This window comes from Lactuca virosa, chromosome 6, assembly GCF_052849685.1.
Source record: "Lactuca virosa cultivar CGN04683 chromosome 6, Lactuca_virosa_CGN04683_v6, whole genome shotgun sequence".
In the NCBI taxonomy this organism is placed as follows: Eukaryota; Viridiplantae; Streptophyta; class Magnoliopsida; order Asterales; family Asteraceae; genus Lactuca; species Lactuca virosa.
In genome coordinates this window covers 43,011,875-43,083,963 of record NC_136431.1, presented here as the reverse complement: position 1 = coordinate 43,083,963, position 72,089 = coordinate 43,011,875, and the positions used below count along the sequence as shown (strand labels likewise).

At 36.0% G+C, this 72,089-nt stretch overlaps 2 protein-coding genes across 2 annotated transcripts; one reads left to right on the top strand and one right to left on the bottom strand.

Moving 5' to 3' along the window:
- The first annotated feature begins 32,808 nt into the window (after window positions 1-32,808).
- CCD8 (carotenoid cleavage dioxygenase 8) lies at window positions 32,809-37,037 on the top strand. Its single transcript, XM_079056979.1, has 6 exons — window positions 32,809-33,109; window positions 33,744-34,487; window positions 34,896-35,089; window positions 35,203-35,392; window positions 36,083-36,185; window positions 36,362-37,037. Exons 1-6 carry the CDS (start codon window positions 32,825-32,827, stop codon window positions 36,505-36,507), a joined length of 1,662 nt encoding a protein of 553 aa, XP_078913105.1. The 5' UTR covers window positions 32,809-32,824; the 3' UTR covers window positions 36,508-37,037.
- Window positions 37,038-56,835: 19,798 nt separating this feature from the next.
- Window positions 56,836-60,890, bottom strand: LOC145118921 (YebC-like protein). The gene is made up of 7 exons (XM_079054578.1): window positions 60,689-60,890; window positions 60,371-60,534; window positions 59,930-59,991; window positions 59,514-59,670; window positions 58,402-58,682; window positions 57,250-57,370; window positions 56,836-57,131 (listed from the first exon to the last, which is right to left on the bottom strand). Exons 1-7 carry the CDS (start codon window positions 60,777-60,779, stop codon window positions 57,039-57,041), a joined length of 969 nt encoding a protein of 322 aa, XP_078910704.1. The 5' UTR covers window positions 60,780-60,890; the 3' UTR covers window positions 56,836-57,038.
- Window positions 60,891-72,089: the final 11,199 nt, after the last annotated feature.

Genomic DNA, 72,089 nt, shown 5'->3' with positions numbered 1-72,089 from the left:
CTATGGAACAAAAATTCGTAGCAATTTTCCAACGACATTTGTTACCAAATCACTTTTCGTTGTACTGCTGCTATGGAATTCATCATCGTGGTTAATATGCAACGGAGTTTGTGACGGAAACCAATTCCATAGTTGAATTGCTATGGAAGTACCATTCGTAGGTATTTGCTAGGAAATTATGCTATGGAATATGATTTCGTTTGTTTGTTTTGCTATGGAACAAAACGCGTAGCTAATTTGTGACGACATTTATTGGGATGTTGTATGCTTAATTAATTTTGTTATACTATGGATGAATTATTATTATGATCATTGGAGTTTGTAAGATATGGTTTGAATGAAATGTTTTTGAATTGGTAATATGTGGCATAAACTAATGGCTAAAAAATGTAAAAATGAATAGATATTGTTGGCAAGCAGACTCGAACTTAAGCTTATGCTAGAAAAGGGCGCGGTTAAGCCAGTTGAGCTAATCAAGTTGTGTATAATTTATTGAAAACATAGTATTATAATGAATAATTAACAACTAATTCATTACAAAGTTATTTTTTAATACATTAACCAGGCATGTTAAAGTATATATAATCTATGTAGATTATTTTCCTTAATAACGAATTCATTACAAACTTATTTTTAATTACATTAACTTTACTTCATCACAAAAATAACATGGGTTTTACGAACACTTCATCCTACTCAAACAACATAGCAAGCAAAAATGACTAAAATGCCCTTTTAACAGAACCAAAATAAAATTATAGTAGTACTATACAACTTCATATACAATACAATAAGAACACTAATATTCAATGTCCATTCTATTATCAACCATTAATATTTTTAAGAAATATACAAACCTACCATACTCTACATACCAACGACAAACCGTGCAATATCTTTGTCGATCCTCATCCTCTTCATGGCCTATTGCCAATGCACCTTTAACAGAATGACGTGGGTCTTGACATTGGAATGTGATGTTATTCATTGTAAGTCTATGAACAACATCAATAGCCCGCAACAACTCTTTGGCACTATCAACAACACCCGTGTACTCCCCATCATTCGGAACTGCCCAGCCAAAATAGGCATCAAGTAATTGTAAACCTACACATTAAAATATCCATCAATTAATCTAATGTACCCTTTTCAATAAAACAGTCAATATTATACAACACAACACAACTAAATACTAACCCCAAACTACAAACATGCCTTAATTAACTATATATCTAATTTAATTTACATATATACCATATATACATACCTTCATCACATTGATGAGGCCCTCTTGAAATGTAGATCATTCCAAGAAAATAAATTGCCTCAAGATGATCTTCATCTGCTGCTTTTCTCAACAAAGTCAATCCTAAATTAAAATTGTCATAATAAAAGCACTCATCCTGTTGACAGAATAACAATATCAATATATAACATCTATGACACAAAATATTAATAAATGGTATATTTAGATAACATATAATTACTGAAATTACACATACAATTCCTTGTCTATACATGGCTTCAATGTTATTATGCAATGCACATGTGCGTATAAATGAATCAGCTTTCAGAGTTTTGGGACCCATTCCTTCAAACATGTCAATGCATGCTGTTCTATACACTTGAGGATCACCCCCTGCTTCATACATCTTCTTTGAACTTCAAAAATTTAAATACACAGTAAATAACAAACAAATAAAGTTTTATTTCATCAAATATACATTCATTAGTTGATGTTTATTGATAATTACCAAAGTCTTGCAGAGACGATGTCTTTCGCAGATTCTGACCCAAATACTACAAATATCCGACTCAAAAGATCCAGTGGGAGATCAACTAACGAAAGGCGACTTCTAGTATTCGACATTCTACTTACAAAATACACATTGGAGTAGTTAAATTCAATTTCTTTTTTTTTTAAATTAAGCGTATTTGTGAATACTAAGGGTATTTGTGTCAAAACACATATTCAAATATTATAGCCTTTTATAGCTAGGTAATATTGTACTTTTGATTGTTAAAATGAAAAAGACAAAAATAACATATATATCATAATCCATAATGTAATACATTTATATTAACATTTCACCAAATTACTAGTATATATTCATGTACTAATATACATATTAAAAGTGGAAAAAGATTTTAATAGTAAACTTATTTACAGTAGATTTTAGAAATAATATTTTTTTTTTGTTGCCACTTTTAGTCCCTATCTTTATAGTAACTTTTTTTACTTTGATTTCAGCCACAATACTTTTTCTTTGTTGCCACTTTTAGTCCATATGTTTATTCCTTTACAATTTTATCCTATGAAAAGCATGGGTACTCCATGTTGACCAATGGCCTATATGTCAACCATGGACACCATAAGCAACTACCATGTTGACCAATGGCCCATATGTCAACCATGGACACCATAAGCAACAACCATGTTGACCAATGGCCCATATGTCATCCATATGTCAACCATGGACACCATAAGCAACTACCATGTTGACCAATGGCCCATATGTCATCCATATGTCAACCATAGACACCTTAAGCAACTACCATGTTGACCAATTGCCCATATGTAAACCATGGACACCATAAGCACCAACCATGTTGACCAATGGCCCATATGTCATCCATATGTCAACCATGGACACCTTAAGCAACTACCATGTTGACCAATGGCCCATATGTCAACCATGGACACCATAAGCAACTACCATGTTGACCAATGGCCCATATGTCAACCATGGACACCATAAGCAACAACCATGTTGACCAATGGCCCATATGTCATCCATGGACACCATAAGCAACAACCATGTTGACCAATGGCCCATATGTCATCCATATGTCAACCATGGACACCTTAAGCAACTACCATGTTGACCAATGGCCCATATGTCAACCATGGACACCATAAGCAACTACCATGCTGACCAATGGCCCATATGTCAACCATGGACACCATATGCAACAACCATGTTGACCAATGGCCCATATGTCATCCATGGACACCATAAGCAACAACCATGTTGACCAATGGCCCATATGTCATCCATATGTCAACCATGGACACCATAAGCAACTACCATGTTGACCAATGGCCCATATGTCAACCATGGACACCATAAGCAACTACCATGTTGACCAATGGCCCATATGTCAACCATGGACACCATAAGAAACTACCATGTTGACCAATGGCCCATATGTCAACCATGGACACCATAAGCAACAACCATGTTGACCAATGGCCCATATGTCAACCATGGACACCATAAGCAACAACCATGTTGACCAATGGCCTATATGTCATCCATATGTCAACCATGGACACCATAAGCAACTACCATGTTGACCAATAGCCCATATGTCAACCATGGACACCATAAGCAACAACTGTGTTGACCAATGGCCCATATGGCATCCATATGTCAACCATGGACACCTTAAGCAACTACCATGTTAACCAATGGCCCATATGTCAACCATGGACACCATAAGCAACTACCATGTTGACCAATGGCCATTACCATGTGGACCAATCAACCATATGTCATCCATGGACACAATAAGCCACTACAATATATATTGACATGACCCGTACGTCTTTTGTATATAAATTTCGGTTTAATTAGAAAAGCATAAAGATGTATAGTTTATTAATGTTTAGTCCTCGTATATAATTTTAAGTTAAAATTATACTATGAACACATCGTTACTCTATGTTCTTTCTTGACGTTATTTATATGTATATATCATATCTATCAATATGTAGCTCCTTTAAATAAATTTGAGTTACTAAATATTTAGCGGTAATTAGCACAGTTCGAATTTTTTATTAGCGGGGGTTCAAAGTATTTCACAATTCGTTTCCCTCCAAATTACACACGTTTATGCTGCATATTAGAGTAATTAATTACTTATTACAAATGGGTTTACATTTTCTGTAATCATCATCTCCGGCAGCTTATTGATCGAAATCTTTGTTTGTTATACGTTTGTGCACTGACTTTGGCGATATAGGTCGTCACTCATCTAAAATTTATTTTTATTTTTTGTGTCAGAAAGATGTCGACCTCGAAAGCAAAAGGAGCATCCGGTGTGAAGCCAACTAAATTCATTGCACCACAAGTTATGAAACGCAACAGGATTTCTGCTGCAAAATTCATAAACAGACAGTTACAAGATGAAGAAATCGACTTGCCAATACCAACAACCACATCCAAAGCACCTATAACATCTACCAACAAAACCCCTAAACCTATATCATTAACATCACCTATGACTACCACTTCCTCGGCATCACTTAAAACATCCACACCCTCCTTAGAAAAAACATTTAAAACTTCAGAAACTGGAACAATACAATCGTCAACACGAACATCAATAACGAAAACTTCAAAACCTACATCATCTAAACCATCCTCAACACCAACACCCACTACCACATCATCAACACCTATATCTACTACCACAACCTCAAAACCTACATCTACACTACCATCCTCCACAACTACAATAACTACCACACCCTCCTTAAGTAAAGGAACTACCACATCCTCAACATATACATCTATCCCAACACCTACCCCAGAATATACCCCATCAACAACACCTATCCCAGAATCTACCCCATCACCAACACAACCACCCATGAATGGATCTGTAGTGGAAAGTGTAGAAGGTGAAAACAATTCCTCTGAAGATTGTGGACCAGATGGACGTTTTAATGTTCATGTTTGGAAAAATACGTGAGGTACCAATTCAAATCTTAATTACAACTTTTTTTATGTATTAAATTTTGGTTTACACTTACATATCAATTCATAACTAAACACATCACATGATTACTTGCAGGCTAATGCCATGAGGCCCTTGTGCACACGTTATTTGTCAGTCCTTTAAACAAAGAGTAGATCTAGAAGGGTACGCTTGGGCACAAGTAAGCAAAGAAATGCGCGAATTATATTGGGAGGAGTTTCAGGTAATTATAAGTGATAAATTGTTGTTTGGTAAACATTTACACTTCAACTTATGTTTATATTGTTAATGTGTAGAAAAAATGTTGTTGGGATGAGACAATAGACTCGCTGGTGAGGCAAGCTTGGGCAAGGAAAGCGGCACAAAGTTATGGTCAATATCTCTTCAACATGAGGAACCCAAAAAGAAACAAACATGGCTTTAAACCAGCTCATATTCCACAGGAAGTATGGAACTCCTGGCAATTAAAATGGAATACAGAAGAATACAAGCTAAAATCTGAGCAGAACAAGAAGAATAGGCGTAACGGTGTGGCTGATGGAGTAGCAAAACCCACACATAACGCTGGATCCGCATGTCATTTGAAGATAGCTTCTGATTTGGTAATTTTTTAAATGGTACATCATATCAATGTTTGCATATGTTTATCTGTATATTTGACTTTTTATATGGTATTTATGCAGAAGATGAAATTAGGACATGAGCCACCCCATAGTGAATTGTTCCTGTATACACACACTAAGAATCATGATGGAGTCACTTTCACAAATGTAAAAGATAGACAAATTCATGTAATATTCATTTCAGTTTAAATTAACTTTTATATTGTAGCTACTCTATAATATCATTCCTAAATTTGATATCTTTTAAATTATAATATTTTTATTTTGTAGGCGGCCTATACAGAAAAACGGGAAGAGTTGGAAGCTGAAGGTGTTGAATTTGAGGAGGACAAGCTATTTTATGCTGTTGTAGGTGGTCATGATAAAAAAAAGACTTTATGGATTAGGCTCTTTTGCAAAGGCGGTTCTCAATAGGAATGGTAAAACGGATGTAACTTACATTCCGGAAAAAAATGATGAAATAGAAGAAATGAGGGAGCTTGTTGCTAAACAACAACATCAAAACAAAGAGCTTAAAGAAATGATGAACGCCCAACAAGAGGGAAACAAAGCAAGGGTCAGGTATCTTGAAAAACAACTACAAACAACATTGGATCTTATTAATGGCTTTACAAAACAACAAGAGTAGTAGGTTGATATATGTTTATTGAAGATTATGTACTTTAGAGTAGCAACTTTCTTTTTTCAATGTAATAAATAATTATTTTGTTATTTTATGATATGATGGTTATGATTTTTTTGTTTTTTTTTGTTTTTCATATATTACTACAAAATTATTTGGATATAATTTATAAATCAATTATCCATCGGTCCATATTGAATCTGGTATATAATATATACACCACTAAAATTGCTAGGGATTCATGACCATGGAATTTGCTAGGAAATGATCAAACGGAATTTGCTAGAGATTCATCACCACGAATTTAGCTAGGGATTCTTCACCACGGATTTAGCTAGGGATTTATCACCACGGATTTAGCTAGGGATTCATCACCACGGATTTTGCTAGGGATTCATCACCACGGATTTTGCTAGGGATTAACTACAACGGAATTTGTGACGGAAGAACTACCACGGAATTTGTGATGGAAACCTACTACGGAATACACGACGGAATACCATCTACCATGGATTTCATTCCGTTGTCACAATTGCGACGGAATTATCATTTCTGTTGCAAACCCCTCGCTACGGCGTTTGTAGGGACGGAAATAGGTCGTTGCAAATTCCGTCGCTATTCGTCTTTTGCAACGGAATTTCAGCTTTTCGCAACGGATTCCTTCCGTAGCAAAATCGCTTTTTTCTTGTAGTGGGTATTGACTGGTTGAGTCCTAACGGGCTAGTGATTGATTGCGAGCAGCAGCTGGTACGAGTTAAGACCCTAGTCGGGGAGGGTTGGTGATTCAGGGCGAGAGGCCGCAGCCTGGGACAACCTTGTGTTCAGCAGCGAGAGCTAGGCGCTACCTTCAGCAGGGTTGTGCAGGTTATGTCGCTTATGTTATGGATACACGGGATAATGGTAAGGCGACCGTGGATGATGTACCGATCGTACGGGAGTACTCGGACGTGTTCCTAGAGGATTTTCCTGGGATACCTCCGGAGAGGCAGCTAGAGTTTAGGATTGACCTGGTTCCTGGTTCTGCTCCGATAGCCAAGGCACCATATCGGTTGGATCCTCCCGAGATGCAGGAGTACTCTACACAGTTGCAGGAGCTGTTAGACAAGGGATTTATCAGGCCGAGCAGTTCGCCATGGGGAGCCCCGATCCTGTTGGTGAAGAAGAAGGACAAGTCACATCGGATGTGTATAGATTCCCTGGAGTTGAATAAGGTAACAGTGAAGAACCGTTATCCCCTCCCGAGGATTGATGATTTATTTGACCAGCTTTAGGGTGCATCTTGGTTCTCCAAGATTGATCTATGATCGGGTTATCACCAGATGCGAGTCAGGGACGACGACGTGCCGAATACAGCCTTTCAGACTCGCTATGGTCATTATGAGTTTGTGGTGATGCCATTTGGGCTCACCAATGCTCCTGCCGTGTTCATGGACCACATGAACCGCGTGTGTAGACTGATGCTGGATCGGTCTGTGATAGTCTTCATCGATGATATCTTGGTTTATTCCAAGACTCAGGAACAGCATGAGGAGCAGCTGAGGGAGGTGCTGGAGACACTGAGGAAGGAGATACTTTTCGCAAAGTTCTCCAAGTGTGAGTTCTAGTTGCGCGAGGTGCAGTTTCTGGGGCACCTTGTCAACCAGAAGGGCATTCTGGTCGATCCGGCCAAGATTGAGGCCGTGATGCAGTGGGAGGTTCCGAGGTCTCCAACTAAGATTCAGAGTTTTCTTGGTCTGGCGGGTTATTATCGGAGATTCATCCAGGATTTCTCCAAGATCGCTGTTCCTTTGACCCGACTGACCAAGAAGTTATTGACATTCTGTTGGGGGCCTGAGAAGCAGGCAGCCTTAAAGACTCTTAAACAACGGTTGTGCGAGGCACCAATTCTGACTTTACCGGAGGGCGTCGATGACTTCGTGGTTTACTGTGACGCTTCGGTCACGGGTATGGGTGTAGTGCTGATCCAGCGGGGTCATGTGATAGCTTACGCTTCGAGGCAGCTGAAGCCTCATGAAACGAACTACCCGACGCAGGATTTGGAGTTGGGGGCGGTGGTTTTCGCCGTCAAGATTTGGCGACATTACCTCTACGGGGTTCATTGTACCATTTACACAGACCACAAGATCTTGAGGTACCTGGTGGATCAGCTGAATCTGAACATGAGGCAGCGTCGGTGGTTTGATGTGGTAAAGGATTATGACTGTGAAATCCTTTATCACTCGGGGCTGATGCCCTTAGCCGCAAGGCAGTGGCGGCTCCGATTCGAGACATATTGTAACATCCCGACTCCCAGGTATAATATTTAATTAAGTTGTATTCATTTTGTCAGGGCGGCTCGACGAGTTGGAGGCCCCAACTCGCCGAGTAGAGGTGGAGATACCCGCATGATTTTTAGAGTCTACTCGACGAGTTGGAGGACCCCAACTCGACGAGTAGGAGCTGAGTGTGAAGACCCTAATTTTCAGGGTTTTTGCCCTATTTAAAGGAACTTAAGCCTTTCATTCTGTCTCCCTTATCACTTAAGCACCCTGAAAGAAACCCTAAACGAGCTGGTATCATCTGTGAGAGAGAGAGAGATAGGCTAAAAGTGTGTGATTTGGTGCATTCTTGGAAGGAGATAGAAGAGCAAAAGGCTTGGAACGAGAAGAAGCCCTTGGATCCAGTGTTCTTTCAGTGCTAGCTACTATTTGGAGGTAAAAATATATCACCTTGATCATTGTTTGGTTAGATCTCTTCACTAGAGAGTTTGTGGCCATTTCCATCTTCCATTTTTAGCCTTTAAGTTGTTCGAGCATGCTATGAAGTTGAGACTTCAGATCTGGACAGTATGAGGTCCCTTGGGCCTAAAGATTCAAGCTTTATCAAGCTATTGGCCAACCTTCATACATTAAACCCTCTATAGAGCTTTGTTTTGGCACTTTGAGCCCTAGGTGCCATGCATGGACGTAAAGCTTGCAGCTTTATGTGGTATTTCAGCCTTAGGAGGCTAGATCTAGAGTATGGGACTTTAGTTTTGCTTAAAATCATCAGAATGAGAAAATGGACTAAAGGGACTCGATGAGTGGATGAGCCAACTCGACGAGTCGGTTAGGGTTTTCCCGAATAGTCTGGACACGTGCAAACTCGACGAGTTGATGAGACAACTCGGCGAGTTGAGTTGGAGTTTTCCCGATTTTCTGAGAACAGGAGGGACTCGATGATTCGCATAGATGCACTCGACGAGGTGGGTCAAAAGGGACTGTTGACTCGAGTATTGACTTCCGTTGACTTTTAGGGTTTGGTCAAGTTATGGATATGGAGACCATGGAGGGGTAAAATGGTCTTTTCACCCTTTCTAAGAGTTAGTAGAGGGGTTAGCTTAATATCTTTAGAGTTGTTATTACAAAATGTTAATTAGAGATGATTATGATATGTAGGCGGATCCTAGATCGATCTTTAAGTACGAGACCTACTTGATTTTCTTACGAGGTGAGTCTTCTCACTATACTTACCTGAGTGGTAATACTAACTGGAGGGTCTTACTTGAGTTATTAACTGGAGGGTCTTATTTAAGTTACTGATCGGAGGGTCTTATGTGCTTATACTGAGTTATGTGATATCATGCATTCTATCTTTGTGATTTATGTTGTATACTATTTTTGTGCTTTATTGAGTTAGGACCGGAGGGTCCACACCGAGTTGTGAGACCGGAGGGTCTTCACTGAGATATCGGACTGGAGGGTCCGACCCGAGCTGTGAGACCGGAGGGTCTTCACAAAGACACATAACCGGAGGGTCCTTATCGAGATATATCCATGAGAGGCTAATTATTTGTGCATGGTATTTTGGGGAACTCACTAAGCTTCGTGTTTAGAGTGTTGTGTGATATGTGTTTCAGGTACCTCACAGGAACGCGGGAAGGCACCTGCTTGATTGTACACACCAGTTTGAGATTATGATGTTTTGAGGATTATGGGATATTATCCAACATTTTGTTGTCTTGTGTTTTGAACGACTTATACATTTGGGTTTTTGAAACTGTGAGATTGTGTTTATGTGGTTTTTAAAAATGAAAATTATGTTTGAAAATTTAGAGTGTTACAAGTTGGTATCAAAGCGTTGGTTTGAGGGATTCGGATGTACTCTCGGGTATGTCTGGACTCAAACTGAGGAATTGAGAGAAATTTTCTAAAAAGAAATGATTTTTCTAAAAACGAGTAAGAGTTTCTAAGAGAAAACGAGATGGAGCAGTGTGTACAATCAGCAAGAGCCCGAACGGTGATTTTCGAAAATACCATTACTTGTTTATATTATGAGATACTTATGAGATATTAGAGTTGCATGCTAGAGGATAGGCTAAGTATTTCAGGAATTTAGAGCCAGAGTTGCCTGATTCATGATGCCTTAGCCTAGGAAATGCTATTGATTGATCTTATATGCTATTTGCTATGTGTGTGTGCTGAGTAGGGATACATAGCTGGAATCTTTTAGAGAGATTTTTAAGTAATATAGGAGAGATACCTAGATGATCATTGAGGAATCTACTGAGAGAGTAGTTTGATATCCGTGAGGGATAAAGTACTTGTGAATTAGGGTCCTAGGAGGAGGACTTGGGGCGACTACCGGTTGGTGTGAAATGTAGTATTAGGCCCGTACTACTGAAAGCACCGGATCTGTATGCGACCCAAGTAAGAACCTTAGGATACTAAGGAGCATGTAGAGGTGGGTAATGGCGTGAGTGCTTGAGCTAGTCTCTGATGATTTTCGTGTTTGTGTTTCAGAGACACTATGGTGATTACCCGCAACAACCTCGTGGGCAGTGGTACCAGTGATGAGGAGATCCGCAGGATCATTCATGAGGAGGTGGCCGCAGCTATCAGAGAGGCCATACCAGAGATGTTCGGGTCTATTAAGATCATGCTGATTGAGATATTTGATGAGCGATACGTTGCTATCACAGAGGCTGCTGCTGCTGCAGCCACCGCAGTCGTAGCTGCTGTGAGGCCACAGGGAGGTGACTCGTTATTGTTCCGAAAGTTCAACAACATGAAGCCACCAGAGTTTGACGGGACCCAGGACCCGATTGCTGCCAAGAGATGGATCTCCGACATTGAGGGGTGTTTCTATACGTGTTCATGCCTGGAGCACTTGAGAGTTCGGTTTGCACTGAACCAGCTTCGCTTGGGAGCGAAGGACTGGTGGAAGTTCGTGACGACTGATTTTACCCCTACAGATCATGCTGCAGTGACTTGCGAGAGGTTTACCAAGTTGTTCAGAGATGAGTATGTTCCCTAGGTGGAGATGGAACTGTTGGATTAGTGTCTAAGTCCATAACTATTTTGGTATGTACTTGACCCGATGGTGCATGGTCCTTTTGGGTTGCCTTCACCAAAGCAACTTGATAGGATGAATTATGGAGAGAAAGGATTAAATATGATTTATTAATATATTATGAGAATAATATATTAAAGGAGAAATCATATTGTTTAATTAATGTTAGTCAAGAATTAATTAGTAATTAGTTTTGTGACTAAAAGAGATTAATTAAACTTAAGGGACTGGAATTGTAATTATAAGATAATTGCAATTTGGGCTATGGATTGCCTTATATTAAGGAGTGGACGAATTCTATGGGGAAACCCATTAGAAATCGTCCAAGGCCCTTAAGGAAAGGAGTCCATGGGTTGCTTAGGGCTTAAGCATCCAAATTAGGGTTTCCTTGTTAGATAACCGTAATAGCCTCACTATATATAGAGCCCTTATGCCTCAAAAACGTGGACAAGCTTCCTTCTAGGGTTTCCATACGTTTTGAGAGCCTCCTTCTCTTCTCTTCTTCATCCTCTTGCTCTTGGTGTTTGTGAGCCATTAGAGGAGTGACACTTGTGACTCTAAGCTTTCTAAAGCCATTACAAGGAGGATTTGAGATTGTTATTGCTACATAACAATCAAGGTATGATCTAAACCCTAATTCCTATGTTAATATTGATTATCACATGCTACATCTAGGGTTTATAGTCTTGGATGAATGCATGTACAATAGAGAAACCTAGATCCAAGCATTAGGGTTTGTATAAGCACATAGGATGTTCTTATGGTCTAAACCCATCAGTGGTATCAGAGCCTTGATTGGTTTCTATTGTATTGATGCCCTGGTTATTTGTTCAAGCTTCAAAATCGATTTTTTGGCTCCCTGATTGATGAACTCGGCGAGTTGCTCCAACTCGGCGAGTCCATAGAGGAACTCGGCGAGTTCGAGCGTCAAAAAGAGGGAAATTCGGGATTTCTTGCTATTTTGCTTGAGGATACTTGCCTTAATTGTTTTGGGTCTTTAATATTCGAATTTTATCTTATATTTGAGAATATCCTTGATTAAACAAAAGATAATTAACAATTGATTAAATAATAACTTCCTTATATGATTAAAGATTAATTATTTGTATTAATTGGGTAACTTATCTTGCAAGAAATTGAAATTAGGTCAAATTTAGATAATCATTAAATTAATTGTTTAATTTAAATTATTTGCTATTTGATCCTTGTGTTTTTGAAATGTTTCAAATACTTGCCCTCAAGTTTTGGAATTTAAATTTTGATTAAAAAGTTTGATTTGAAATATTTAAATTCTAAACCCTAATGTTTTGAAATGTTTCAAAACTTGCCCTCAAGTTTTGGAATTTAAAAGTTGATTAAAAGTTTAATTTAGAAATGTTAAATTCTAAAACCCTAGTATTGTTTTGAAAAGTTCAATTCACACCCTTATGGTTTTATTAATTAATTAAAGTGTATAATTAAGAGAGATTTAATAAATCCATAAAAGTTTTGGTTTACAATTTAATTAAATTAAAAGTGTAATTATTAAATTTGACCACCAAGTATTTTAAAAGTATAAAATACACCCTATACTATATATAACATTAAAAGTCTAGTATTATATATGTATGAGTAAACAGTCAGTCTTACCGTTAGTAGGCCTCATTCACGAAGCTGGTCTATAAGGGGTGTTTAAGGAAATTGCCTATAAAATGGCGATTGAATGGGTATCCACTCTTACCCACCGCACTCTTGACTAGTGGAGGGTCGTTAGCCGAACGGGTAGGATAGGACAGAAACCTTCCATTATAAGTATAATGAAGTACAAAAGTAACTGAATGCTTTTACAAAATTCCCAATCTTAGTTACTTTAGGCAAAAGTGAATTGATGCAATTCCATGAAATTACACTTTGTGCCCTTGCGAAGACGTTAGTGGAGCGTGTGTGGTTAACCGGCACACTAAATGGTTCTAAGCAAAGGTAGCAAAGGGTGACTCATTGTTTGTCATAGTTCGGTGGAGCGTGTGTGGTTAACCGGCATATCGAATAGGTGACTGTAACATTTGAGGGCACCATGTAAGTTTGCATGGTTATTCACACCCTGTTTTGTGATCCTCGGCATCCCAGTCACAAATCGAGGGGCATATCGAGATTTAAACATGCCATTGAAATGTTCAATGAATCTCAAAAGATCTAGGAATTTTCAATAGATTTAAAACTTAAATTTCTTTTTCGTTTTTTTTTCATGGTGGAAATTAGTGAATCGTCATTCACTTACCTTCAAATGTTCTGCAATTTGGGTTACGGCATCCCTCTCCCAAGTTGCAGAGTATTGTGTTGGGTCCTAGCCTTAATATCTCATTTGGGTGATTTATTAAGGACTCAATCAATCAACTAACTTGAATTTTCTCCCGTTTTGAAGATGTCAAAGTATGACAACTATGGTCTTCCCAAATTCCGTGGAACAAGCTTTTCACATGAAGATGATATTCCACCATTCGATCGAGGAACACGAGATCATGCTTCACTTCCTCCACCTCCTACTATTGTTCTCCCTAACCCACAAGTTCAAAAGGTTGAAAAGTTCAAACTCACTCAAGCCCTTTTGGCAAGTAAACATGAAGAAGGAAAGTCAGTGTGTGCACACGTCCTAGAGATGAAGTCGCACATTGATAAGTTAAGAATGTTGGGGTCTGTTGTCTGTGAGGAGCTGGCTGTTGACTGAGTTCTTCAGTCACTTCCTGACTCATATAGTGAGTTCGTAAGAGAGTACTATATGATGAACCACGACGTAACCCTCATCGATCTCACCTATATGCTTATTGCTACTGAATCAGCAATGATTTGGCGCACTAGAAAAGCAAAGTTGATTGGTGGATCTGCCTTCCAGACCTCTATGGATATAGACAATGGCAACGAAAGGCATGCCATGATCGAAAAGTTTGATCATAAGAGAAAGGCAAAGTCAGAAGTAGTTCCGTGTGTTGTTCCAAAAGAGTCAATTTGCTTTTATTGCCAAGAGAAGGGGCATTGGAGACGAAGCTGCCATATTTACCTAAGAGATCTAAGAGATGGGAGAGTCAAAACGTATGGCTCTACTTTAGGTAAAATCCATTAACTAACTCCTTTAAGTTCCTATTCTAGATTCTTAATACATAATGTGATAAGATTACATTTCGATGTTTTGTAGGATCGAAGAAAAGAGAGAAATCTTAAGGGAAGAAGTGAGCGGAATCTAATCGTGAAGAAATGGATTTTGATCGCATTACTTGAAGATTAGAATCTTAAGCTACTATTTGGAGTTAGAATAGATTGCTTAGGAATATTTAACAACATAGTTTTTCAGTTGAATTGCATTGTAAGGACAAATTTTTCCGCAATAATATAAATTTTGATTTTATATTTATTTATTTATCCTTGCAATGGCGTGTATGAAAAATGGATGTAAGTTTCTATTATTAGCAATAATGGATTTGATTCTTAATTATGTTATTTGTGGAAAGGTCAAGAATTTACCAAATAGGGAAAGTTTCTCATTGCCCAAGTTTCAATTGGACAGAAACTTGGAGTCATACAACTTGGTTGCATGATGAATGAGAAATTTCATATTTGGAAATTAGACTAATTCATTGACAAAGTGTCAAGTGAAGGACTAGGAGATCGAGTACACAAGGTTGTGTGTTGATCAAGTCCACCACAAGAGTAACAAAGATATTCGTCATGATTTACTAAGGTTAAGTAAATATGATTATACTTATGAGATTAAGTGTAATTCTCAATTGATTGAAAGAGTTTCAATAAATAGCAGAACGAATAAGAAGAATCAAGTAGGCAGAAAGATAAAAGTTTCTCTATTCTAAGAAGAAGGGAGAGTACCTTTTTATTATGTTTTATGATAGGTCTTAATGATTAAGAACCATATCTCAATTGATCCTCTAAGTGAGTCTTAGTGCAACTGTATGTCTGAGAAGAGGAATCAAGAATTGAAGAAATGGTTAAATCAAGAAGTCAATCATACTTCGTTCCAAAAACAAGTCTTAGAGTTAAGATTATGAATTGAGTGACAGGTCTTAAGAAGGTTTATAACATTCATCAAATGTGAAATTTGAAAAGGTTTTCTTATTCATGCACAATTGGAAAGTTGTGATGTCTTGGATAAGACAAAGACCAACTAGGACCAATTTATTGAAGTGTTTTGTCTTGATAAAAGCTACACTAACTCTTGAATATTTGTTTGTCGAGAAATGTTATTGACAAAAAAATCTTATATGTCAAGGAGTCAGTGGGAGTCTTAATGGTCTTGAAAAGTTTCAAGAACTAATCAAGAATAAACCTTATCGATCATCACTAGCACACGACTTGAGGTTTACACCCTATCGTGTTGACATTATTTTGTTTCTATGCCATTCCAGTTGAGTTAATTATGCATGTGAGTTCTAAAGCCAAGCACCTTGATCAATGAAAAGTACATTGATATGAAAGGGTGAGCTGCTTAACTACTTGGAAGACATGGTGGGCACTCATGTTACCATAAGGCAAGAAATCAAGATTGAGAAAGTTCGGTCCATATGAGTTTGGATTTGTCGCAAACTTTGGTTTTAGCAAATTCGGATGGATAGGAACAAATACACCATTGAAATCTAAGTGTCATAAGATTCCATTCTTCATGAAAATGACTATGAGGAAATGCTTTCACTAAGAGAGATTTTAAGAAGATTGCAATTGTGAAAATTGTATTCTCAAATTCGATTATGATTACGGCATCCCTCTTCATAGTTCGAATTGTGAGATTTGGCAATTAGTCTGAATTGTTTAGACACACATATGAGCTATCTAAAGCAAAGGTAAGAAGCTTTGATAAAGGATTATCAAAGCATTAGATATTAGAAATATGAACTTAAGAAATTCAATAGGTATTGTTTTCTGGAAGTTTAGCTGTTTTCTAAAACATGTCAAAGCTAGTGGGAGCATAAGTGTTATGCTTATATGATAATAATCATCATGATAGTGGGAGCATAAATGTTGTGTTTGTATGATTATTAAGGCAAGTATTGCAAGTTAGCAATATTAATTATAGAAAACAAGAGTCATACTTTGCAAAGTCGTAAGGGTTGAATAGTTGTTTTGCTATAATTAAGGGAGAGAATATTGTACTTCGTTTCAAAATCTAAAGCTTAGATTGAGAAATTTTAATAAATTTAGTCAAAGGATACATAGTGTGTTCTTAAATTTCGATTATGATTATGGCATCCCTCTTCATAGTTCGAATTGTAAGAACGAGACACATAAAATATTATGGCAGAAGATGGATAAAGCATCATATCTTTATGTAAGACATTATGCATCGTGTTCCCTACGCTTCGGGTATAGGATCGATTGCAAGTGCTATAATATTTGACCATTCTAAAATTTTCAAAATGTCTAGCGTATTTAGAGGGAAAAAGGACTAGAATCGGTTTTGACTAAAATAATTAAACAACTATCAAAGGGCAATCCAAAGCTCGCTGAGGATTTGTCGCTTGTGAGTAGTTGGAAGTATGGTATTGGATGACATTATTATGAATAGATAAGATTCTATTAAGAATGAATTTTCATATGCCAAATATGGAAATGTTTCCATATTGGGAGTTAGATATTAAGAATCTATGTCTAGATTAGAAACTTTTATGCAAGAAGGATGTTCAAAGGAATGTACTTTGAGTGAGAGACATCATATCTATAGAATTGTTTCTGATAGAGATTGGCCAAGTCCTGATGATTTTGAGCTGTGACTTTACGAAAGAATCATTGCATAAAATGTTAGAATCTAGCATAAGTAACAAGAATTTGATATTCTTATACTTGTGATAAGGATTGGGAGTTGTGAAATGAATATGATTGGAAATGTGTTCATTTGATCTATTTCACAAAGAAAGGACCATAGGTAAACATTGTGTGCATGCTGAGAGCATGGGACAAGTGTAGTAATAATTCAAGTAAGAAGTTGATTACCCGAAATAACAAATAATGAGTAATCAATATGGTGATTAAATAAAATGTTTTATTTATACCCAGAGTTTGGGGCCATATGGGATTAGTATTATTCTTGTGTTTCACTTTGCATGTTTTGACTTCCTGAATAATTAAATTATTTCAGAATAATCAAATTATTCGAATGGTCCACAGTCGTTCATATGTTGGAAGTAGGTATGAATGAAGACTGTCATGAATTGGTTTGTAGATTGTCTAAAGTGTATTAGACATAAGCAAATGTTTGCTGCAACGTTCATGAGTGCTTATGAATATGATTTGAGCATTGGATTAAACCCACGCTCACTTGGATCACTTCATGGATTTTATCACGAGTGACTGGTGAGACGATAATATCTTATATTCTTGAAACCGAGATGTGTGAGTTGTATCTTGTGAGTCGGTTACACATTGATAATATGTAAACACACCAGTAACTTGGTGTCATAAAACGTATTGTTGTGTGTGATTCAGTAAGTGAGTGCAAGCAAGCATTGAATCAAAGTTTATCCGTTCCTTTTATCCAAAGTAGGATGAAAGCGATATCTGTGGGCCCCTCGATGATTTAGTGATGACACCTAAGCGCTTGGCCAAGTCGGGACTAATTTGATGTGTTCAATTGTAGTCTGTTGTCAGTCGTCATAAATCGGAAATCGGGAAACAACACATAGACAGAGAGAATGATTTAAATCCATGTCTCAGTCTATACGATATCTAGAATGGAGGAATATATGATCCCTTATCTAAAGGACACGCTTCTGATAGGATCAGAGTTGACAGCGGTTTTTGAAAGCTACGATTGCAGATCAGGATCTGAAGTCATACGCAGAATAGTTATTAGACTTATCCAAGTGGGAGACTATTGGATTAGTGTCTAAGTCCATAACTATTTTGGTATGTACTTGACCCGATGGTGCATGGTCCTTTTGGGTTGCCTTCACCAAAGCAACTTGATAGGATGAATTATGGAGAGAAATGATTAAATATGATTTATTAATATATTATGAGAATAATATATTAAAGGAGAAATCATATTGTTTAATTAATATTAGTCAAGAATTAGTTAGTAATTAGTTTTGTGACTAAAAGAGATTAATTAAACTTAAGGGACTGGAATTGTAATTATAAGATAACTGCAATTTGGGCTATGGATTGCCTTATATTAAGGAGTGGACGAATTCTATGGGGAAACCCATTAGAAATCGTCCAAGGCCCTTAAGGAAAGGAGTCCATGGGTTGCTTAGGGCTTAAGCATCCAAATTAGGGTTTCCTTGTTAGATAAACGTAATAGCCTCACTATATATAGAGCCCTTATGCCTCAAAAACGTGGACAAGCTTCCTTCTAGGGTTTCCATACGTTTTGAGAGCCTCCTTCTCTTCTCTTCTTCATCCTCTTGCTCTTGGTGTTTGTGAGCCATTAGAGGAGTGACACTTGTGACTCTAAGCTTTCTAAAGCCATTACAAGGAGGATTTGAGATTGTTATTGCTACATAACAATCAAGGTATGATCTAAACCCTAATTCCTATGTTAATATTGATTATCACATGCTAGATCTAGGGTTTATAGTCTTGGATGAATGCATGTACAATAGAGAAACCTAGATCCAAGCATTAGGGTTTGTATGAGCACATAGGATGTTCTTATGGTCTAAACCCATCAGGAACGTTTGGCACAAGAGTCTCTGTCTCTCAAGCAGAAGACATAATCAGTGACAGAGATTACGAGGATGTTTCATGAGAGGGCGTTGTTCTGCCCTGAGCATGTGTCTACTGAGCAGGCACGTGTGAGCCGATATTTGAGCATCTTGAGGAGAGATATTCGGGAGTTCGTGGCGAACTCGTCATATCGGTCATTGGTTGAGTTGCAGACCAATTCCAGGAGGAGAGAGATCGAGCTGGAGATTCATACCAGAGAGGAGGGAGAGTCTTAGGGGAGAGATGGGAGACCAGTGCAGTTGCAGCCGGCGACGAAGCGGGCTAAGCCCTCTGATTCGAGAGCAGGAGGCCAGAAGGGCCACGCTTGTGGCAAGTGCGGCAAGTGCCTTGAGGGATCTTGACGAGCGGGGATTTGCTACAAATGTGGCAAGGAGGGGCACATGGTATAGGACTGCCCCAATGGATTTTCGGTTTGCTTTCATTGCAACCAGACTGGCCACTGGAAGGCCGAGTGTCCTCAGCTCATTCAGGGATCAGCCCAGGCTTTTGCTCCTGCTGCTTTACGTGTTACTGATGGTCGGCCGGGGAAGGCTGAGGCTCCGAGAGCTCGTGGGAGAGCATTCCAGCTGACTGCAGAGGAGGTCCGCGCAGCGCCTGATGTTGTTTCTAGTACGTATCTCCTTATTTATGTTATTTTGAGATTTGTTTATGCTTATACTGTGTTGCATATAGGTACTTTTCTTGTGAGTTATGTGCCTGCCTTGGTGTTATATGACTCAGGTGCGAGTCGATCTTTCGTGTCTTTATCCTTTAGTCGTCACATTAGTGTTAGACGTGAGGCGTTGAGTCGACCGCTAAGGGTTTCTATAGCCGATGAGCATGCGGTTTTTACCACCGATGTGTTCCGGGGATGTGTCTTAGAGATTTTCGGTGTTGATTTTCCGATAGATCTGGTGCCAATCGCGATGGGTGATTTCTGTGTCATAGTGGGCATGGATTGGTTGAGTCGGTTTGGGGCCATGATTGACTGCGAGCGTCAGATGGTGACCATACGAGACCCTAGTGGGGGAGTACTTACTGTGTATGGTGAGGGAACTAAATCGGGATCAACTTTCTATTCTGCCGCTAGGGTAAGGCAGAGTCTACAACAGGGGTGTATGGGCTTTTTAGCATACGTGATGGATATGCGAGTTGCTACCGAGAGGCCGAGTTCTATTTCCGATGTTCCAGTAGTATGTGAGTTCCCGGATGTTTTCCCCGAGGAATTGTCGTGTGTTCCTCCTGAGAGACAGGTGGAGTTCCGGATCGATCTGATTCCGGGGGCGGCACCTATTGCCAAGGCACCTTATCACCTTGCGCCGCTTGAGATGCAAGAGTTGTCCTCGTAGCTCTAGAAGCTGTTGGGGAAGGGTTTTATTAGACCGAGTAGCTCACTGTGGGGAGCGTCGATCCTTTTTGTCAAGAAAAAGGATGGTTCACACCGGATGTGCATCGATTACCGAGAGTTGAACAAGCTGACAGTCAAGAACTGTTATCCATTACCGAGGATTGATGATTTGTTTGATCAGTTGCAGGGGGCGTCTTGGTTTTCCAAGATTGATTTGAGATCTGGGTATCATCAGATGAGAGTCTGTGAAGAGGATATTCATGAAAACAGCCTTTCGGACTCGTTATGGGCACTACAAGTTTGTGGTGATGCCTTTCAGGCTCACCAATGCACCGGCAGCGTTCATGGACCTCATCAACTAGGTGTGCAGGCCCATGTTGGATCGGTCAGTGATCGTGTTCATTGACGACATTTTGGTGTACTCGAGGTCTAGGAACAACACGAGGAGCACCTTCGGGAGATTCTTGGAGTATTAAGGATGGAGAGGCTTTATGCCAAATTCTCCAAGTGTGATTTCTAGTTACGATAGGTCCAGTTCTTGGGACACCTCGTTAACCAGAATGGGATTTTGGTTGACCCAACCAAGATTGAGGCAGTTATGCGATGGGAGGTGCTGAGATCCCCATCCGAGATTAGGAGTTTTCTGGGTCTGGCGGGTTACTATCGGAGGTTTATCAGAGATTTCTCAAATATTGTCGTTCCTCTCACCAGATTGACCAGGAAGGGTATTACTTTTGTGTGGGGACCCGAGCAGCAGGCTTCATTTGAGACTCTTCGCCAGAGATTGTGCGAAGCTCTAGTGTTAGCCCTTCCGGAGGGAGTAGAGGACTTCGTAGTCTACTGTGATGCATCCATTTCAGGGTTGGGTGCCGTGTTGATGCAGAGGGGGCATGTTATAGCATATGCATCGACGCAGCTGAAGCCTCACAGTACGAGATATCCCACCCATGATTTGGAGCTGGGGGCGGTGGTATTCGCCCTCAAGATTTGGCGCCACTATCTTTATGGTGTCTGATGTACCATATCCTTTGTATAGTATGTTTTCTTGTGTTTTCATTTTATTCTTTTCTGTTTTTATTTCTTTTTCAGAAAAACTTAAAATTACAAAAATATTTTCTTAATTTCTGTTTTTAGTTTTTTTTTCTTCAGAAAAATTTTAAAATACCAAAAGTATTAGATAATTGAGCAGGACTGAAGGAACATATTCATAATATTATCAATTCTGAATGAAGGGACAGGTATAAATTCCGAATCTTTGCACTAGTTAAGTGTCCCTAGAAGCATGTTGTTGCATGTTGTCTGAAGCCTCTGAGAGTCTATGTTTGAAGCCTTAATGAATCGATAATACCAATCGTTTCTTCCCAATCAGGCTGAAAATTCACATAAGTCATTGAGCTACCTTACTCTTCTCATATTGAGTTAAGAGTTGACTGCTTGGTCATTCTTTCGTAGCAGAGGTACATTTCTCTTTGGAACCACCTCCCAAATTTCTCCATCATTTTCACTTCCATGAACATAACCCTTGAGACTCTCAAATATTACCACTGAGGTTTATGGTTACACAACTTCTGTGTTTGTGATCTTAAATTTGTTATCACCACGAATTGAGTGAAACCCACAATCCAACACCTATCTCAGAATTGACGGTGAAAATTTTACATGTTCTAGGTTTATCACCATGGAATTAACGAATATCCACACTCGTGGTTTGTACCTTGAAATTTCTTTTTATTTTTGTGAGATCTTAATGAGATGTTCTAGACCTAAGACGTTTCTTCCCATAAGATCCAGATTTTATTTTTCTTGAGATTTCTATAATTATCCAGCCACTCACATTAATTCCAAAGCATACTTGTTCTTATGGCTACACTGGTCAGACAAGTACTTCTTCCGAATGTTCGTACATATGTTGAGTTTCGAAGTTTGGTTGAAGATGAAGCCACCCTTAAGCCTTATTGAAAAGAAGCCTTTCACTATTTCTCAACAAACAGATGATCGTAATTCAACGGGATACCACACAGATACTTCCGAGTCTCTCTTGACTTCGACGGAAGAGATCGTTGCCCGGGATCCAACTGTTTTATGTCTTTATTGACATCACTAGAATCCCTTAGATAACTTGCTTTATTTCTTTATCTTTGGCACACTCTTGCACGAAAATCCTCGTGATTTTCCTAAAGTCTGGTTCATTGTTCTAATGATTACTTTCAGATTCGGAGTACAGTAAATGGTGATCTATTACGAAAGGGCATAACAAAAATGGCGCAACTTAAGGGATAAGATTACGATTTTGGCGCGTGACGATTTTAAACTGACCCTGACATCACGCTGTCAGTTAAACCATCTGACACACGCCTAGCGGTCACACTTTTCCAGGCGCTTTTTCAGGGATTGTGGAGCGCCAAACGCCGGTTTTCTCACACCCTCATCACGTATAAAAGGAATTCGACGCTTCATTCTCATTCACCGCTTTCAAAGAATTTCTACTTCCGACGCTAAAAACCTTTCTCTCTCTCTCTCTCTCTCTCTCTCTCTCTCTCTCTCTCTTTCTCTACTGTTCATCGTCTTCTCCACCGATTTCCATGGCTACTTCATCAGAAACTCCATCTGGTGTTGTTCAAACCACCTCATCAGGGCTACTAGGCATCAAGGCTAACCAAAATCTCATTTTGGACCTCGATCCATCCAAGTATGACTCTTTTCTCCAACCTTTGATCGAATGCCTCAGATACTCTCCTTTGGCTACTGCACTATCAAAGACAGAGAATGTTCCTTTGGCTCTTCTATCCAAAGCTTTCTCTACTGCTCGTTATGAAGAGAATGGATCGATTATTACTTTCGAGCTTGGTAATCATCAAACATCCATCACCAAGTCCAAATTCAGTCGATTAATGGGGTTTCCCTCTGCTATAGATTTGGTCGATCCTGAATCAATCTCCTCTTCTTCTATTCTGGAGATGTTCTACCAGATAGGTTACAGAGAATATCTTGTGATTTTATCCAAGTTCAAGAAACCCAACCTTCCTCCCATGTGGAATGGGCTGTTTACCCTAATTTTTAAAAGCTTCTCAGAGAGGGTAACGGGATCAGACAGTGAAAGTAAGCTTTTTCTTACTATTCTTTATGGTGTTTACTCTGGGATCAATCTGGATTACGGTTCAGTCCTTTGGGCTGAACTTTTTCAGAGCACTCTTTCCACAACAAGGCACACTGAGATATCTTGTGCCCGTTTTCGGGCTATCATCGTTCAAAGGGCAATCGATCGTATCAACATTCCGGTGATAGAGGGTTCAGTGATTGCATCAATTCCAGTTTTCCATACTTCCAATGTTATTGTGTCTGACAGCTCAAGGTTCGCCTTCATTGGATCTATTCCAGAGATGATGCTTCGCAATGTTCCAGCAGATAGTGAAGTTATCACCGAATATCGCAGACAACTGGCGTCCGGTCCTCGTCCATTAACTGTTGAGATGCGAAAGGCTTTAGAAGAGGCTGACAAGCCAAAGAAAGGGGGTAAAAGAAAAATAAAGGTTGGACCCTCGAGCCTGCTCACACTCCGAAGAAGAAAGTCAAGCGAGTCGCTCATAAGCCTAGGTCACCTTCACCAGATAATGAAGAGGATTCGGAGTCACACACCATCTCCGATGTTTGTATACCAGAGCAAGTCCAACATGAAAACAGAAGACACTGCTGCGACTTCGCAACCTATGGTTTCAGAGCCATCAACAACCAATCCTGAGGTAATTTTTTCCATGCCAACTTCTGTTCCTATAACAGATGAGTTTTTCTAGGATTTTTCTCCACCTTCTCCTACTGCTACTACTACACCTATCACGATAGCTCCATGTCCGAATGTTTATGTGGGAGTTTCACAACCACAGGTGTCTCTTGCACAATCAGCTCCTTTCTTCACAGACTCAACAACAACAACCACAACAACCACTAGTACACCACCGGTCACTGTCAACGTATCTAATACGGGGGCAGGGGCTTCTAGTTTTTCTTTTAGTGCTGATTTCACTCCTATCTCACCTCTTCGCCATGATGATCTGGATACCATGTTTGGTGATGATCGGGATGCTTTTGAAGACTTTCACTACAGCTAGTTCAGTGTTCAACAATCCAGTGGGGATGATGATGATGCTCCCATGACAAAATGACAGTTCAAGCTTCTTCAAGACAAGCTGGATACCTTCATCGAATCATCCAAGTCTTCCTGCAGTAGTGAATACTCTCTTGCGTCTCACAAGGATTTACTCGAGACTTTGACGAAAGATCATGCTACGAACATTGCACAATCCAACAAAGCTGTAGAGGATTTAGAGAAAACTTACAAGGAAACGACCGAAAAAGTCGAAAAACTACTCTCTGATGTTCAAACCTTCATGGGTGATTTCAAAACTTCTTTTGAATCAAACACTGCCACAGCTAATAAGGTTATCACCAGCCTTGGTTCTACACTCCAAATAGAGAAAGCAACTCTTACGAAGGTTCGTACTGAAATCTAGGCTGATAATAGGGAGTTTCAAACATCCATCTCCTCCAAAATCGAAAAGCTTTAGGAAGATCTGGCCACAGAGAAAAAGATCATGGATGAACTTGTTGTTAAAACAGAAAAGATGAAGGTTCTGTCTGTGAAGTTATCTTATGCGAATAAGCAAATTGATAAAGTTGTGATCAAGAGTTGTGTTGCTGATGTGAATGCTCACTTGCATAATCTCGTCGAGACTCGTGATTCACTCCTCACAGTCTCTGTTCGTCAGCATCTGGCTGAGAAACTGAAGCATATCTTCTCTATGCTTGATCGAATTGAGGGTGTTTCGGAATCTTCTATTCCAAAACAAGGGGGAGAACTGGGGAGAACTTCTGGTAATGGTAAATAAATTGGTTCGAATGATCACGAACAAAAGCCAAAGTCAAACAATCTGAATGGTAATTAAGCTTCGGGATCGAAATCAAAAGGAAAAGAAAAGCTTGTTGATGAGGATGATGATGAAAAAGAGGATGAAGGGGAAAAGCTAAAGCGTAAATCTCGTGATGCAAAAATTGATGAAAATATACGAGTCACCAGGGAAGCTGAAGCAGGAGATAAGGCAGCTCGTGAAGCTGAAGAAAATCTGAAAACTCAGAAAACTCGTTTCCCTTTATGGTCCATGGAACGAATCTTGAATGAAGTCATTGATAATCTAAGCGTTTATTGGCTAGAACTTTTTGTGTCGTTTGAATTGGAGAACTCTCCTGATTCGCAGCTTGATCTACCAATAACTTCGAAGGCTTTTCAATTTCGTTGTTTTGACAAGGTTGCGAACGCTCTTCTTTCTGATAATGGTGCTGATCAGATGCTATTCTCGTTTTATCTCAAACACATGAAGCCACAGTACGAAACATGGAGTTCAAAGAAAATAACTGTTGTGAAGATTTTTGGCCCCATTGAAACCGAAAGCTTTCTGAACGCTCGTTTCAAGGTTGCACGAGGAGCTACGAGTTCGGTGTTTGAATTTACACTCGCTGATTTGCCGTGCCTGAACCCATTTGATTGGATTTCTTTGTTGCATCTCTTGCTAAAGTATGAAAAGAAATTCGAATTAATTGTGACACATCTCAAAAGGTTGTTGGTCTCGTACATCCAACAAATTGGTAAGATGGATGTGGAGATTGCGACTGTTCTCAGAAAGAAACCCACAGTGTTGCCAAAAGAAACTCTTAAAGATTTTGACAAAATGAAGCTGGGAAGAATTCGAAAGGATGATTGGAGTATGGCATACCAAATACGAGAAAGAGATGATGCTAATTTGCATAGAGTTTGCTTCTTTCTGCCTGACAAGCATCTATACTCCACCTCATGCCTGGAATACATTTTGGAGTTTATAAATTAGTGCAAAAAGAACAGTGTTGGGGATAAGAAATGTTTTGTAGATATGATCAACTAGTACATCTTGGTTCACAAAACTCTGCTGGAGATAATGCCGAAACTTTTCATTGTTCAAAAACGCCAACAGCATTGAAGAATCTGCCTTTCTTATTGACTCAAAGGAGGAGATTGTTGGGATATATAGTGTTGTGTCAATTATGTTTTGTACTAGAATAGTCCATTTTGTAATGGGTTGGGCCTGTCCACCCGGTATTAAATGTTTATAGGGTTAGACTATTTATAGTGCATGCATGCACCGTATTAGATTATTGAATGTATTTGCCCTACTTTGGCTTTACAGTAGAAGTTCTTCATCGAGCTCTTCTAAGTCATAGATTATTAATCATTCGGCACAACTTCAATCACTGTTCTTACTGTTTTTTTGATTCACATACCAGTTTAGAATCTATCGACGTATTCTTTATTGTTCTAACAAATTTGATCACCCGGGCTGATGAGTCACATTTCCAGAAGGTCATATCATCATTAGTGACCAACTTATTAAAGAAATCTGCTATGAAATGCACTTATTTTCACATTTTTACACTCACCACGATGTGGTCAAAATTGCCACGACATGGTGTCGTTATAGAAAACGAAAGTTATTTGTCACCCACTTAACACGACATGGTCTCCCTACCAAGTCGTGGTGACTGTTTCAAGTCCACTTTTCGAGTCTTTTTCCTACACCTTAGGAAGTAAAAATGTCCAAGTCTTCCTGACGAGTTCCATAGCAGTCACACACTTCCATTTTTACACATATTGGCGAGCGATCCTACACACAAGCAACACAATTGACCTTGCAACATCTATCCCAGGGGAGTCTGTTCCTTTTTTCTCCCTCTTGACTTTTATGGTTTGCATAGTATGCAATGAGGGCATTGCATCAAATAAGTGTGGGTAGGGGGTTTATTGCATTAGAATAAAAGCATTTGATTTTTACAAAAAATTGCATTATCATAAAATTGATAGTTTTTACAAATATGCATTCATATAAACTTGAAATAATAGTTTAATTTAGGAAAATGTAGCTAATTAAAAAAAATTCTAGTATTGTGTAGGATGATCCGATGAGAGCCCAAATGTTTACCTGAGCCAACACATGTTATAATGTATTTGTGGCTTCCCATTATTAGTGAAAAGTCATGAGATATGAAAGATAATCTGGTAGTTTATATGATGTAATAAGTTTTGTAGTGTGTACCTAAAATCCATCCAGGAGAGTTTATGTAGTCATTGCACTTAGACTAATACATCTAACCAAAAAATGTTGACGTTAAGCTCATTGCTTAAGCATGTAGGATTTGAGTGAAAAGAAAGTGAGATGAACAAAAAGAGAGAAATTACAAAAAAAAAAAGGTTGAAAGAATTTTGGAGCTGTCAAAGTATGAAATCAAAAGATCAAAAATTATGAAGAATCAAAAAGTGAAGATACCAAAAATCAAACAAGAATGTGGTGAATTCAAAGAAATTGAAAAGAAAATATCAAAGAAGAGATGAATTCCAAAGAGCTCCATTGTGGTATCAAAGTTGTAATTCTTTCTAGAATTTATGTATGCTTGGTAGTTTAACCAAAAATACCTTGAGGTTAAGAAAGATTTCTGGGGATGGATTCGGAGGGTTGCAAAAATGAATGTCGTATAAGCTAAGAGGTGAAGGTTCATAAGGATTGTGAGTATTTAGGAATGGGAAGTTTTTAAGAATCATATGTAACATCCCAAAAATTTCAATAAATTTAAACTTTTCAAAACAACTCATATACTGATGAAAGTGTTTACAAAAACATTGTCTCCAAAACATGATTTAAAATCAGAGTCTCCCAAGATCCAATCTGATGTTAAACCAAGGATGAGTACGGTCACGCCTTCGCCTTGCCACTGAGGTACCTAAAACAATAAACCAAAACTGTAAGCACGAAGTTTATTGAGTTTCCCTAAAATACCACCACACAAACAGATAACATATACAACAAGCATGCTCAATTTCTCTTGCCTGGCCCAATCAGCCTCAGGATGGAATACCAGGCATGTCTACGATGGGCCCAGTCATCCTCAAGATGGAATACCCTCATATCATAAGCAGTTTGGTCCAATCAACCATCGGGTTGGAATACCAAACATGTCGGGTCCATTCAACCATCGGGTTGGAATACCCCAGGCCTGTTGATTGACGCACAAAGCAGTCCAGTCTTACCACATACCATATTATCATATCGGGTCCAGTCAACCATCGAGTTGGAATACCCCAGGCCCAATCAACCCTCGGGTTGGAATGCCAATATACAACGGGTCCAGTCATCCTCCAGATGCAATACCCTCGGGCCCAGTCAACCATCAGGTTGGAATGTCCCCGGTCTGTTGGATCATGCACATAGCAGTAAAACCTCCACCATCAATCAACATATAACCAGTCAACAAACAATCGAACAGGTCTACAGATCACTAAGCATAGCATCATCCTATCTACCAGGATACCGATCTAACAGATCACTACAGCATAACATCATCCTATCTACCAGGATACCGATCTAACAGATCACAACATCAAAAAACATGCATAACAAGATATCAATCCAAAGGGCCGGCATTGGTGCCTACAACCCATAAGTACAATGAGGAAAACTCACCTCGCACTGCCGAAACTCATAGAAAGAATCTTTGGTTTTTGTCCCGCAAGAATCCTGCGCTATCAAACACAAGATAAGCATCCATCAATAATCTTATCTGACCCATACTAAGTGTCCAAACTAGGGTAAAAGACATTTTTACCCTTTCCAACTTGGCCCACAAACCAAGGCCCAATCCATCAATCTAAAAGCCCAAATTCCTATTAATTACCCAAAGCCCAAATATGGTCCAGTTTTCCATATTGGGCCCAAACCCTTTCATGGGCCTTAATCCAGAGACCAAAACATTTATAGCCCAAAAATACTTGAATTTTGATGGCCCAACAAGGCCCAAAGCATCAAAGCCCAAGAATGGCCCAACCGAATATCCCATAATCCGAGGCCCAGCCTGCTGAGTACGCTGGGCATACTCAGCTCGTACGCGCAGCGTATGCGCCTCAGAGCTTGTACGCTAAGCGTACTTGCTTGCACGCCCAGCGTACCCTCGCATTAATCCAACTTTCATTTTAAGCTCTTAATCCATAAAGACTTTGCACCACAACCTAGATCTGACTTCCATGGACTGATTAATCACATAAAGTTATCATCTTTACGTTCAAGCATGCCTAAATGAAGCTATTAAGCTTTACAATGACTTAATAAACATCTTAATGCATGTATGAGACCCAATACCCCATAAAGTTGGTACCTTTATGCATAAGGAACTCCCAACAAGCTCAGATCCAAAAGAATATGTCCTTCAAATGCCTTATCTCAATAACCAACCCAAAAAGAGACCAAAGATACAACAAATTAATCCATAAAGAGATTTGAACATCTACAAGCCAAGGTATGAACTTGATACCTCAAGGAGATTGCCAAAAGTGAGATGATTCTGGATCCATGACCTTCCTTCCAAGCAAGACACCTTGAATCTTCAAAACTTCCTTCACAAAGAGAAGAACAACCACTAAAATCCTTTCAAAGGCCCAAGAACACCACCAAGGAAGCTTAAGAGACGAATTAGGGTTTTAGGAGGCTTGGGGGTTGGTAAAGAGGCCAGCCCTAAAGACTTAAGGTGCTTAAATAGGGTACACTTGCTCAAAGTTTAGGGTTTAGACACTCCTCATATGCCCAGCGCACTCCTCGTACGCTCAGCGTACGAGGCCGAAGATTCGCGACCAAGTCTGCTGACTACGCTTAACGTATGCCAAGGTACTCACCGCATAAGTGCCCTCGCACGAGTACTCCCTGCGTACTCCCCATGTACGCCCCGCGTACTAGGGTTTTTCCCAAAAACCCTAAATTCTTCCGAAGGCCATAACTTCTTCATTCTAAGTCCGTTTCTGACGAACTTTATATCAACGGAAAAGTGGCGAGAAGCCCTACACTTCTAACAACCCATCATACCCTTAAAACTCCCCGAACCAAATCTCGAAATTCATAAAGGACTGAGATAACAAATTATGATTATGCCCTTGGGCTCCGAAACACCATCGAACACTCGGATCACTTAGACTTTAACACCCTCATCCAAAAAAGGCCAAATCCTTTCTTCCCCAAGATCCCAAGCCTTAAGATAACTGATGATCGGGACGCATCCCCTAATAATGAAGTGATTCGAAACTGGGTGTTACAACTCTCCCCCACTTAAATTCGATTTCGTCCTCGAAATCATTCCTTATCATCCACGGCATGCCCGACGGCCTGAGGGACACAACCACAACCTTGATCATACAATTACCTTCCCAAGGCAATCGAACCCAGCAAAACTTTCCACCCGAAGAAGACGAATCCACAAACCCATGCAGAACCCAACCTACTTTATCTGAAACCTGAAGTCTCGAATTGGTCTGACTCCCTGACAGACTGCCCATACTGAACCAATGCTAAACCCATGACACTTATCCATCAAACTATATATTCAACTCCTGATGATAACAACTCCATGAACACAATGAGATACAAGATATAGATTTCCTTAACTGTCGGATCGATACGTTGCTGCTATAATCCTGAAGCCTCATCACTTACCCGACCTTCACACAGGTAGAACCATCCCAGAGCACAGACACAAAAGCTAAATCATGAACCCTCCAACTGATGCCTTTGACATACATATTTCTTAACCAACACCTCTCTGAATACAGACCTTGCACGGATACACTCGCGATTCCCAACGCGAGTTTCCAACAAAAACCCACTTGAAAATGGCCACTCATACAATCTTCTCGTAGACCCTTCCCTAAAATTGTTGAACATCCATTTATGAATCTACCACCAGTCCTTGACTGGAGACACTACCAGAAACATGTAGAAACGATCCTCAAAACATATCGATCGCTAACTTCCCTCAAAACCAAACCATATGATGAACCAAAACCTTCATAACCCTTGACTCTTTGTTATGTCATTACCAACCACTGCTTCAACGAGCAAAGATGGTCAAACCAAGAATTTACGCATTACATCCAACCCCTTAACGGCTCAGGTGTACCCCCCCACCTAAACAACCACTCGGAACATTCATAATGAACTTTATGACTTGCGACCTCATACCCAATTCCTAACTCGAAAATCAAAACCCTAACAACAGCTTGGTCGGAATGAACATGTTGGCCGAAAAGTTGTCGGAATACCATAAAGAATTGTGGTCAAACTCTTAACCACCAAAAGTTAACTATTCCTAAGACCTCTCAAAATTAATAGTATATACAATTTATGAGGGGCCAAAATTGTCAATATCATAAAGAATTGGCCAAACTCTTCACCACCAAAAGTTAACTATTCATAAGACCCCTCAAAATTAATAGTATATATAATGAAATCAAAGCTATAAGTACATAAAAGGAATATTCCATAAGTTATATATTAAACAACAACAAAAACGACATAGTTTAATATATATATATATATATATATATATATATATATATATATATATATATATATATATATTAATTTAGAGATATATATATATTGTTCTGTATCGATTGGATCAAATCCCATTGGGACATAAGAATAATAACTATTTTTTTTTTCGAACGGCCATAAGAATAATAATTGACACGACAATAAAGACATTAGTTTATTTTCCAAGTTGGTTCAATTTAAAGGGAAAATACCAGCAATAGTCAAAAAATGGGGGGTAATTTCAAAATTTAGACATGAAAATGGACATTTTCAGGTATAGACATGCATTCCGCGGAGGTAGCTCCGCGGAGCTCCGCAGAATGTATTGTAGCTCCGCGGAATGGATCTTTAGAATTTTTTTTTTTTTTTTTCACATAGTTTCTTCGGAGTTTAGATTAATTCCACAACTAATTATTTTCAAGAAAAAAAATTATGATAGTATGATAATCTTTGCTTGAAAATGATTAGTTGGGAAATGAATATAAACCTCGAAGAATCGATGTGAAAAAAAAAAAAAAAAAAAAAAAAAAAAAAAAAAAACTGAAGATCCATCCTCGGAGCTACCTCCGCGGAATGAGTTCATTCCTCGGAAGTAGCTCCGCAGAATGGATCTTGAGTTTTTTCTTTTTTTTAATACACTCATTTATTTACGATTTTGCCATTCCGCGGAGTTACCTCCGCGGAATCCATGTCTATATCTGGAAATCCAATTTTTTGTGTCTGTTTTTTAAAAATACTCTCATTTTTTTACTATTGCCGGTATTTTCCCATTTAATGAACATAAAAAGCCAATTTCGAGACAGATATATAACAGTCGTATAGTAACTTTTGTATGCCATTTTTTGTTAATTAGTGAAAAAAACAAAATCTAAAATGCAAGCTTGTCTTCTAGTAAAAAAAGATCCACCAATGAAGATACCTATGACCAGATTTCCAAGATACCTATATGATCAGATTTCCAATGTTGTTTTCAAACCCTATATAAACCCTAACTCCTCCATCTCATTTAGTACCACAAATTATTATAACTTTCCCTCTCCTTCAGATGGCCTCAATGATTTCATCAATGTCTAGCGTAAAAAGCTATGGCTTTCCCCCAGGCGTGGGTGTCTCCGGAATTGCTAGGATTTCACCCATCTTTGGGATTCCTAAAGTTTCTACAAAGAAAACTAAAACCGCGACTGTGAACGTAGCCACCGATCTGCCAGGGATTCAATCACCACTTGAGAAAGAAACGGTAGAGCACCGAAAACTAGTGGCATGGACTAGTGTCCGGCAAGAGAGGTGGGAAGGCGAGCTAGTTGTTGAAGGAGAAATACCTAAGTGGCTGGTATGAAACCATATATGATCACTTATATATTCGTGTTGTATTGTTTTTTTAAAGAATTTACATCTAATGTCAAATCATGGATCAGATATATTAAAGTTTTGTTAGACTTCACTGATCTTTGAATTACATACTCAACAAAAATACATGATTATATTGTTATAATGAGTTATATATACATGCATGCTAAATTAAAGCAACAAAGAATAATTGTCTACCTTTTTATCTAGCTGTCTATCTATATATAACATTAATACACAATATAATATATAGTTTAGTTCACCTTTAATCCAAAATAGGTAAACCTTTTTTTTAATATATATAATGCAATATATAAAATATTAGTCTTTTGGGTTGTTTAATAAACGACAATACCTTAATCCAAAGTTATTTAAAGTTTATTAACAAAATACTTGTGATCACGTTGATTTTGATAATAAATTTTCTTGATTTAGCTAAAAGATAAGTAAACATTTTAAGTATTTGATTATTAAAAAAAATCTTGTTCATTTATGTATATACTCTTTGGAATAAAATATCCACCAAAGATTAAAACTACTCTATAACATTATTATTTTTATTTACTAGTGAAATAAAACGATTACTACGATTCATCTATTCTTGTTCTTTTGTGTAGAGTGGAACGTACTTGAGAAACGGACCAGGGCTATGGCACGTCGGCGACTACGATTTCCGCCACCTCTTTGATGGCTACGCCACCCTAGTCGGCCTCCACTTCAACAACGGTCACCTCACTATGGGTCATCGGCAAATCGAATCTGAAGCCTATAAAGCAGCAAAAAATAGCAACAAACTGTGTTACCGAGAGTTTTCTGAAGTCCCTAAGCACGACAATTTCCTAGCATACATCGGCGACCTAGCCAACCTATTTTCCGGTGCCTCTTTGACGGATAATGCCAACACCGGCGTGGTTAAATTAGCGGACGGCAGGGTGGTTTGTTTAACGGAAACCATTAAAGGGTCGATCGTGGTCGATCCAAATACGTTGGATACGTTAGAGAAGTTTGAATACACCGATTCTTGGGGTGGATTGATTCACTCGGCTCACCCCATAGTGACTGACTCAGAATTCATAACGTTGTTGCCGGATCTGATAAACCCTGGTTATATGGTGGCAAGAATGGATCCGGGTACAAATGAAAGAAAGGTGATTGGTAGGGTTGATTGTCGCGGTGGGCCGTCTCCGGGATGGGTACACTCTTTTCCGGTGACTGAACATTATGTGATTGTGCCGGAGATGCCATTGAGGTATTGTGCCCAGAATTTGTTGAAGGCGGAACCTACACCATTGTATAAGTTCAGATGGTATCCTGAATCTAAAGGATTTATGCATGTTATGTGCAAAGCTAGCGGGAAAATTGTGATCTCTCTCTCTCTCTCTCTCTCTCTCTCTCTCTCTCTCTCTCTCTCTCTCTCTCTCTCTCTCTCTCTCTCTCTCTCTCTCTCTCTCTCTCTCTCTCTCTCACACAGATGCTTTTTCAATAAAAAAAATTTAAATATTTTTAATAGTTTATATGTTAATATTTGTAAATAATCTAATCCCTTTTCATAAAACGAATAAATCTTTCCAAAAGAAGATATATCGTAACAGATACGCAGAGTCATAACAAGCATTTTGAATATATAAATTGAATGATGTAGTCAAATATAAATCTTTTTTTTAATATATAAATTAGATAACTTTAACTCCCAAATATTTATTAAAAGTCTTCTCCTTCATAAGATTTCTCGTTCCACACTTAACAAAGACGTGTCGGCTTTTTTAAAGGTGGCAAGCGTGGAGGTTCCTTTGTTTGTGACATTTCATTTCATCAATGCATACGAAGAGAAAGATGAAGATGGAAGGATTACCGGAGTCATCGCCGATTGCTGTGAGCATCATGCCGACACCACAATCCTAGACAATCTCCGCCTTCAGAACCTCCGTTCATGGTCCGGGGAAGACGTCCTACCAGATGCTAGGTACACAACATTATGATTTTCTTAATCCAGCTTTAATTAATCAATTATTCTCTAACCAATCAGTAGCAAATTTGTCGCATATTTTTTTATATTTATTCAAACGCATGCTGTAGGGTTGGGCGATTTAGGATACCAATGGATGGAAGTAAAAAAGGAGAGTTATTTGCAGCACTAAATGCAGATGAACATGGAAGAGGAATGGATATGTGCAGTATTAATCCTTCCTTTTTAGGGAAGCCCTATCGATATGTGTATGCCTGTGGTGCTCAACGTCCTTGTAACTTCCCCAACACCCTCACGAAGGTACGTACCATGCCCTAGCTTTCAAATTTATGAACTACAAGTTATTTGAATATATTCTTTTGAGATATACAATTTATTCTCAAAATTAAGAATGAGTTACAACAATCACCCTACCCTATTATGTTATCAAAGGCTCGAGTATTGTTAGACACGCCTAGTGTGAGAGTTCCAAATCCAACATATTACTATATTAGGCTCATTGTGGGCATTAATAATGGGGTCTAATGTCCTCCACCTAGCTAACGGTTGTGTACCTTATTTATAGCTCATTGTGCTACTTTGGCTGGAGTTGTGTGGATCAACTTAGGGTTGCAGATAAATAACCTTTAAATTTAAAGACGGGATAGAATGAGTTCAAATGTAGATTAGGCTTCTTGTGTTCTGACATGATTTTGTTGATATAGCGTCATGGATCCTACATGGAAGTACCCCAAAAGAATTTCCAAAAAAAAAAAAAAAACTCCCTTATTTGGCACCCTCTGAAATAACAAAAAAAAACTCCAAATATGTCCAAATATCATAATGGTCTTTATTTATTTATTATTATTAACTATTTATATATGATGGGCCATGTTTCATTATGGATCTTCCACTAGCTCCATGGCATGTAAGAAATAATAACACTATGCATAAATGATTTAAATTTCCTAAAATAAATTAATGTTACATAAATGATGTATTAATTTACAGATCGACTTGGTGGATGGAAAGGCAAAAAATTGGTACGATGAGGGTGCAGTTCCCTCCGAGCCATATTTTGTGGCTCGCCCTGGTGCAGTCGAGGAAGATGATGGTAAGTTTGTAGTGATTGATTTAGCATTGTATTCCCCACAATACACACCATAATGTTTCGATTGTCTTCTAATAGACATCATAAACAACAATTTTATTTGCATAAAATCAAGATTTTCACAAACGGTGTTGTTCATTGTCACGACCCTATTATTGATGGTTTATATTAATCAACAGGAGTGGTAATATCAATGATAAGCGATAAAAATGGGGAAGGATATGCATTAATATTAGATGGATCAACCTTTGAAGAAATAGCAAGAGCAAAGTTTCCTTATGGGCTGCCATATGGACTTCATGGATGTTGGGTTCCCAAGAATTAGGACTAAAATATTGTTTTCAAACTCTAAGTAGGTACATTAGTTTATTTATTCATGAATATGTGTGAGTATGAGATTGTTATGTAGTTAAAACACATGATTTTAGGTATAGATCTTCTAATAGTATATCATTAAAAAAATATCTTGGGGTTCTGATGCTAATTGATCTTCCTGGGCTCTTGGAATGAATCACCTTAGTCAGATTGAGATAGTACCAAAAGAAAAAACAAGAAGGGTTAGGAGTATTATTGGGGTGTCCAACATAATACTCTTTGATGCTTAAGTTGGGGGTTCAAGACTTTGTGTATATGGAGAGAGAGAGAGAGAGAGAGAGAGAGAGAGATGGAAAGAGAGAGAGAGAGAGAGAGAGAGTGTGTGTGTGTGTGTGTGTGTGTATGTATGTGTGTGAGTGAGTGAGTGAATGTATGTGTATGTTTGTATATATATAAGTATGTGGTGTTGAGATCAGGCCTTGCCCTGTTTGTTGCTTCTTATGGGCTTTTATAGATGAATTGAAGTTGTATTTACAAAAAGTAATATTTTTGTCCTTGGCTACATATAGCGGATTTCATGGACAATGTCCATATCTTCCTATTGACCGATTCAAAGTATTCTACTTAGCATTCGGCTATCCAGATTTGGATGGTGGGTTCCCATTAAGCCCTCGATTCAAAATGACTAATTTCAAGTCAAAGATAATCTCGTTTGGACTTTCCATTATGATTATATAGTAAGTGTGTAGGTTCATACGCTATTCAAAAGCATGTGGTATTGTTGGAATTATAATGTTGGAACATCCCCTGTGAACAAACCCAAAACAACCGTAGGCTACATTTTTCTAAACTCTCTATCTCTTTATTCAGTATCATAACATATAATATATATACACGACCTAGCTGCCTACTCCACTTTAAAGGGAACAACTTCTACCTAGTCAAAGCAATAAAACAGGAGCCAACTAAACCTATCTAAACTATACTAAATATCTGCAAAATAAAAGTGGCCTACATGGCCTTTACTAATTCAAACTCTACAAGAAGGACTAAAATACCCCTAAGGATAATTACGTGATTGACTAAGTTTGGATTAACACCAACATTCTCCCCCTTAATCCAAACTATTCCTGTCAAACTTCTCTCTTTCTCTCAGTCTCTCTTTCTAAGGTAAACCATCGGTCTTGTTTACCTCCTTCGGTATTCGATGGTCTTCGGTCTAGTTGCCACCCGGTCTTGAAGCTTCTCATTCGGTCATGCTTCTTTCTTTCATTCTTCCACCAAATTAAAGTGATCAAACTTGCTGCCTGCTTTCATTCCTCTCAACATGCCTGCTTGTTTTCTTCCTCAACAGCCGTCTGCTGCCATCTCCAGGATCAAAACACCATAGCCAGACCTTCATCAGTCGACACCACTGTGAGCCTTTAATGCCACAGCAGAACTGGAATACATCACAGCCATAGTTTGATCCTCCTTTTTTCTTTCTTCGTTCCTTCAACCCACCCACACATACTTGCAGGTGAACAATGTTCCCATCTTCTGATCACACAGATCAACATTGTTCTCGTCTTCTGATCACACAGATCCATTTTTTTCATGATGACTTGCTTTACCACACAGATTAGCTTCACCACACAAGTTGCTTTCTTCTTGGTTCACCCAGAACTTGGATTCCGCACACTGCTTTCTTTTAAACCCTTAAACTCTCACAGATTGATCTCCAACACTCAATCATTCATCACACAGAAGCAAATTTAATCACACATATTTTTTGGTTTTGAACTGGGCTCACACAGAGCTTTGTTCGTCTCTCACTAACTCTTGTGGTTCAAAAAATAGCCCATCCTCTGTTATGTTCAACCTGACATCGATCCTCTACCATCACACAAAGACATCAAATGCATTTTCTTCATCAAACAACATCACCGGTAGAGACCTTCACTGACGCAGGAATCACCACCTGGTTCATCATCTTTATTGGCTTCTTCTGGTTCAAACATCATCACCAATTGCAGCACACACTCTTCAGCTGATTTCTTTTCCCCTTCGGTTTCCTCCCCAAACACATCATCATCTTCATAAAAAAACATATCTATAGACAACAACCATTCACCACAGGTTTCATCAGAACCTACCTCCCTAGTTAGCTCTGATACCAAATGTTGGAACATCCCCTGTGAACAAACCCAAAACAACCGTAGGCTACATCTTTCTAAACTCTCTCTCTCTTTATTCAGTATCATAACATACAATATATATACACGACCTAGCTGCCTACTCCACTTTAAAGGGAACAACTTCTACCTAGTCAAAGCAATAAAACAGGAGCCAACTAAACCTATCTAAACCATACTAAATATCTGCAAAATAAACGTGGCCTACATGGCCTTTACTAATTCAAACTCTACAAGAAGGACTAAAATACCCCTAAGGATAATTACGTGATTGACTAAGTTTGGATTAACACCAACATATAACTGTATATAGTTTTGTAGTATTAAATATTAAGTGACATCCCATGATTTAACCCGCCCATTACCCTTCTGTGTAAGGCAGTTACTTGGCGTTTTCTTTTTTTACTTCATCTTCATTAAGTTTGTTTCTTCTTCTTTTTGAACGATTTTTTTCTTATTTTTGTCTTCTACGATGATTACCTAAAGCCTTGGTGAGGCTACTTTCATGATTACACCTTGTAAAAGTTTATCGAATAATCTAGGAGTGTAATCTTACCATTGAAGATGATCCATAAGTCCTAATGAGTATGATGTCATTGTAAATCTACTCCATGGAAAGATATTGGTATATGAAAATTTTCTCGATGTTGGCCTTCAATTCACATAGACACGTCGCCGCTAATACCTTTAGCGGCGACAACCCTATCTTTTGCGGCGACTTGCGTCACCGTTAATGCCGACATTTCTTGTAGTGATATGGTTCATATGTAGCTGAATGTTGTATCTAAACTCTTCAACTTCGAACTTTTGTGTAAGTTGGTGGGTGTTTATGTTGACTTTTGACTATTTTTTTCAATATTGTTGAATAGCTAGTAGTGGAGATTGGTATTCCATTTTCATGATTAAGAAATGAACAAATAGGATCTTTTGGGTGATTTCCAACTTATACTCTTTTAGGAATGAGATTCGAAACCCTAGTTTTTAATTAGGGATTTGGCTCTTATTCAAAGTACTACAATATTGCCTTAATCAATGGGCATAGTGTAAAAGTCCATGTTTTTCTACAGCCATCTCTTGTTGTGGCCATTATAAGAACCTAGAATTTTTGTATAAGTATTCTAGATTGTTATTTTGTGTTTTAAGGCATTATGGTTACTTTGAGAAAACATATTTTGTAGAATGATATTAAGTGTCTTTTTTATATGTTGTTAGATGATTGAAGTAATGATATATGTTGTTATGTATAGAGAAAAGAGTTGGATATGATAGGTATAAGATATGGGTATTAAAACGTCTTTAAAAAGAACTTAAAAGTTCATTTCAGCTCTACCGCGGCACGATGGCTAGGGTGTCGTGGCGTCGTTGCTGAAGCGGTGATTTAGGTGAGAAATTGACGTAAGTCGGGGGCAACGTACTTTTCACCGTGGAGTGGTATTATGGAGTACACCGTCGTGGTGGCGAAAGTAGGATGCTATTAGGAATTGTCATCGCTGTGCTATTTGGAGAAACCGCATGTTCATTAAAGGCATCGTGGCGTGGTGAGGACTGTCCCACGGTGCAGTTTTGAGAGTAGATTAAAGATTTGTTAGGGTTCATTCTCGAACCAACCCCCCTCCCACAAACCTAAAGGGAAGCTCCAGGGATTTTGAAGGAGGAAGAAGGTCTAGTGGCGATCTACAGTGGAAATAGAAAGGATTGATCACTAGAAACTCTTAAGGTCGTGGCGAAGGAGGAGTTGGAGTTCTCCAAAAGAGGCGTTGAAGAAGGTTGGAAGTAAGTTGTTATTCTCTTCAAATAGGTTCAAGTAGCAAGCTCTAGTAAGAGTGGACTTAGAAGCATCAAGAACATGGATTGAATTTTTCTTTCATGCTTCTATTCTTCTTGTTTTAATTATGGTTAGGATATGATTGATATACCGGTATATGTTTTCTGAAAATACTTTTGAAGATTTTTGAAACTCTGGTTTGTAAACTCTGCTAAATACTCTGGTATTTTCAAGAAGTTTTATGTTATAATTTTATGAAAATACGGGTCGTTACAGCCATAATGGTCCCTTTCTGGGTATTTGACTTTTTACAGATGAATCATGACTCATCTTCGCATATCTATAAATTTGTTTTTATCTGAATGGTTGTATTTTATAAATTGACATGGTTTGTAAATGTGATGGATTAGTTTTGGATACTCAAACCATGTTTCTGAGGAAATTCCTAGGATTTAGAGTCGTAGGAATCGCCCCCAAATTGGTCACTATGAGCATAATAAAACTAAGTCATGAATATGTATGTAGTCTTAGTGATGTCATAGTTGTGGGTTTATCTAGGAGGCATGGATTAGTTTTGATAGTGGATTTATAAAAGGAAAAAATGTGATTAGGAAACGTGAGGGCTAGAAATGTATTAGGATTAAGATTATAAAAAGGTATGATGTAGAAAAGGTAATCAAATTAAATGGAAGTAGAAAACGAATAAATATTGTTTACGCCATATTATTGTAATTGAGGCGATTATATGCGCCAAGAAACATATAACGAAAAATTTTTATCTTTAAGGTCGACTTTGACAAGGTTTTTGATAGCTATAGTTGGGTTTTTTGAAAATATGTGGTTTGGTGAAAGATGGATTAGGTGTACGTTTGCACTTTTAATGTCGCAAAGTCTCAATCTTAGTTAATGGAATCCGACAAAGCAGTTTAGACTTGAAAGAGATGTTTTCTTATGCGATCGACTTTATTGTTGTGAAGGGCGTAAAAGTTACCATGATCGAGTCCATGGATAATGGGATATTCAAAGGTGCAACATTACCAAAAAAAATGGTCATTCTTATCATTGTTTCAATATGTTGGTGATGCCATTTTTTCGGAGAGCAAGAAAAATATAATGCATGTAACCTTGTGCGAATTCTTAGATGTTTTCATCTTTCATCCGTGTTAAAGGTTAATTTATCTAACATCAAGGTATGAATATTAGAGTTACTAACTTTGATACTAAACATATGGCTAACTAGATAAATTTTGGAGTTGGTTCACTGCCTTTCAAGTACTATTAGGATCCCGATTTGAGCTTTTTGTCCAAAAAAACTAACTAAATTCCTCTTTTTGAAATTTTTTATAAGAAACTCTCTAATTGGAAGGTGGTAAATCAATATATTGGTGGTAGACTCATCCTTTGCAAATATGTTCTTGGTAGCCTGGCTCTTGTTTATTCGTTCTATGTAAAGTTATGATGCATTCATATGTCATCTTAAAAGCGTTAGGAGTAACTTCTATTAGGTAGGCATACGAGTCATGGGGAGCTAATGTTGTTGGGTATTACCATGAAAAGTAAATATAGAAAAATATCTTGGATAATGTGGTGAAAGGTTATAAAATATAAGGAAAATGAGGGGTTTTAATAATTGGAAGTATTTGTGCCTTCAACTATGATCTTTTAATGAAATGGTGGTGGCGTTATAGGACTGAAAATGACATTATTTGAAAAGACTTTGTTGTTGCGTTTCATGGCTCGGATGCGGGAATCGGTCGTACTATATATGTGGCTTACTGAAGGGGAATTTGGAGAAACATTTTTCATGTTTAGTTACATGTTTCTAATATTTTGATTGATATATGCAATTACGTTGTGTTTAGGAGAACCGTTAGCAGTAAACAAGACCTACGGAGAGCATAATAGCCCTCGTAAAAATTACTAATGACAAAACGGTCGACCTCAACTGTGACAATCCGTAAATTTCTATCTTGTAAAGTCAATCCAATCAACCAAAAGTCAGACTTAATCCTATTGCCTTTTAGCCTTGTTAAGGGTCATTCTAATGAATTCTAAGCCTTGTACACTTAAGGATTGAGTGTTTTGAAGTATTAGCTCGAGATCAGAAGGATGTACCCGAACCAGAAAACCCAACACATGAGGTTCACGGCCGTAAACCATGTTCACGGCCGTGAACACTCTTCTAGCCGTGAACCCTTAAGCATATATACGAGTTTTTGCCATTTTTCCTTCACTTCTTCTCCTCTTGTCCGTGAACTACCCTTTCTCTCTCAAGTATCATCAAGTGAAAGCTCTCATTTCACTCCCAAAACGTAAGCATCTCATCCTTTACTTGTTCATGCTTAACAACCCCTTTGGTCTAGCCTTGATTCATCACCTTTCATCACCATCTTCAAGATCTTGAAGGGTTTACGGCCGTAAACCCTTCATGAGGGCCGTAAACCTTTCAAAATATCTTGGACCGTAAACCCTCCCAAGGCCGTGAACTCATAGACTTTGGTCGTGAACTCCGTGTGATCAATCACATGTGATTCTAACACTCCATTGAGAGTGTTTCCTAGTTCCTAAGGTTGTTTCCCTTCATGTTAGTTGTTTTAAACACTAATTATATACATATATGTATCAATATATGTCATTTAGGACTCATTTGTGCCTCGGGACTTCATTCGTGGAACTTCTCATCCTTACTCGAATCTTCAATTGAATCACCCACATAAGGTGAGTTCATACCCCTTTAATCAATCTTTTAAATGTTTTTAAATGCTTTTAAGGGGGGAATACAAGTTGAACACAATGATATTGTGTTAATATTTTACCTGTGATAACCATCACATTAAAGGATTCCTTATGCTTTTGTAAGTGATCAAATCTATCCAACAACTCTTTTAAAAAGATGTTAGTTTATTGTTTATAAAACTCCGTTTTAAGGTACATGCTTAACTCAGTAGATAAGTGAGTCTTTTCTTTAAGTCAGTAACAGTTCAAACAAGCATATTAGTAAACTATAATAGGTATAGTTTAGGGGTTCAGTTCATACTATAAGTAGAACAGGAAGGAACATACTATAACAAGAACAGGAAGGAACATACTATATTCTAGAACAGAAGAACAAATCATGATTTACGAACTTATACTTTACACTCCCAGTAACCTAGGAAGGGAACGTATCATTAACTCATTGTTTATAACAAAATATGATAATATACAAGGTATAAGGATATATATGTGGTACATCTACAAAGTACCAGGTTATATATGGGGTACATCTACAAAGTACCGGAGTTATATATGGGGTACATCTACAAAGTACCGGATTTTATTTATAAAGAGTACATCTACAAAGTACCGGACAATAATAAATAAAACATATTAATATATACAAAACTCACAACAGTATCGACTGAGGCGTTTAGAGTACAGGATTTCATTACTTCTAGTAGTCTTCCTAACAAATAGAACAGCACCACATAACTTCCTAGTAACATGAACATTCAGTTAGAAGGGGGCCTATAATGCTAACTTTATGATTCCTCGGTAGATACATCAGGGATATATATTAATCGGGTCCGACAGACAGTAGGATGTGTGCTTTCCGCTTCATTTATTGTTCCTTGTTTGGTTGTGGGCTTAGAGCAGATTCACCCAGTCTACTCTCTATTCGATCTTAGCTATATATATATATATATATATATATATATATATATATATATATATATATATATATATATATATATATATATATATATATATATATTCTGTATACACCAAGTAATCATAAGGAGTATCAGGTATGGGTCAGTTCATAGCATACAAATTCAGTATACCGCTTTCTAGTACAAAAACATACTTTTCGGATAGAACATTAAGTAAGAGAAACTAGAAACTTATCAGTAAAAGGTTTAATTCATTTTATTAAACCAGTATAACTTAAAGGACCTTTAGTGGTTAATTCTATAATACCTTAGTTTATACATCAGGGTTATATATAATTAATATCCGATAGGCAGTTGGATGTGTGCTTTCCGCCTTACTTCCTGTTCCTTGTTTGGTTGTGGGCTTAGGGCAGATTCACCCATTTAACTGTTCGTTCGATATTAGATTATATAACTAGTATAAACTAAGTGATTATAGAAGGAACTATTCTGGTTACCATTTTTACTATAGGAAATATATGATTTTCTTAAAGAATGTTTTCATCAAATATAAAGAACTATTACAGTTAACTCCGTAAGTACCAAATGAATACGCCAGAGTTGTATACAATGAAGATCTAACAAACAATGGGATGTGTGCTTTCCGCCTTATTTCATGTTCCTTGTTTGGTTGTTGGCTTAGGGCAGATTCACACAATCGATTGTATGTTTACTCTGGATTGTATATAACTTGTATCCATTTAGTACTCATAGAAGGAATTGTAGAGTCATTTTTACTTATCATTCACCCAATCAGAAAATATAGGATTTTCTGGAGGAACATGCGAACTTTTCTAAAGAACTTACTTTTCATCACTTAAATACTTATGAACTCACCAGCTTAAATGTTGATCTACTCTTTCAAAATAACTTGTATTCTCAGGAAACTAGTAGACAGGTACGCGTACTGGGATTCAAAAGATGGAGTATAGTTAGGGATGCAAACGAATCGGGTATTACCCGCGACCCACGGGTACCCGAACCTAACGGGGAGGGTATTACCCATCTTAACGGGTAACGGAGCGGGGACGGATGCAAATTTTTATACCCGAAGCGAGGACGGGTGTGGCACTATCCGCCCCGTTTAAAACCCGATTTTATATATATATATATATATATATATATATATATATATATATATATATATATATATTTATTTATTTATTTATGGGAAATCTTATTCACAGAATAAGGACGGAGGCTTCATTAATCAAGGAATCGACTCCTCGTTTCTTTAACCCATTCAACGATCATTATCTCTAGACTTTTTTCCTAGTATCAAGAATTCAAATACGACAAGAATCCTTGTTCAGTTCATCCCTTGGTCTTCAATTTTACACTCTTCAAACAATCAAGCTTCATTATTTCTGGTTCAATGCTTCACGACAACAAATCAATAATCCTTCAACTTCATCCACCCTACTCTCATCGATGGTCATGGGATTAGAGGAGAACAATCTACAAAAAGTTATAGCTTCATCCAAAAATCATAAACCCAGGTTAGTATTCGATTTGGTTTTCTACAAACGAGTTATATGTGCCTAGTATAATCAATTTCTACAAACGATTTCTTAACTCTAATCAATTTGTAACTGGTTAATCCATATATTAGCTGTAATCCATAATGGATTTCCTGTAATCGATTAAACGATTTTTACTAACGATTTCCTAGAAATCGATTTTATTGTATTATTAAGTTGTATCAAAAATTGATTAAAATAAATTTCTACATTAGATTGTATCTGAAATCGATTTTATTGTAGCCCTATTAGATTGAAGAAGCTTGAATCTTGATTAAACTGATTATACACAATTACCGGCCTCGTTTTTTATTCCAAACGAAATCAAATCTATATACAAAGTTATATGCCCGCCAAGTGTTCGACGATTTGTCTAACTTATATTTAGACTGCCAAAAATTATTCTCTAGTAAATTTCATTGCATACTCACTGTTTGATGATTTGGCCAAGTGAGATTGACAAAGCCAAAAAGAAAAGTATAAAGGAACACCCATACAAAAACTAGAAACAAAACCAAGAGAACTATCTTTTTTACTGTTATTGTTTTTATAAGATTATTCTGAAACTTGATTAAATCATAGAAACTTGATTAAACTGCATTTAAGGAATCCTTTTTACTATCATTAAGTGTGTGAATGTAATATTTTTTTTGGCTATGATGTTAACTGCATCTATGGAATCCTTTAACATAAAATATTTATTTGTTTAATTTTTTATTGCTAGGTGCACATTCAAATAGAGAAAAACATCTTTCAAAGATTGAAGTTGTAAAAGATGATGAAGGGGTTCAAGCTTTGTGGATTTTGATACTTAGCCTATAAAAGAATTATTGTTTTTATTTTAGTTTTTTGGGACAAACATTGAGAATACTGTGAGTTTTTTTTTTGGTATGAAAATGAAGTCTTAACTTATGAATGTTAGGATATGATGATTGTTATTATGTTTTTTTATATATATATATTTTTCTGAAGTACAAAAAAATGGATTTTTTTTAATAAACGGATATCCATCGGGTTCCCCGAATTCGACGGGGATTTTTCTACCCGTACCCGTCGGGGATTTGGCGGGGCGGGGGCGGGGGCGGGTATAGGGATCAGAGTTCGGGTGCGGTGAAGAGTATTGTAGTATCCGCCAATATCCGCCCCCGTTTGCATCCCTAAGTATAGTAGTTTCATGTCTTGATTTGTTATTTACTTTTGGAGTCAAACTTTTGTGAATCACATACTTTGTAAACACTTTAATATTAATGCAATGGTTGTTTGTTACTTTGATTACTATGATGCATGTGTTGTGATACTACATATGACGTCCTCCGCCCCCGAACGTTTCCGTCGTTCCGGTTTGGGGGTGTGACAGCAACTGTATTAAGATGACTTAGAATTGTATCGCTCCTTGTAAAAATAACATATTTTTATGGAGAATTGCTTTGGGGAAACTTCGAATGAGGGAAACTCTAGACAAAACTGATGTCTGAAATTGAATCGCGTGTGTTGATAAGTCCTAAATTATACATATTTGAAAGGGATGTTTCATATACTTTTATGAATGTTTTTAAGGCTAAAATAGGACAAAAGGTACTTAAATGTTATATATATATATATATATATATATATATATATATATATATATATATATATATATTACATACAAAAGTGATCATGTGATAAATTAAAGCTAAAAAGGGCAAGAAGAGAGCCTATTGTCGTGGATTAAGAGCTAAGGAAGATAGCTAGAGATTTTCATGAAGATTATTGTAAAGAAATCAAAGATTATGAAATAAATGATAAAAATTGGAATCATGTCGCGATTTAAGTCGGCTACTAAAGGCTATATATAGGACCTTAATTTCGTCCAGATGATAGAACAAGATATAAAGAGAGGAATATATTTTCATAAGGAACCGAAGAAGGCAAGAATGAGGCAAGAGATCCTTAGAAACCCTAGTTTCTAGACCTATTGAAGATATGACTAGTGGAGGCGTCCCTAGGTTAAGAATAATAATAATGATTTAATATTCATGATTGAGTTATTAGTTTAACTGATTTGAAAAGTTTTCACTAACCTTGAGACTGACCATACTAACTGAGTCTTTCATAATACGAATTTAATAGAATGGATCTAGGAAGGCTATCATTGCTAGTAGATACTTAGAAACATATGATTAATAAAATTAGGTTGGAGTTAATTAATTTAGAAATTGATGGATATCTATCATTATTCATTTCACTTCTCTTGAATCAAGCATAATCATCAGTGAATCGAAATCTAAGCAAAACTATCAAAAATACTATAATCCTTAATAAATGTCATAAATTAAGTTTTGTAGTAAATGATTTTTTTTAAATATGTTTGAATAAACTTTATAGAGTTCATTGCATTGAAGGAAAAATATAGAGTTATAGAAAATTACAATGATAATGTAGCAATCTATTAAACTCTATAGAATTCAATGCATTCTGAATGTCTTAAATATTTAATATAGTGTAGCTAAGAGCTAAATGTTAGTTTTTTAGTTTAATAATTAATAAATTAAGCTAAAGTTTTTACAAAAACCAAAACAGACCTCGTAAGGGTAGTTTTAAAAAAGATTTATAAAATCATTTGATTTATATATTAAAAAGATCTTACATCAAAATTTGTAGAAAATACGGTTCCATTGGTTTGAAATACTCAAAATATAGTAATGCATAATTTATGTCCTAAACCCTCAAAATGAAGTGTTTTGTTTGAAAGAGAGAGCAAGTATCCAAACCAATATCATAACATAATTCATTTTTTATCACACAACTTGTGTGACATTATAAAATGTCCATACTACCTTGTAAGCACTTCAAAGTCTTCAATCTGAGCACAAGTTAAAATAAGTTGGGTAATGGAAATGTCTAGTGATAATACCCGAGCTTGATTCATTTTGAGTAAGTAATGATAGCAATCATTACATGACTCAGATCAACCCTCAAAAATTAATACAAAACACACAAATACTATAAGTATAAATATACCAAATTTTAAAGTAAGAACGACTCCAATAACCAAAAGCAAAAGGGTATGTAAACCCATATTCGAATTCAAGCAAAAGAGTTTAACAACTTATATTTCAAACCAAAGATGTAATAACCCAAAAATCCCATATAGAGGGCGTAATGTTGCAGCACTTATATTTCTGTTGTTGGTCTACTTGTTGCAGCACTTCAGGTTCTCATTTTTATAAAATAAAAAAAATCTGAATTTAACCATCTAAATACAAATATTAAGATATTGTAAATTCGTAATGTTGTATTCAGGGAATCAACATCAAAGAAATGCTTGAGGGTACATCACTAATGGATGATGCAAACAGAACTCTTGTGGTATAATAATAATAATAATAATAATAATAATAGTTGTTACACTACATTATAAATATGTAGTTGCTCAAGTTTTGGATATTATTCTATTTCTAGCTCTAGGACACTATATTATATATATATATATATATATATATATATATATATATATATATATATATAATATAGTGTCCTAGAGCTAGAAATAGAATAATATCCAAAACTTGAGCAACTACATATTTATAATGTAGTGTAACAACTATTATTATTATTATTATTATTATTATTATTATACCACAAGAGTGAGAGAGAGAGAGAGGGGTTCAGGTGTTTAAAGTAACTATTTTGTTATTGTATGCATAAATGTGGGCCAATCAAAATTAAATAAAAAATTAAATAATTAAATAAATAAATAAGGGTAATTTAGTAATATGATTAATAACTTCCAAAAATAATCCCTATAATAATGGTATTGACTTCTAACCTCATTTCTCCAGGTTTATATCTAGTTGACTTTTTCTAACCCTAATTTTATCTCCTTCATAAATCAGCCTCACACCCTTACCATCGAATCGAACGATCGTGGGAGAAACGGGTGCAATCCCAGATTTCCATTCCCGATTTCTAACCCTTTCGCTCCGAATCAACAGATTACAGACCAATGGAATAGGTGGATGGGACAACAGATTTCCGGCGAGTCCCTTTTGGGTCTACTCCTCGTCGGTCTTGGTGTGTTCTGTGATGAGGCGATTGGCGATTGAGGAAGGAGGCTCCTTCGGTGCTTGGTTGGACCGAAGAGGAAAAAGGAATGGAAGCATCGGGGGTGGGGCTGTTGCTCCGATCGTAGTAGGTCAGGAGATTGGGGGTCTGCTTCAGCAGCTCCCCTGTTCTTCTTCTTCTTCTTTATTTTTTTTATTTTTTTTTTATTGCTCTTGACTGAAAATGATAAATGGAACGGATGTTTGTGTTGTTTGATTTTGAGGTGATCGACATGAAAGAAGAAAAACACACACTATAGTGTGTGGTCATTGCAGAAGATGAAGAAGAATGTGGAGGTGGGTTGTCACAGTCGATTGCTCGCCGATTTCCCTCTCTAATTTGTTTCTTAGAGATAGTTGTTTACATGTTCATACTAATTTTTATATTTTATTGGAATGGAATCACGAATTCCAATTCTGTTGGAATGAAATCATGAATTCTAATTATGTTGGAATGGAGTATGGATATTTTCTCACTGATTTATGCATGTTCTACAATTCTTGGTTATTGGTTTTGATGCAATTCATAAGTCCACATATTTTTCCAAAGGCATTTAGTTTTTTATTTTTCATTTGTTAATGCATTATTGAAATCTAAACTACAATTTGGTTTTGTTTTCACAGAAGTTGATGCTTGAAGAATGGAGCACAAAATTGAAAGTGATTCTAAGCAACATTATTCTTTTAGAATGTATTAGTGTCGATGTTAGATTTTGATGTTTTCTTTCCCGTTTTGAAAGTTTTTTTAGTTTTATTCTTTAACAATAAATGTAATTCTTAACAATTGTTACCCGTATTCTATAAGAAATAATGTATTTTTTGTTTTTATTCTTCAATTGATTGTTAAAGAATTTGTTATTCTACAAGAAATTCTTAAAGTCGTGATCAAGAAATAGGTTCAAGAATATTTTTATTATTTATGGTTCAAGAATATTTTTATTATTTATGGTTCAAGAATATTTTTATTTTTGAGTAACTAATTAAATAAATAAACATATTCTGTCCGAATGTCCGAATTAAAATAATTATAATTCGTAAAATCGGATTTTTAAAATTAAAAGAATCTATGATCCCTTAAAATATGCAATTTTCCTTTATTAAATATATATTAATTGACTACAATACCATTGTAATTAAATTAGATGATATTTTTCAATTATATTTAATTCAATAATATATATTAATCACTTTCTTAAAATAAGTAAAATTGATTGCCCACATTTATGCATACAATAACACAATAATTACTTTGAATAGAATAACCTAAGCCTATATATATATATATATATATATATATATATATATATATATATATATATATATATATATATATATATATATATATGCATTATAAGTTTAAGGGTATATTTTGAAAGTTTCAAGAGTATTTTTAATATCTTTGTTTGGGAATACTTATTTATTTATAAAATCCTTAACATGAGGTGCCCGAAGACACTCAAAAACTGCTTCTGTGTAACAGTCATGTCGAAGTCGACTTCCATATCTTTGACGATTTTGCTAAAAAGGGCACACGCCAATGCTTTTTGGGATTTAGGGGCGGTGTCCTTATTAGTGAAACCGTTACAGTCAAATCCCGGAATCGTATCGCGAAGACGAGTCCTAGCACATAGGTAATAAGAGTTCATACAACATATGCCACTGTCACATAAGATGTGGTCTTGTAATGCCCAAGATTGGGCCCTCGAGGCTACAAATGCATAGGAGGAAACCTCGTATGTCGAGTACAAACCCAAACCACTGAAACGAATAGGTAAGGAAGCCAGATGCCACTGAATGTCTTCAAAGAAGGGGCCTCCACATACCACCATATCCTCGATAGACATGCGCATTCATTTGTCAAAGAACAAAGTTGCCTCTTCTATGTGCACCGGCTGGCATCTCCTTAAACCAAAGAAAAGTTTTGCAATGCCCATACATGATCGAAGCAAAAGGAGCTCACTTTGCGCGTCACATAGTTGTGGAAGAAGACCCATCAAATCAACAGCATTTACCGCTCTCTTCATGGCCAGCCCGCTAATAAACCTTGCGCCTCTGCTAACACCCCCCCCCCCCCTCCCAAGGATCTTCACCCCCAAAGAAGGTCTCTCTATATCCGTTGGGAATAAATCGACACGAAGCTTCCTACCATCATAGGAGGGCCAAAAGAAGAGGGCCCAAAGGATCGCTTTGCTACACCCCAGTGGCAGACCATATATGTTGGTCTCCGATATAAAGTCTCGTTGCTTGCTCGTACAAGAAATTCACCCACAAAGAAATAGAAAGGCACATCCTCTTAACCTCGTGGAGCAATGTCGATCTATCCACCAGGTTAAAGGCATTCGAGAAATCCACTCTCAGCATTGCAAGAGACCCATCAGCATGGTGTTCACTCAACACTCTATTGGCACTGTGTAACACAACTTCAGCACCCCCGGACAAACCAACCCCGAACTGAAAATCATTAAGGTACTTGGCCATTTCTTTACCCACACCTTTCATGGAAACCTTGGAAACCAGACGTCTCCATATAGTGCCTACTGTAATTGGTCGGATCCCGTTGTCAGGTTTGAGCAGAGGCGTGAGAGGAGCGGATGCAACAAACTCTGCCAAAATGGCTATAGCAGACCTTTCTCCACAAAAGGCATCCAGGAAGTGTTGAGCCCTCAAGCCATCTCTCCCGCAAGAAGTTCCTTTAGGGAAAGATTTGATGCAACCAAATACACAGTCAGAGTCTACTACAAGGGGAGGTTCAGAAATTATGGGGCTCGGCATGGATGGGGGTGTCCTGAAAGGGTGTTTGTCCTCCAAAGCTTTAATAGTATCACCATTGTATGGTACAACACCTGATCAGCATAACACTTTCACTGCTGCAGTAAAATACCCATCTGCAACCTTACGGATACACTGCCTGATGTTGGTGTTACTTGATGTATACTCCTTCTGAAGGAAGCCTCCACCTTGTCCCATGGCCCCAACCTCGGGATTGTCTAACATATTTTAAACTAACTTCCTGAGAGAAAGCAAGGTGGAAATTATGTGGGATACTCTTAACAGTAGTGATAGGCTCTTTAAAAACACGATCAAGGAGCCCAACATCAAAAACCAAACCTCCAAGAGCATTTTTCATCGAATCTTTAGTAGACGGCTTTAAAATACCGACAATGTAACGACTCGAGTCGTCAGCCCCTGTAACAAAACCTCGCACGACCATCTGGGTGATGACAATAACGGCTAAAAGCATGCAAAGCCATACGCTTCCCACACATCCATTGACCTCATGCTCAGGATTTTCTGCTAACTATCCCTATTGATGGCCTTGGCCAGCATATGTCTCCTGTGGAGTACCGAACTATCCTTCGTTACCGCCTCATGATTCCTCTATTCACAATTGACGAGATATGCGCAGTTTGCCGCAAGGCATGTTTGGACACCTTTGGGGAACATGCGGTTCATTGTAGAGAACTCCCGGGTTTCAAGTACAGACATGATGTGGTTAGGGATGTTCTTTTTGATGCTTGTCGGCGTGCTGGTATTTCTGCGAAGAAAGAAGCGGCAGTGAACTTTTTTACGAACCCGCAGGATGGAAGATCCACACTTAGAACAGCTGACATTTTGGTCTTTGGATGGGTAGGAGGGAAGCACGCGTGTGTGGATCTTACTGGGGTCTCTCCTCTTGTCGGTTTGAGGAGCAGGGGTTTCACAGCAGGGCATGCCGCTTTGAAAGTCGATGCATGCAAAGTGGCAACGCACGAGAATGAATGTATAGAAAATCAACATGTGTTTGTACCTTTTGCATTTGATACATTTGGTTTTCTCGCACCAAAGGCAGTGGAGCTCCTCAATAAAGTCCAACGGGTCATGCATTCTAATGTCATATCTCCTAGATCCACAGATGTTGTTTTTAAAAGAATTAGTGTTGCTATCCAGAAAGGGCTAGCGGTGCAGTTTGTTACCCGTTTGTCTTCCATCGATATGTATTGAACTATATTATTCAATGGAAAAGAAAAAATAATAATAATTATAAAATTACTGATCCAATCTTTTTTTGCTAGTGCCCCTTATATTAGTCCTTGGATATAGGTATGTCCCATTACTTTATATATATATATATATATATATATATATATATATATATATATATATATAGCAAACAAGATTTAAATAAATCCTTTCTTTCTTGCAAGGATGGTTCTGGTAGGCTGCTGCGTACAGAGAGATTAAGAACCAAAGATATAACTCAAAGATATAACCATTTTCAGCTAATACTTCTACTTATATTGTTTTTGGTTCTTTCCATGGGTTTATATTTACAATTTTATATATATATATATATATATATATATATATATATATATATATATATATATATATATATATATATATATATATATATATATATATGTATATATATATATATATAGCAAACAAGATTTAAATAAATCCTTTCTTTCTTGCAAGGATGGTTCTGGTAGGCTGGTGCGTACAGAGAGATTAAGAACCAAAGATATAACTCAAAGATATAACCATTTTCAGCTAATACTTCTACTTACATTGTTTTTGGTTCTTTCCATGGGTTTATATTTACAATTACCAGTTTTAATGATGTTTCTTGATTATTTCTACATGTAATTATACGGAACTAGCATAAGTGGCCCAGTTCCAAATGATCTTGGAAATTTGACAAATTTAGTGAGCTTATATCTTTACCTAGATAGTTTTTTAGGGTCAATTCTCATCACATTGGGCAAGTGCTAGAAATAGCAATGTACTTTGCTATTTCTTGCAAAATAAGTAGCTATTTCATGCATTTAGGCCTTGTTTGGTTACAATGCAAGAAATAGCATCATACGTAATTGATTTGACTTGAAAAAATATAAGTTACTTTTTTTTAACTACATAGCTCATTTTATCTCCCCAAGTGTAGGAAACTTGTAGAAAAAGCGTCGACACTGGTTGAGTTGATGCATCTTCAAGTGGTGAAGTTGCAAGGCTTAAAGCCGCCATGGTGATTGTCAAATGAGCACTTAGTCACGGGTTCCTTTTAATGTTGTACATGTTTTGTTTTCTATAAAAAAATATTATGCAATATTAGCAATGTGTTACATTTACTTACAATTGGAATGATTATTTGTATTTTGTATATATTAGTGTAATGATTATTTGTATTTTGCATATATTATGCAATATTAGCAATGTTTTGTTTTCGGTCCTTTTAATTTAGATCTTTTTGTTTATTTTACTAAAAAAAATTTATTCCATTAATTTTAAAAAAAAAAATTATATTTTTACTAAAAAGAGGCAAAAACTTCATGCCTAAACGGAGGGTGTTATGTAAACATAATTTAATAACATCTTGTCTTTAATATGAAGATGAAACATTTCGTCTATAATTCATCCGTAAAACAAATTACTTGCTAAATATGTGTTGCAAATCCGTGACAAATCTATTAGTTATTCATTTGGTTTTGAAGGTCGTAATAAACAATATGATATCGGATTAGCAAAAGCTTCATCCGGCCCTAGATTAGAAAACATGTCGCTAGAATTTGCCATGCTCTTTTATGCGACATATATGGGCTCATCGCTAAAGAGCATCACACACGGCTTATCGACACATCAGTCTATTGCTAAAACTTAATATTCTAGTAGTGTTAGTTGAAGACATTGTTGTGAGAAATCTAAATAGCACTTCTATTGTCACCTAGGATAACCATTGGAAAAGAATGATAAGAGCCCATATAGAAGAGAAGCCATAAAGTCTTGAATTACATCAACAATCAACTATGATGCTAAAATGAGTTGTCAAAGATAGTTTCTTACTTTGTGAGAAAATATAAGATGATAAGAGCAGTGCCGAGAAATAAGCAATATTTTGTAGTATTTCGTAACCAATTTGCTCATCCACATAATCAACATGAGAATACTCATGGAACTCCAAAGTAATGTGTTCAGAAGAATTGGCTCGAAACATGAACAACATATATAGACTAGATCAACAACACAATATAGACTATTCCAACAATGGGGAGAAGATCATAGACATACTTGGCTTAACATGGGTAGGCACATGTGACGTCGAATATTACTTGAAGTCCATGGAAAGTGGTGGCAAGTCGGACAGCCATTTCGTGTTTTTAGCTAAAATGACACGATAACGCACAATAATTTTTATATAACACAGACACAACGCGACACAACGTTGTGTTTTGCTATACTAAGACAAAAACAACCCGATTGAAATACAATAAAAACAACACGAAAATAAAATAAAAAATAAAAACATTTAGTTTATTTAATTCATAAATAATCATACAAAACTCAACAAACACATTTTAATATTTTCTCAATTTCGTTTTCGAGTTTTGAACACTACACGAAACAACGTCGAGTTTTTTACCACCCCCTATTCATGGAAGTAATGGACAAAACAGATCCTTTATCTCAAATCTAGAATGGATAGAACTTTAGATCATGGATTCTAATGGTTTCACTGTCAACGATAATCGTGTCATCCACATATAAAAATAGAATACTAGTGATCAAGAGTCGCAAGAACTAGTAAAGAACCTTAGAGGAAATAATAGCCAAACCAAACTTCTCAAACTAGCTACATGGTGCCTCGTTGAAACCATAGAAAGCCTTTTGTAACCGACAAGATCATTTGGAATAAAATACACCTACGGGAGGTTGCATATAGATTTCTTCACGAAGATAACAATCAAGAAACGCATTCTTGGCATCTATTTGATAGAATTTTCATTAACAAGCAAATGCAATGACAAGTACACTATGGCCAAACATAACCCGAAATACATGAGCAAAAGTCTCCATATTCAATATCATACTCCCGAATCAAACCCTAAGCAATAAGTTGAACTTTACTATTCTTGAAATTTCTTGTGCATAACATCTTATAAAGCAAGGTTAGAAGATGCATCGGTATAGAAAGATTGATCATTATGTATCATTAATGTGGTATAAATACAAGAATGTTAACAGCTTGAAATTGGTGCAATAAAAGATCGAGCACAAAATCAATAAATCGGAAAACAAGCATCATTCACATTAAATCAATACATCATGTTTCAAGAACACCATGCAATATATGAATAGAATGAAATACCTTTTCTGTTTTCAAAATGTAACAATCTAAAACTAGATAGACTAATTTATTCCTCAAGAAAAATCACCAAGTATAACTGTCTAAGTTCTCATATTAATAATAGAACTCAATAGTAGAGTTCATACAAAATTGTACAATTGCATTGCAATTCTTAACAAAACTCCCAAATTATCTTTATTTAATCATTTCTGATCAGTATAAACAGCATCAACATCATCAAGATCAAGTAAATTCGACATAAGTTCCTTGTTTAACTCCATAGCTTCATCATCCACCTGTGATTCACCAACAAATTAGTGTCTCATTGCATCTCCAATTTTGCATAACAATATCTAAAGTATGACCATCAGTGAAATGACTAAAATACCCTTCTATAGATTAATTAGCATATACCTCAATTGGGGTCAAAGGAAGTAGCTCGGATCCATTATCAGGCTCAAAAGCAATTCCCTCCTCACGCAACTTTGATAGTATTTCCATATAATTATCCGAAGAGCTTACAATTTTATAGTATCTAAAAAGTATGAAAATAAATAACTCCATTTAAGAATCAGAATCAGGAATCAATCACAATATATTTAAGGGAAATCTCCATAAAAGTCCTTATATTTTGGCCTCATAATCGATTTAAGTCCTTATATATTTTTTTTATTCAATTAACTCCCAAAAACCGGTAATTGTATTCATTTTGACCCTTTTACCCGGTAAACAGGTCATCCCACTTTCAAAATTTATACTTTTGGCCCAGATTTTAAAATTTTATTACAAATTTGGTCCAACATGGGTGTTTGGCTTAGCTTTTCCCAGCCAAAAGTCCTTTTTGGAAAAGAAAAAAAGCAAAAGATGTTCGGCAAAACTAGTTTTAAAAGCTACTTTTTGAGTTTTGATACAAGGAAAATGAACTTTTTGGAAAAGTCAGAAAACCTGACTTTTTGTAACTTTTCCAAAAAGGACTTTTGGGCTGTGAAAAACTAAGCCAAACACCCCCTTACACTTTTGGCCCAGATTGTAAAATTTTATTACAAATTTGGTCCAAAATTTACACTTTTCACCCAGTTTTTAAAATTATATTACAATTTTGGTCCAAAATTTACACTTTTGGCCCAGTTTCTAAAATTTTATTACAAATTTGGTCCAAAATTTACACTTTTGGCCCAGTTTTTAAAATTTTATTACAAATTTGGTCCAAAATTTACACTTTTGGCCCAGTTTTTAAAATTTTATTACAAATTTGGTTCAAAATTTACACATTTGGCCCAGATTTCAAAACTTTGTTACAAATTTGGTCCAAAATTTACACTTTTGGTCCAGATTTTAAATTTTATTACAAATTTGGTCCAAAATTTACACTTTTGGCCCAAATTTCAAAATTTTGTCATGAGTTCATCCTAAATTTAGTTGTTTTACACCTTTTTTTTTCAAAATTTTGTTTCTTTGATGTATAAAATCATATTCATACAAAAAAAAACATATTTTCACATTAAAAACCTTCTTTTTAATGGAGACTTCCCTATATTTAAACCAAAAGTGAATCTTTAAAGATACCTTTCAGAGTTATCTTCTTCAGAGTCATCATCTTCATCAATGAAAGGTTCAATGACATCATCCGCACCCGAATCCAAAGCAATTGAAAGCAGTGTGTCTTTATCAGCATCTGTAACTTTGATATTAACAACGTGGGCCCGCCTAAATTTAAACATAATAGAACCAGGATCCGCCATCTTGCCACCACAATCCTTCACCACTTCTCTCACAGCCGCCACTGATCTGTTGATTTTATCGGTTGAAACCTCAACTATGATTCCAACTCCACCATAACCATATACCTGAGGTTTAAAAAAAAAAAAGATTAAATTAGATTTTTTTTTTTGGGATAGTATCATAAAAGACCCTATATTTTGGGGTTTTGCTGAATTAAACCTCGACTTTTATCTTTTTCCTGAAAAAGACCTTGTGTTGTTCCATTTTTTTCGATTAATCTTCCGGTTTTAGACAATTTTTTCCGAAAAAAAAAATCAAAAGTTCACTTTTTTCCGAAAAACCCTCATATTTTACAATCTTTTTCAGGGAAAAAAAGTGGTTTAATCTCATAAAAGACCTTATATTTTGTGTTTTTTTCCGGATTAAACCTCAACTTTTTTTTCTTGAAAAAGACCTTACATTTTTTCATTTTTTCCGATCTGGCCCTTTTAGTAATTTTTTTCCAAAAAAAATTGTAAAATGTGGGTTTTTCTGAAATAAAAATAGAAAGACAAATTGAGGGTTTTTTTTGGAAAAAATGAAAAAGTACAAGGTCTTTTTACAGAAAAAAAATAAAGATGAGGTTTAATCACGGAAAAAACACAAAATATAAGGTTTTTTATGAGATTAACCCAAAAAAAGTTGAGGCTTATTTCAGAAAAAAAAAAAAAAAAAAAAAAAAAAATCTGAAGGTTTTTTTAGGAATATAAAAGTTGAGGGTTTTCTGGGAAAAAAATTGTCTAAACCAGAAGATTATCGGTAAACCTGCTAAAAAGGCCAAACTGGAATAAATAAATAAATGCAATGTCTTTAATTAAGAAATAAAATAAACTTGAGGTTTAACTGATATAAGGGTCTTTTATGATATTAACCTTCTTTTTAAGAATTATGTAATTTGGTTATAATTTAAGAATTACCTCATAGATTTTTTCAATGTATGCTTCTTGGCCTTTATCAGAAGCTCTCTTGATGTTTCTTTCTAGGATTTCTTTAGGAACATCAAGCTCTTTAGCTTTTTCAAGAAGAGCTGCAAGACTTGTATTTGATACTGGATTTGGTCCACCTTTCTTCACTCTGTAATGGGCTTAATTGGTTAAGAACTTCATCAAGAAAGCTATACATGGCTGTTTCTTTTTTACTTAATCTAGACATAATGACTTATTGGCTTAATGTATTAAGACACTAATCAAAATGACACAAATATCAATTATGAAAAAACATAGCAATCATGTAATGTTTTTATTGTGTTTTATTTTTAAAACTACATACTTGATAAAAAGATAATATTTTAAGCTCCACATGAGTGCATGGGTAAAGAATTTTATAAACTTACGCAGATACAACTTCCTTTCCGACTTTTGCATAAAGTTTGGCTTTTTTTGCATCTTGAGCCCCCTGCATTTAGGCCTAATAATGAATGCAGAAACATTATGATTAAGCAATAAAAAACCTTACTTCCACTAACATTATTATCTCTCAGAAGGAAAATTGAATCTAGAACATTAAAGCCCTAAGAAAAATATCAAAACCCTAATAGGACATGGATATAGGATATGCAAAACGGATGCTCAGTAAGAAAAAGATGCAAAATGGGTCAAATCTACGATTTTCCATGTTCAAAATTCATATAGTTTTTGTGATGAATTGAACAGGAGCAAGCTTCTGTTGTTAGTATTCCTTGAAGAACTGAAATTAATTTTGGACGACTTTTATATTTGATTTCGGTAGTGAAATCCCTATAAACAAACAAGCGGAAGCACGTATGAATTCTTACCTTCCTGCCTGCAATTTTGCAGGACCTTCTTCCCATACAGAGAGGCCCACGTGTCCAAATCTTTCTTACAGAATTCAAAGATTGGAACTTAATCGGAGTATCCCATTTTGCACAAGATGAGTACATTGAGGTAGAAGATAGATTCGTGTTTAACCTAACAGCCCCTAAAACCAAAACACGAGATTTCAGGAATGAACAATGACAAATGCATAAAGAAAGTGTCCGTTTTGAGGGAAACCCCTGTTGAATTTTGGAAACAATCAAATGAATGAAATCTTTAAGCATCGTTGGAAATGCGATAAGGGAGAAGGGTTTAACCTTGAATAGGGAAGGAATTGGGGAACCTCAGGGGAGCCGCAGTTGAGAGTCTGTAGAATATTGCACCAAAAGCTCTACCTGATGAACTCATCGGTGCTTAAATTAGCCAGACAGATTTTCAGAGTGGAAGATTATGAAGGTTTGAACTTTGAAGGCTGGAGTAGCCCCGAAGATGGAACATATCGACATTTTTGGGTTCTGCTCAAGTTGTAAAAATTTCAATTTTACATTTTCACCCCCTAAAAGTTTTAAAGCCTTTTTTATTAGCAACTCATGGATGTCAGGAGGACTATAGAACAAACATTAAACAAAAAACTGTTTTATGTTTAATATTTATATTTTATAAACGAAAAATAGGGTTAATCAAAAATTTAACCACATGAGGAGTACACATGTTTGCAGTTTATAAAAACAATCATCAAATATGTCGTAGTTTGGTTCGGAACGATAGATATGTCATATGTGTCTGCTTAAACAATCATCAAATATGTCATAGTTTGATTCCCCTTAACATGATTAGTTTTAAACTGACATCAAAATAACCAAAACACTAAAACCGATGAAAACCACATACAAAAAGATAGAACCCTAATCTGATCACTAGATTACTATTGTTTGCTTAGATTGGTTTTTTGCATAATGGACTCACTTAGATGCTGAAATTTCTTATGCATTTCAATAAATATGCCTTATATCAGTTGTTTACCACATATAATCTTCATCCTTATCTAGAAAATAAGTGAAAGTAATGCCTAAATAGGTTTTTATCACGCAAAAGACTGAAAGCTTCAATACTTTAGTTTCATCTAGTAGAGGGTTGATTTCTATGTATGCATGTGTAAGTGTTAAAGCTTGAGCCACTTGAACGAGACGTTGTTGCTCTTCTTCATAATTTGTCAAGATTGGTTGCCTTGAATGGTTTTTTATTTAAAAATTTGTCCTAAATCCGAAGTCGGGGACTCTATAATCCAAAGTTTATGTCTGAAATGTCTTGTTTCAAAGATCTTGGTCAATTTTTCCAAATGAATGAAAAGGTGATTATTTTAAGAAAATATTCCATTTTATATGGTTGTTTTGTGATTATCCCTAAAATATAATTATATTTTTTTAGAATGGCTAACACACACTTGAACCCTTCAACCTTTGGCCGACAACTCCCAATACCGCTAGTCATGCCCAGCCCGAACGGTGGGCAATAGGGGCGACCGCCCAAGGCCCATTGTTCCAAGGGGCCCGAATTTTTTTATGGATTATGTAATATTACTATATAATCACTAGTCTATTTTTAAGAGGAAAAAGATAAATTGAAGGAAACAAGAAAAGAGCCAAATTCAAAGCCCGAAATTTGATATATTGCTAAAAGTAGGAAGAAGCAATAACATATGTATAGTTATTGTTGTTCATAAAGAAGATGCTACCAAAATGGGGGAAATCGAGTCGACGACTTGTAAACTGACAACCTATGAAGCAATCAAGCAATGATAGAATGGATTAGTCAATTATGTTATCTCGATTAATCCTAATTCTTAACAGTTAGAATCTTATTGCATATAGAATCTTAATAACCATTTTTGTTACTATAGCATCCATAGAAAGCAATTTTTCAAATTTAAAATTATCAAAGAATTACTTAAGGACATCGATGTCACAGAGAAATGTCCAATGGTTTGACTACTTTATGTATCGATAAAGCCGTAAAGGTATGTTAGACAACATTAATCTTGATACTTTTTTTTCGGAACGGAAAAGAAAATTGACTTACTTGGATTCAAACTCCTGACCAACCGGATAGACACACGACACAACCACTAAACAAATGTTTGTTTTTATTCATCTTGATATTATTATTAATGATTTTGTATGTGAAACAAATACATGAAATAGTTTTCTTTAAATTGGTAGATTTGTGTAAAAGTTTTTACTATAGTTATGTATTTGATACGATTATTAATGATTTTATATCTAAAAAAGCTAGAAGAATTATTTTTAATTAGCATATATTTATAAATTGTTTGGCTGTATTTTTGTCTTTGAATGGCCTTTACATATGTTATTCATCAATTCTATCAAGTTTTGGTTTATTTGTTTGGACTTAAATCATTTTTTAACATCTATAAGACTATCGTAATAAACCGAATAAGGTTTGGTTTAATAGGTATTATTAATGTTATTTAGTTGCAGGGCTTAGATACGGTCTACCGGGTAAACTGTTTGAATTTTCAATTCTATATTTTCTTTCTTTTATAAAAGGGATGTGGTATGCACTAAAATGCATATTAATTTGAACCTTAGTGTAGTATTAAAAATACACTTTTATGATAAGATAATTTGCAAAGTAAGTTAGCCACATCTCTTTACAACATTGAGTCATAAACTTCACCAAAAGTTTGTAGGTCTTTCGGTATGTTTTAACGTTAGCAACAGGGTCGGTCCAAAGGGAGTTCAAAGTGTGTGCATGAACAGAACTCATTAAATCATAGGGCCCAAAAAATTGCATATATATTAGCCTAGGTTGAATTTTCGGCCCAAATAAAGTTAGGTTAATTCTTTTTCACTACCAGTCACACAAGAAAGCACGCACGCATCGTATTTACTTCAGAAGTGGGAAAATCAATTGAAACTTGGGGAAGTTAAAAAAAACGGTTCAATTTCTTTGCTGATTATGCAGATATTAATAATGGCTATCGAGTCGTCTCCAATCCTAGAGAGCAACAGTCTCAATCTTTGAATAAAAAATCAGTCAATTATAGAAGTTTGAGGTTTCTACTTTCGATTTATTTCTTCTTTCTTCTTGAAAATCAGAAGCAAAACAATCTTACAACCTTCTTGAAAAATAGTTTTGCGTTCTTACAATCATACAATAGTATATAAAAGGTAATCAAATGGCTTCTTCATGTTATTGGGTTTACCTAAAATAATGAAAAATCAAGTAAAATCGAACCGAAAAAGACTATCATAATTCAGTTGGCCGAATCGAATTACCCCAAACCAAATATTAGAGAACACGACGCATTTAGGGTGGGTTGATTGGTTTTGATTTTTATGACACCCCTACTCAACCCCCTAACCCAACCCAAGATATATAAATGTTATTAGAGAAATTAATCTTCTATGATCCCAAATTTCAATTTTTTTGATTACTTCATCAGCAACTTAACCCCCGTCCCAACCTTATATGGAAAAAATTACAATCAATAATTGGTTTTATTCCATTTAAAACTATACGAACTAGTTGCATGCCCGGGTATTTAGATTTCTATTGTAAAAAGTGCAAATCGGTTCAACCCTTTCATTAAATAACAAAACCCATAATTTACATTTGGACAAAATAGAAATTAAAACTATCTATAATCATATTTTTCTATACAATTAGAATATGAAAAGATATTAGTCAAGACATTCATTTGTAATGCCAAATGGTTAAAATTCATACACATTATAACAACTCTATTCATTGCAAAAAACTTCTTTATACATCAAAATATTTGATGTGTATATTATTATTGCAAAAAAACTTTTTTATAACTAAATTTTGACGGTAGACTACTGTCATGATTGAATCTTTTTAGGTTTCGCTAATACATTTGTAATGCCATTCAATATCTATTAATTTAGATAACATGCATCACATAAAGTTGGTCATGTGATGCAGTCGATAAACACATTGATCCATCTTCCAAACATATTTTATACAAACAAATTTGGAATAATTGTCATCTAATGCATACTTATTCGTCTTTCTGTGATGATTTTTCCAACAAAGTCTAGAACTAATTTATTTATATTTGAAGGACTTAAAGTATTGAGGGTTAGTTCATTCATCTGTAGAATTCATAGTTTTTTTTTTCAACAGCAAGAAAGTTTTCACTCCAAGGATAAAGCTAGCCAGAAGCCACACGATTACAAGACATTACAAGACATTAAGACATTCAACCGTAGAATTCCCATTTATTTTTCATTTTGCAACAATATTTGACATCCTATGATCTTTTAATTCAACTCAATAAGTACCATTGTTGCTTCCTGGCCTTTAAACAAAAAATAAAAATTAACTTCCATATTTTACAAACTTTTTCATTATCAAATGAATATGCAAGAAATAGCTATATATAGGGGCGTAGTGGTGCACAAAAAAACCGGTTTGGGAACCGAACCGCCTTATAAACCGGTTCGACATGAACCGATTCAAGAAGAACCGAACCACCGGTTTGGACAGGTTCGAGATTATGGACCGGTTTAGTGGGAACCGATTTAGAACCGGTTTAGTGGGAACCGGTTAGAACCGTCATCATCACAGCTCCTCATCGCCATCGAACACCACCACCACCATCATCACCTGCTTTCACCATCGCCATATATAAACCAGCATTGCTATCGCAGCTTCTCTGAGCACCACCTCCTCCCATGTTTGCTTTGTTTGCTTTCATCGGGCAAAGAACTCCAAAAGTAAAAGAACCTTCAAATATATATTAATATTTTTTCTGCAGGAAGGTAACTTCAAATATATATTAATATATATGTATTGTACGATGGAGAGACGCATTGCACTAATAAACAAAAGCATGATGGACACATGCATGATGCATGGGAACTAACAAACAAAAGCATTCAGGTACTTTTCTGCCGGAAACCTCCATTTTTGTTTGCTGTCAAACTGCTATGTCCATTTTATTTAAAGGGAAAACTGTAATAAAGTCCCTATATATTGGCCTCATAATCGATTTAGTCCCTATATATTTTTTTTATTCAATTAAGTCCCAAATACCGGTAATCGTATTCAATTTAACCATTTGACCCGGTCAACAGGTCATCCAACTTTCAAAAATTACATTTTTGGCCCAGATTTCAAATTTTATTACAAATTCGGTCCATAATTTACACTTTTGGCCCAGATTTTAAATTTTGTTACAAATTTAGTCCAAACTTTACCCTTTTTGCCCAAATTTTAGAATTTTATTATGAATTCCTCCTAACTTTAGTTTTTTTACAAATTTCTTTCTCAAAAAGTTGTTTCTAATATGTTTTTTCTTTATAAAATCATATTTATAAAAAAAACATATTTTCACATAAAAATCTTATATTTTCTATATAAAAACGTTTTTTAAAAAGCTTTTTGTATATGAAATATTTAGTAATAAAAATATGTATTTATTAAGTATATAAATATATACAAATCCGTTTTTATAAAAAAAATGTATATAAAAAACGTATTTTACAAAAAAAAATGTATACAAATCCGTTTTTATATAATACGTGTTTGTATACATTTTTTTTGTAAAATACGTTTTTGTATACATTTTTTTTTATAAAAACGGATTTGTATATATTTATATACATAATAAATACCTATTTTTATAACTAGATATTTCATATTGTCACAACTAGAAATTTTATGTTTTTGTAACAATAATGATGATAACAATTGTAACTAAAACTTGAAAGCATGCATGATGTTTATTCAATGACAACAAAATTCCATCAAACACTCTATACAAACACTTCAAATAGTCAACGAAAGATTGGAAACCCTAAAAATCCCGGTTTAAGTCCCATATGGACTAGGATTTTCTTATTGGGCCTAATGGACCAATAAGTCTCCAATTTGACTAGTTTGGGCTTAGAACTCTTTGTTGGGATCTAATTCAACCCACATTCATGAGATTTAACATTTTGGACCATATTGGGCCTAAAATGGAATAAACTACTCCAATAAGCCTTATTGGGCCATAACAAATCCAATAAGCCCTAAAGGGCCATAAAATTCATTCTTTTATGCAAATTGGGCCGTAAACTACCCTAAAGGCTCAAGAAGTAAAAAACAAAGTCAAAATCCTTATAAGTGTCATTTTTGCAAAAATAACAAAGATTTGGGTAAAACATAATATTTTCAGTTCTATAAGGATAAAATGGTATTATTCACATAAAATCTGACTTTTATGAAAATAACACTTTTCTAGGGGTCAAAAACATATATTTTAGCTTATTGGGCTTTAATTTGGGCCTCACGAGTTTTTGGGCCCAAAGTTGCGAAAAAATGAAATGTTGAGGGGCTGAAATGGAAAACTTAACAAACCATGAGTCTAAAACGTGAATAAACTATTTTTAGGGGCTGAAAATGACTTTGATGCAAAAATTGGACTAAAAATGCAAAGTTTTTGATTTTTGGGGTCAAAATTGTAAAACTTACGGAATTTGAGCCAAAAGTGTAAACTTTTTACAACTAACGGCTGGAAATGGCAAATACAATAGTTTTGGGCTGAAATTATTTTTTAAATAAAGTTTGGGTCCAAAATGTCAAGAAAAACGGTTTAAGGACCAAAAATGTCGATTTTCATAAAAAAGGACTAAAAGTGCCAATTTTATAGATAAAGGGGCTGAAATGGTCAAACTAAATGTTTTTGGGCCAAATAGACAAATATTAAATTATTGGGTTAAAAATATTAAGTTTATAACGCATGGTTTTAAAAATATATAAATACGTATATCCAAAGCTTCGTTATAAATCAAACGTCAAAGTATTTTAACACTTCGAATAAACATTTAGCTTACAACAAATACCTACATTACGAACTTAAGATCAATAAATTATAAATGATTCAATGGTTGGGCTCAAATATCTTCTATCCGTGCTATTGGGCGGCCCAATATCATGATTATTGGGCCCAATATAATCACACATGTTTATTGGGCTTCCGGTGACCCAATTACATACCCAATGGGCCTTTATCAGCTTTAACATGCTATTGGGCCTTAATGGTCCATTTGCATTGCTAATAAGACCATAAACATTCATAATATGCTTAATGGGCTATAACGTGTCCGTAGCATACTCGACAGCCTGTAATAACATACAAAGTTAGTGGGCCTCCGTTGTCCTCTTCTCTTCGTCTGTTAGGCTTACCTTTTATTCAAGTAAACATAAATCGGGTTGTAAAACAATGCTATTCAATTTCATTTGGATTTAGTGAGAAATAACGGGTGACACCAATAAGTGTCGGTCGTAGTCTGTAGTTATAATCAAAGTCTCCTAGAGGGAGAGCGAGAGTTTGTGTATAGATCTATACGGGGGTGACTCCCCCACACCTAAGTTGTTCGCTACAGTTAGACTCGGCCAGTCTAGGGTGACAAAATCTTAATTCAAGACCGGCATTCGATAAAATGCCAAGACAGACGAATTAGTCATTATTATGCATGGTTATAACGACTCACATAGAGATCCATTACCACCTAAGTAATCATGGGAAATCATATCCATATGCTGTGACGATACACTAATACAAAACTATCATACTATTTATATCGGAAAACATCGGGTTTTCCGGGGGAACAACATTATTCACTTTTACTTACAACAACTATAATACAAGAAACTATTATGAAAGGCATTTCACTTTTACAGGTTTTTGAAATCATTCACACGTATACTTATGGATCATCACACCTTTTTCGTAAACAATTTCTGTTACAGAAAATATCGGATTTTCTGGGTTTTACAAACAACACAAAACATTTACACATCAAACCTGCTTATGAACTCACCAACATTATATATGTTGACCATTTTCAAAATAACTTGTGTTCTCAGGTAACCGTTAGAATGAAGAATTATCAAGCGTGTTTCTGAAATGTCTTTTGTGTGATGTCGATTGATAAACAATTTATGTTTTGGATTATGTAATGTAAACAATGTACTCGATGTGAACAATGACGGTTGTAATGTATTAATGCATAGTGATGTTTATGTTATGTTTCATGTATATTCATTGTGATGATATCTCAATTTAAGTCACATGAGCCCTCGGACGTTTCCGCCGTCTGGTTCGAGGGTGTGACACATATACAAAAAACTTTTTATATAGAAAATATAAGATTTTTATGTGAAAATACGTTTTTTTTTTTGTATAAATATGATTTTATACAAATCCGTTTTTATAAAAAAATGTATACAAAAACGTATTTTACAAAAAAAATGTATACAAATCCGTTTTTATATAATACATGTTTGTATACATTTTTTTTTGTAAAATAGGTTTTTGTATACATTTTTTTTATAAAAACGGATTTCTATATATTTATATACTTAATAAATACCTATTTTTATAACTAGATATTTCATATACAAAAAACTTTTTATATAGAAAATATAAGATTTTTATGTGAAAATACGTTTTTTTTTTTTTTGTATAAATATGATTTTATAAAGAAAAAACATATTAAAAACAATTATTTGAGAAAAAAAGTTGTAAAAATAAACTAAATTTAGGATGAATTCATAATAAAATTCTAAAATTTGGGCAAAAAGGGTAAAGTTTGGACCAAATTTGTAACAAAATTTAAAATCTGGGCCAAAAGTGTAAATTTTGGACTGAATTTGTAATAAAATTTGAAATCTGGGCCAAAAATGTAATTTTTGAAAGTTGGATGACCTGTTGACCGGGTCAAATGGTTAAATTGAATACGATTACCGGTATTTAGGACTTAATTAAATAAAAAAATATATAGGGACTAAATCGATTATGAGGCCTATATGTAGGGACCTTCTTGTAGTTTTCCCTTATTTAAATCACCAAAACAAGAAAGAAACAAAAGAGTTCAATGAACCGGTTTGAAGAACCGGTTTCCTCCCGAACCGGTTTCCAAGGAACCGAACCGGTTTACAAAGTTCATATATTTTTATTGAAGAACCGGTTTAGCCTTGAACAGGTGTTGACCATATTGACTTGAACCGAACCGGTTTGAAAAAAAAAACGGTTTGTGCACCCCTATAGGGGCGTAGCCAATGTATGGCAAGAGTGGGCATTGGCCTACCCACACAAAATTAAGGTTACATATATAGGTATGTATAATATATATTTTTGTTAAATTACATTTAAAACTTGAAATTATTAGAAGGGAATACATTGTTGTCTATGTCGATTAGAATCTATTTTAGATTATTTTAATGATGCAAGACAACATCGTGTGCAACTTAAAATAAATAATTTAGTTTAGAATGCATATATAGTTATATTTTGTTATCGTTTAAAGAATTTTGTCATTCGTTTATATTTTGTATATTATTTGGTCTACCCTAAAATAAAATCATGGCTACGTCATTGGCTATATATATTACCATAGATTTGTGTTATAGCACCATACTTTCATTTCTTTCTATCATACATTGTATTTTTACTCTCTTTCTTATTTACATAAAGGGTAAAACCATAAATATTCGAAAAAATCTAACGGTTATTATGAATAGAGAGACTAAATTTGAGTTCTTTTTGGGTTTCTTAGTCTTCCATCAATTATGTTTGCTCGTATAAGTAGTTATTTTTCCGATGTAAATGTATTTGGAATTAAATTTCAGATTATATATGTAACTAGTTCTTTCAACGACTTTTATTTTTTAAATTATGTAATCTATTTCTAACCAAAACAATATTTGGGATGATTATTGGTTGTTCCCATTTTCTAACGAAGTCTTGATATCAGGAAACACAAAGTGGGAGTGGGATGGGAGGTGGGTGGCCGATGTGCAGGTCGGACACAGGATTTTATAATAGGTGTGGCAGGTGACACATTTTTTTACGTAGTGGCACAATAGTACAAAAACGAAAATTTCGAAAAAATTTACATTACGTCCGAAAAAACAGGGGTTTTCGGTGCTACTATGGGCACCATAGTGGAACCACCCCTGCCAATGTGGCACATGATTACCGGAGGGAATACTGTCTCAGCCACTCGATGCCACACAAAAGGTTCCCACAGCCACATGTTTGTCCCGATTCTTGTGAACATAAAAGTAGGAAAGAGATCGGAGCGGGGTGGCGGGGGGCGGTAGATACGGGAACACACCGTGCACCATTAGGATATAGATTTACGGTTTTGTTCATTAAGTATATTAAGATAATAACAAACCAAATAATCATGTTTAAATTGAGAAAAAAAAAACATAGAAAAAAAGGATTTATATTACTAAAATGATTATAAATGAAACTTTTATGAATGTAATAAGTAGATTAGATGGACAAAAACTAGTATAGAAAAAGAAATATCATCTTGAATAGGATAAACACAAATTCCGATGTCATTAACACCATTAAGGTATAAACAGTCAGTCCAACTCCCCTAAAACTAGTTTTATTCCATATTCATCCATAGAAAAAGCAATATCATCTTTGATCATTCCCAATCTATCCAGCAGTTGTTGATCACATAGAAATCATTATGAACTGCCTCTGGCATGGGCGTCACCATTCTCTGAGTCAGCCCAAGGTATTTCAACCTTTCACAAGTGGATGCAAGTATCACCACATCTTCCCAAGAAAAGTTCTTACATGAAAAGAACTCAAGTTCTTCCAATGTTTCATGATCTTCAAAAGCAAGCAAACCTTCACTTGTAACAGCCTCACAACCCGTCAAAGAAATCGCCTTCAGTTTCCAATAGTGTTCACCAATAACAAACAATGAAATATCAGTTACGTTTATCAACCAAGAGAGATCCAATCTTTCTATCTTTGGGAGTTGCAACAAGGCACCAACCCCAACGTCTGTAATGTTAACCCCACACTTTGATAGATTAAGATCCGTTAAACAACGAATTTGCTTCAAGTATGAAATGCCATCATCGCTAATCTTGTCACATTCAGCCAAAACAAGCTCCTCCAAGAAATGCCTCACATGCCCATTTGAAAGATACTTCAAACCCAAATCGGTAATCAAGTAACAACCTTGTAAATTCAAAACACGTAACCAACTTGTTGTTTCTGCAATAGCTTTGAGTGATTCGTCTGTGACACTAACACATCCACTTAAATCCAAAACTGCTAAATTCTTAGATGATCTTACAAGAGAAGTAACTTCTACATCTCCTACATGTAACCTCCGACTTAAAGACACGTAATACAAATTCTTACAAGCATTTGTAACTTCACACAAACCATCGTTATCAAAATCAACCTCTATCATGGAATCCGTTTGAGAATCGGTGTTTTTTTCTAAACTGAGGTTCATGTACCAGAGCTTGGGGCATGAATGTGCGAGGAGTTTCATGTGGGTGTTTGAAAGTGGTTTATGACATTCAAAGGTGACAAGATTTGGGGATTCGGGTAGGATATCATAGAGTAAATCAGGAAATGCAATGTGTAAATTAGTTAAGCGACTACAAGCAAGTTTCAAGAATTGTTTGGATGCTTGATAGAAGGATCTTCGGTCATCTGGGTTGTGAATTCTCTTGAAGATAGAGATTAGTTCGTCATCTCCAAGTTGTGTCATGGCTTAAAGGCTTAGGATTATCTAGTATCAAAGCAAAAGCGTTTTAACTATCAAGGAAGAAGAATTAATGGTAGTAATATGGATAAGCAAATTGAAACTAATAGCGTTTCAATATATATAGACTCAAAAAACAGTAGAAACCCAT

Coding starts and splice junctions, on each gene's coding strand:
- CCD8 (XM_079056979.1), top strand. CDS start 32,825: ATGGCCTCAATGATTTCATCAATGTCTAGCGTAAAAAGCTATGGCTTT. Junction 35,393..36,082: donor TCCCCAACACCCTCACGAAG/GTACGTACCATG, acceptor ATTAATTTACAG/ATCGACTTGGTGGATGGAAA. Junction 36,186..36,361: donor TGCAGTCGAGGAAGATGATG/GTAAGTTTGTAG, acceptor ATTAATCAACAG/GAGTGGTAATATCAATGATA.
- LOC145118921 (XM_079054578.1), bottom strand. CDS start 60,779: ATGAGTTCATCAGGTAGAGCTTTTGGTGCAATATTCTACAGACTCTCA. Junction 59,671..59,929: donor GGAAAGGAAGTTGTATCTGC/GTAAGTTTATAA, acceptor AGCCCATTACAG/AGTGAAGAAAGGTGGACCAA. Junction 57,371..58,401: donor GAAGAAGATAACTCTGAAAG/GTATCTTTAAAG, acceptor CATACTTTTTAG/ATACTATAAAATTGTAAGCT.